The sequence below is a fragment of the Mytilus californianus genome, unplaced genomic scaffold, assembly GCF_021869535.1.
Source record: "Mytilus californianus isolate M0D057914Y unplaced genomic scaffold, xbMytCali1.0.p SCAF_5, whole genome shotgun sequence".
Taxonomy (NCBI): Eukaryota; Metazoa; Mollusca; class Bivalvia; order Mytilida; family Mytilidae; genus Mytilus; species Mytilus californianus.
In genome coordinates this window covers 113,407,345-113,479,433 of record NW_026262701.1, presented here as the reverse complement: position 1 = coordinate 113,479,433, position 72,089 = coordinate 113,407,345, and the positions used below count along the sequence as shown (strand labels likewise).

The following is a 72,089-nucleotide window of genomic DNA, read 5'->3' as shown; positions in this document are numbered from 1 at the left end:
AAAATACCATCTTTGAAAATCTTATTAAATCCTTGTTATTTTTTCATACTTTTGGACAGAAAAAAGGTGCCAATGTTAAATGTATGAAAAATCTAGAGAGAATCATTTCCCGCCAAATTTTCAATGGCTTATATCTCAAAAATAAGCACACGGACCCTTCATTTTTATCTGCCTTTCCAGTTCCTTTATCTATATACTATCAATTTATAACAGTCTTTTAAAAAGCTTATTATTTTGAAACAGAGTAGCGAACATCCTTAAATCAGTAGGATTCAAATATAAATTGAATGTTGAATGTTTCAGAAGAAAATAAGTTAAACTTACAAATTCGAAAATTCGAAGTGAAATGCAAGACTGGATATTTTGTAATTACAGTTATCACACTTATTAAAAAGAAAGAATTGAATTATTACTAATTAATTTTTTCATAGTGTTAATAAGTTATTTTTGTTTTATAGGCCTTGTCAATGTCTTTAGTTCAGTGGAGCCAGATTATGAACTAGTGTAATTTGACGAAACAATTGTTAAGTATCAGTAAACCAGGAACTGATACATTGACCACTTCATGTGATCTCTTTTAACAATAAATTACTGATTTAGTGCCATTGTTTTTCTATTTATATTTTGTCATTGCAATAGAAGGAAGATGGAGCGAATGCGATATCAAAAAATAAAAACAACACGTCATTATTTTTATCCTTCCGAAACGCTTTTCTTGATTTACTTTCATCATGAACGATAATAGCCGAATATTGATGGATACGCAGAGGCGGATTTAGGGGAGCCAGGGGGCCCGACCCCCCTTTTGTGTGAAAAATGTGGTTGATTATTAAGGGAATCACTGAAACATGACTGGAGCTGGTCCCCTCTTATGGCAGTCAGTGCCCCCCCCCCCCCACCTGCCCTCCATTTTATGAAAAATTCTGGATCCGCCACTGATACGATTGCATTTTTTGTCGTGAATTATTGTTTACTTTTTAAAAGTAATACATGAATGAATTGTTTAACTTCAATAATTGTTATTAATAGTATAGTAAAAATTCAATGATTTGTTAATATTGGCAGAAGAAGAATTCCGAACAAAAAGGGATGATAAGATTCCAGAAGGCGGCGACGGGATTTAACAGCCCTTTTTGTGGGGATGTCTTGTAATGTCAGTATTAACTTTTCGTTGAATTTTACTTACTTACTTACAAACCGTCCTTGAACATAGAGAAGCATATCTAAAATAAAGGTTGGTCAATAACTAATATAAACTGTAGGCCGCATCTCTGAATCGCAAACAAAACTAGTTCTGCTAGACCAATAAATCTTACATTTTATTTTTAAAATTTTTTGTATTAAACGGTGTCACAAAACAAAAAAAGTCTAACAAAAATACCGAACTACAAGGAAAATTCAAAAAGGGGAAGGCCATAAATACTGATAAAATCAAACGTTATCAACCAACAAAAAGAGTGAAAAACAAATGAAATATTCCAGAATTTGTACAGACATTTTCCTAAGAAAATTTTGGGGCAAACCTGGTTAAATAGCTAGCTAAACTTCCCACTTGTATGACAGTTGTTTATAGTTCCGTTACATTGACAAAACTGTGTGAGCAACCCACACAGATATACTATGTTAATGTGACAGTAATCAGGATCCAGCAGCCAAATCAACATACAGCACACCCATACAACACATCTCACTAAAATATTCAAACAAACATACAAATAAATCCTACAAAGACGCCAACAAAACCGTTGTTGTAGTTGATTGTAATTTGACAAAGACACCAACAAAAACGTTGTTGATGGTTAATTGACAAACACACCGGAAAAAGAGTTTGTGTTGTTGATATTACATACCGTATATAGTATACAGTTTCTTGCTTTAAGTACAAAATAAGTATAAAATATAAATAAAAGGGTAAAAAAATGGAAACATCACTGTAATAACTTCCGAATCGCACCCAAGACACACCTGCACCAGGAATGCCCAAAGTCAAAAACCCGATAGCGGGATGAATAAATACCGAGTCAAGTCGAGAGTTGTACGACCAAAATAAACAACATACTAGCAATGATACAAATAAACGGAAATCAAAAGATACACAACCTCAGCACATAGATTCTATAACTCAAGACCATCTTGTATTATTTGTGAAGTAGACTGAATATTTATCTATTAGGTCTCGGTACTTTGCTATGAACTTTTTGAGAAAAAAGGACGAGACGTTTTTTTGCCAAAACCCTGGCTGATTACTTTTTTACTTAGACACCGACTATACCATAGTTGTTGTTTTCTGCCGACAGATGTTTAGTTTGAAGATATTTTTAGAAATGGAACCCAAATTAGCTGATTTTCAAATGGTTCTTTCCTGTATTGCATATAATGTTTTATTTTTACCTTTCTGAAATGAAGGGATACACACAAAAGGACTTCCATGAAGTTAAATTCGACTAATAAATTGAATTGTTTAAAACACACTTGTGGGATTTATATTCATATTAAGCCTTTTTGCGTCATTATATTTAATTGTTCGGGTCTAAATATACACGTTTAGCTCTCCTCGCCCGACAGCCAAGTGAGCTATTGCCATCACTTGGCATCCGTCGTCTTCATTAATTTTTTCAAAGTTCTTCTCCTCTGAGAAACTACTGAATCAATTTCAGACAAACTTTTGGTGAATGATCCATTGGGTATTTAATATAAGGTTTTTCGGTGTTTTGTCAATCAATAAACATGATAACCATAGCCGAAGAAAAGCACAAAACAGTAAAATGCATTAATTGTTTTATATCTTGAAAACTATAAGCGTTTATGCTCAGAATGTCAAGATCTAGCTACGTCATGTTTGCATCAAAATTATCAGATGACTCCCTAAGGAGCCATTGCCACTAAATGACGATTTTTGGCTAATTTTCGTGTTTTTGCTTATATGACTATGTCGTGAGATCCGAGCATGAATTGATAGTATATGAACAATATATGATAACTCACCAGGTTTTATTCAGGTGATACAGCAATTATACACAAAGTACAGTAATAATAAACAATCAATATCAATACAAAGGGTTGAAGGTGAAGAGAAAAATGTATCGTTATGCATACTACGTCATCGGTTCAGGATGAGGTCCATATAAAACATGGACTGGTTCAGTAGTATATATTGGTGTTCAGCACCACAATCGCCCCATTTCAGTAGAACCAGGCCAGGGTTGAATCAAAAGTCTAGGAAAAACACACTGTCTGTGTAGTTGTTATCCATATAGTGATATTGAAATAAACGATGTCTCATATTTTCACCTACAGTTGCATAAAAGTTCATGCTTAAATCCTCCTAATAAAAGATGAAAACATATAACATAATTAATGTCTCAAAGTTCATGAAATACGAAAAATAAACAGTTCAAAGAATAGATATGTCCATTCCTCTCTAGAAACATAATCCAACGCGATATAAAACATAGTTCGACACTATTTTTCCAACCGGGTTAACCAGATTCTCTTGGTTTTGGAATCTGAAAAAACTTTAAAGCATTGCCATTTACTGTCTACATCAGCACAGACAATGGAATTTTCCTCAAGCGACAAACTTCTGTAGTAATGACTGGTAGGTTCCATGGATGGGTAACTGGACAGCACGCAAAAGGAGATAAGAAGTGAGAATCAGTTTCAAGTACAAGCTGGTGCGGTGAAATGCTAGGAATTATTTCTGAACCAGTATCATCCCGAATGAACTTGCCAAATACTCCGAAAATTATACTTAGTAGTTGTTGCCAAGCAGTAAATAATATATGAATAATATATGATAACTCACGAGGGTTTATTCAGGTGATACAGCAATTATACACAAAGTACAGTAATAATAAACAATCAATGCAACCAATATACAATCAATACATGGGGTAGAAGGTGAGGAGACAAATGTATCGTAATGCGTTCTACGTCATCGGTTTACGATGAGGTCCATATAAAACATGGACTGGTTCAGTAGTTTATATTGGTGTTCAGCACCACAATCGCCTCATCTCATTAGAACCAGGCAAGGGTTGAATCAAACGACTAGGAAAAAACACACTGTCTGTGTAGTTATTATCCATATAGTGATATTCAAATATACAATGTCTCATATTTTCACCTACAGTTGCATAAAAGTTCATGCTTAAATCCTCCTAATAAAAGATGAAAACATATAACACAACTAATGTCTCAAAGTTCATGAAATACGAAAAATAAACAGTTCAAAGAATAAATATGTCCATTCCTCTCTAGAAACATTATCCAACGCGAATTAAAACATAGTTCGACACTATTATTCCAAACGGGTTAACTAACAAGATTCTCTTGGTTTTGGAATCTATAAAAACTTTAAAGCATAGCCATTTACTGTCTACATCAGCACAGACAATAAAACGTTCCTCAAGCGACTAACTTCAGTAGCAATAACTGGTAGGTTCCATGGATGGATAACTAGATAGCACTCAAAAGGAGATAAGAAGTGAGAATCAGTTTCAAGCACAAGCTGGTGCGGTGAAATCCTAGGAATTATTTCTGAACAACCAGTATCATCCAGAATGAACTTGCCAAATACTCCGAAAATTATACTTAGTAGTTGTTGCCAAGCAGTCAATTCCTCGATAGTTCCTTTAAAGCAGTGGCAGTAACATTTCATGTCAGCGAGGTCATGATGAAATATTATTTACAAAGTCCTTTTGGCGTCCGAACCGTCACCGAAATCTCTGCAATGAATTATAACGTGGAATCTTTTCATCCTGGCAAGGAGCAACATATATATAAAGGCCTCCTCCTGATTACGACGTGCCTCTTCTTTACACATGCTAGGATTGCGACAGGGACGACGAATGCAGGTTGTAGTGTAATCAAGTCCAACTTCACCTATGGCAACATATGAATTGTTATCTGTCATTTACCTCTCGGATATGCCTTCTGCTGCAAGATGTGGGTGTATTCCGAAAAAGACGTAAACACCACGGGCAAAGCGTAATTTGCCAATCCATAGAAGAAACATTGAGAGCAGCCAGGTGCCACTAGTGATTGTAGGTGTTGAAAGTTTCTTAGACCCATCCTTCTGAGTATCTGGTATAGATGAAAATGGCTATCAACGAACACAAGTTGTTCCTCAAACAGTGATATTGAGTCAGTTATGTTAGGACCTTCATATGTCAATCGTTGTTTCTGTAGTAGAAATCTTTGCTGTTTAACTGCCCCAACTCGGGATAGAACTGCTATCAGTTCCCGGTTGAAAATACAAATGGGATGATTTGGTGGATTGCAAATATAAGTCGGCACTGATGAAGGACAGTAATTATCGGACCAAACGGTCAAAAGTTGAAGTTCTTGAGGTGAAAATGGTTCTTCACGAAAATGTACAGTTCTCTCTGTAGAATGTTATCCAGTAGATCGTCAAGAGTGGTACATTCAAACCATTCCCTCATTTGATTAAGTGAACCCAACATAAGCTTGCATCAAAGATGCATATGGTCTTAGTCGAATACGGTACCTTCTACCCCATGTCCCATTGTATGTCGGTGCGCCAAAGGACCTGCTTGAGCCTCTTGAACTTCACAGCTCCAGCAGTTCGAGTGTGGTTCCCAATACCATGGCAAATGTGTCTTTAAGACATGGCGTCTCATTTTGCCATGTGTCACTAATCCACACACAAAACACTGATGTGATCGACTCCTAATTGTGGTTAACAATTTAATTCCAATTGCTGCTGAACAAGATGCTGTGACAGTAGATGGTGCGAGACTATTGGGCCCTGCAGATATCGGATGGTGAAAATATTGTGTGTTTACTCCGTCGTCATAAACTTGACGGGTTTCAGATGTATAATCTTCCTGACCATAGTTGCTCACTTGTGGCAGATGCACTTGCCTGATGTATCAAGTCTCTCTGATTGATGAGATGTCATCAATAATTTCATTTACTGGTTCAGCGTAGCCTAGATAAAACCCTTTCTTTATCTTTACATGACGTTCATTTCCATGGAAAATGTTTACAACGTATTGTTGTCTACTGTTCCCGACGTTTTTATTCAAGTCATCCGGTGGTGGTATGACCCCCACTGTTAAACATACATGAATTAAGAACATGTGTATTCAAAAGAACTTCTAACAGAGAATGAACTCTTCCTCCTATTAGTTGTGAAGGGATTGATTTTCCATTTAAAACAATGGCCATGCTCACCAAGTCTACCACTGCGCTGAATGCATTTAGAAAATTCAGGCAAAGGATGATTGTATCGATCAAATATATGACATACACATCTAAATGCATAGTGAAGTGTCCTATAGAATTGGCAATGTTTGTGACAAAGATATCAGTAACTGGTTGAGGTCCAATTCCTTTTAAAAGTACAGATTCACAGTTTTCTTGAATATTTGAAATCAGGGAACTGCTAACTAAAGTTATCATAACAGCAGTGTCAATGGTAGCCTTGATTGGTATGGAATTTACAGCTGCAGGTATGACTAAACTTCTACCAACAGTTCTTCTAACAACCAGCTCATTTAGGCTTTCTTCCTCTTGGGTCAGACGTGAGCCTAGTGGCCTGACCCTGTCCTGTTTAAAGATTGGTCTTTTGATGAGTTCGAGGACGAGGTCCTCTGAAAAGTCGGTGATATTGCCCTTTTGAATGGCATGTTGTCCTGATCTTTACTTGACCTTGAACCTATGTGTTGTGACGGGGAGCATGAATTCTGAGGACTCTTGAATTTTGATTGTGACTTTGGTGGGGTTGGTGATCTGACATAATTGCTCTGAGGGCGCCTGGAGGGCGAGTTGTAATATTCTCGGTGCACCTCGGGAGATGACGATCGGTTACTCCTTCCATCTTTTAATAACTGGCTAACTAGAGATACTAAGTCTATAATATAAGATTGTAAAGAGTTATCTACTTTTGACCCCTCTGACTGTTTTGCGAGGCCATGGGCCTCTGGGGAGAAGGATCAGAGTCATTCATATCAGAAAATGTTACTTGCCGTTTGGAATATGACTGAGGACTGCCAGAGTAAGACCTACTGGCTCCATAACTGGCTTTCTGGTTAGCTAATGAAGACTTAATCCATTTTAATGCTTCATTTACAGTTCTATGACTTTTCTCTATGACTATCCGGGCTACCTCCTCCTGACATCCACGCAGGAAAGCCCGGTATCTATTTGGTCAATGGTGTCATCGTTGCTTAAGAAATACATAGTCATATTCTTTGTAAGCAAATGAACTTGCTCTGCAAATTCCTCTAAAGTCTCTCTGTCTATGATGTATTGCAGTGGTCTTCTTGCTGCAGATGCTTCCTCCTTGCTGAAATATGTTTTTCCTGTATTTTCGCAAATCGATATATTTGAATATATGCAATCTTCGGGCATATTCAAGTGTAACCTCGGACAAGCAATCTAGAAACGTTTTCTTTGTCCCAATTACGCCGACTTGCAGTCCTTTTGAATTGTTAAATAAAGTCTTCCCAAGATATATTGCCAGAGCCGGTAAAAAACTGACACCTTCGGCGGTTGAGGACTCTTACTCCTTCCTCTGGCATGGGACTCCTTCAAACGGGATGATTCTCTGTCCAACGAGTCCTCACTTGATGAAGAGGATTCCCTCTGGCAGCGTTTTCTGTCTCTCCCCTTGTGTCTGTCAGGTGTTATTTCACTATTTGTCTGAATAGAAGTGGTATTCACAGACTGCACATCGGAAGACACTGTACTGGGATTGAAGGTATATTTGAATTTTCTTTGTTTGATCCAGAGTAGAGAACTGCAGCAGCCGGTACAGTCGATCCAACATTATGCGGGACTCCCGGTGGTGGAAAACTGTAAGACCAAAATGGTAGCTTGTTGGGTACCGCGGAACCTTGAACTAAGATTGGGTTATAAGCTGACGATGTCCATTGTGACCCTGTGAGACAGAGTTATTCTGTTTTGTTTCGTGAGTTGAAGTATTGCAATAAGCTTCAACATTTGAGGATATTGGTTCACCCAAAGGCCCCTGTCCAACTTTAGACATTTTTATCCAACTGTCCTTGTTTCGTGAATTTCGCGTCCGACTGTACTTTCATATTTGACTAAGCTGGCCTAATGTAAGGAGTAACCATAGTCGGGGCCGAGGGCCCCTAGCCAACAGGAAATTCAGTGTTGGGTTTCTCATGTTTTTGTTTTGCTGCTCCAGGTGCAGTACTAAATTTCAGAGTGGATGTTGCTAAAGCACAAAGGTCTTCCTGGATGTTTTTGTTCATGACGTATGACTCATTCAACCTGGAAAGTTCGGTAGGTTTACTGATAGTTGACACCGTGCTAAAGTCCGGATATGTTGTTGAACTAGCTGGAGTGCTAAATAACTTAGGTTTAGATCCAAATTGGTCCTCAACCTGCTGGTTTTTATGTTTTTTAAAGTGTCTATTGTAGTACCAAAAGCACTAGCTTGTTCCTCTGGTACTTCAATCTGTTCAGGATGTTCGTCCTGCAATTATCGTTTTGGATTTTTGAACTGGATGGTTGACCCCATCAACTTGGTTTGCTCTATTTTAGTCAAGCGGATAAAAAAGTCTTCATCCGTCTCTTTCGTGTTGTCTGACACTTTCTTATCTTCCTCTTGCAGTCCTGATGTGACAGTGGATATGTTTTGTTTCAATACCTGCCTTAACTTCACTATCTCAGTGTGCATCTTTTGGTAAAAGAATGACATACCATAATACATGATGGTCTTGAAGAATAGATTCTAGGTACTGACGTTATTTATCATCTTAATTACGTGTTACAGTGTTCTTTTATTTTTCTTTGTAAATGATTAATCTTCATTGTTCAGTCCATTTTTGGTAATATTCTTTTGACGTGGCGCGGTACTTATACATCCCGCCATTGTGTTTTTGTGCTATGGTCATTTTTTGTATTCTTGTCTTACATTTTTGCTTATGTGCTTTGTATATATGCCATTTTGTTTTTCTTTGTTGACATATTTGTTTCTTTTTATAGTGATTAAGATTATAACACAATGTTGACTGCTGTACCCCTATTTCTAACATTTTTTCCTATTATGTCTGTTTGTTTTGTTCACACATTGTTGTCAGTATAATGGAATTATATGCGACTGTTATACAAGTGAGAGGTTTAGCTAGCTATAAAACCAGGTTTAATCCACCATTTTCTACTGTACCAAGTCAGGAATATGACAGTTGTTTTCCATTCGTTTGATTTTTTTGAGCTTTTAAGGACTTTCCGTTTTGAATTTTCCTTGGAGTTCGGTATTTTCGTTATTTTCCTTTTTATGAAATAACTTTTGAATACTACACGATGATGGATGGCTTTATAGAAGGCCGACACGCAGATCTGGATTTTTTACGTGCTAGATCACAATGTTACAGGAGGACATGAATGCTAACCTTTTACATTTTTTCGGAATCCAAGCTGACCAGTTTTTGCACTTGTTCCAAAACTCTGCATTTTTAACGGAGAAGAAGCAAAACCCAATTTTCAAGTTGATGTACATTTCACATATGTCTTATTTGTCAGTATAGTCGATTTACTCGTGGTTCGTCTACAGTATTTTTGTTTTAAGTTGTTTGTTTTCAAGTGTGTTTACTGTTTGGTCTTAACTTATATTACAGTTATTTTATTTTTATTTTCTATGTGTTTGTAAAAGTTAAGATAATTAATCAGCTATTTCATTTATATGATTTTTAGTTTAAAGCAACTATATGCACAGGATTGTTTTGTTTATACACAGTTTTGATTTAGAAGAAAACCGACATGTCTAAAAAAAACAAATGATAACACCATTAAAAACACAATTTAATTTTAATATTCTTGTCATGGTTAGAAAATACATAAAGTAACACCATTACAAACTCAATTAATATTCTTGTACGTGTCTACAATAAAACAAATATATTCTATTTTTAGAAATTTACCTGTGATAATATAAACGTCACAAAAAATACGTCACGTTTTGTTGCGTTGATACATTCGTGTGACGCATTTTATAATTCGTTTCTGGTGTCCTGGTGTGCTGTCGTGGATTCATGTGAGGTGTCTGTTGTTATTCTGTGGTTTACATGTTGTAATGTCCTATTATATTATTTATTTATGTGTTTCTCTGTCCTGAGTGTTCTTCCGTTTATTTTTACTGTAGTCCTGTCACGTAATGTTGTAATTTTAGCGGTATTTTTAACATTGCGATAAAAGCGGGAGGTTTGGCTAGCCATAAAACCAGGTTCAACCAACCATTTTTTCTTTAAGTGTCCTGTACCAAGTCAGGAATATGGCAGTTGTTATCAAATAGTCCGTTTCTATGTATGTTGACGTTTGTTTTTGTTGCAGTTCAGTGTTTCTGTTGTTCCGTTGCTTTCCTCTTATAGTTGACGTGTTTCCCTCGGTTTTGGTTTGTTACCCGGATTTGTTTTACGCTTAATCGATATATGACTATTGAACAGCGGTATACTACTGTTGCCTTTATTTATGGTTTGAATTGCTGGAGACCAAACTTGACAACAACGCTACAACAAGACAACGGAGCCAATATTGGTCTCTAAATTTCATAATTCTTTTTATGAAATGCCATATGCAAAATGCCCATGGTATGGTAAGTTATATGTGTTAAATAATGTCAGATCAAAATGCAATATAATGAAAATATTTACCAATGCAGATAAGCAATTATAGGTGTAGGCAATTAACAATAAAACGATGACTTCCTTTCTTCACATTTCACTATATCGATGATGTCTTCTCACTAAAAAATATAAGCAGCATGGGAGTAGCCACTAGTACAATAGGATCTGCATACCCTTCCAGAGCACATTTTATTACCCCTAGTTTTGATGGGATTCGTGTTGAACAGTATTTAGTTTTATATGTACAGTATTGTGGATTTGTTCGTCTTTGTTGTTTTTCGATTTTGTGAAATGGCGTTGTCAGTATTTTTCGACTGATGAGATTTGAGTGTAATTTTAGCATCTTCGGCCTACTTTTTAAGAAAGGTGACTGCCACACTTTTGTAAATACTGCTGGTTACTCTTTCCATATCGACATATACATCAAGGTACTACGATATTGCAATGCTCTTTCAATTGGATTTTCAGATGTTGCTTTCTGAAACAGAATAAATTACAGCATTATTTAAAACTAACGATACATTACCCAAAGAGATGTGCATTGTCGTTGTTACTTAAAGGAGTAGGCATTTTTCTCTGTTTTTTGCCACTGGGGCCTCAAGTTTGATAAATTTTTCTGCTGTTTCTGTGAATATGGAAAATTTAGTACATATTTAGGATAGAACACTATATTGTTAGTTTTATTGAGGTATTTTTGTATTTCTAGCTTGTTTTTTTTTTGGCCGCGGTCACAAAAAAGCAAATTCAGGTGTTACGGCTTACTTTTGGGTTATCGACAGGACAAAAACACCCCAACAACAATATTCATCAACGATCTATGAGTTTCAATGACTGCGAAGAAAAATTATAAGCACTTCTAAACAATTTAAATTACAAATATGCATTATTATGAATTTATTTTGCATTCAGGGCTTTAAGTAAACTATGCATACTGTAAACTGTGAATTTATGCTGAGTCATCATAATTAAGGCCCAGGATTTTCTCAATCTTCTTAAAATATTTATAAAACTTTATATTTGAGTTAATTTCATTAAAATCTCAGAGATAAACCAGATTTGGTGAAATTCTATATGTTCTGTTTTTTCATCCAATATAGGTTGCACTTCTGTAAATATAGACTATGCAGTTTCCCATAGGAACTCCCTTTGCGGCTAAAGCTGTGCCACTTTTTCTATGAAGTTTCGTAAAAAATTATATCCTAGTTGATATGCACTACTATTTTATTCAAATGTCAAAACATAGGGCTGTGCGGCATATTTTCAACATTTATATGCCTCGAACTTCTAAGAGTTTAAACTTATACTAAAATTCTGTACTACCCCTACCTTCACTTTGAGTCTTCCTCAGAATTCAATTTTCGCCGCTACCATGTGTTTCTATACTGGTAACATTCCCAAGTTATTTCTCTATGAGATGAAACATAGAGATCATATCTGGGAACCAGTTCGTAAACAAAACAAAATATCTATGAATATTATATATCTCCCCAAAACAGGCGTGGCTTGTGAAACAGTTGTATTTACAAAGTGCAACCTATAAGGTAGATGGAAGGTTCTAAATCTGGAAATCCATAGAATTTTATGTCATGCTGTTTTCAAAAATATCATAAAAAAGTATTTCTCACGGGGCTTCTTTTGCAAATTGTCAGATTTTGTATAGACTGTACATGGAAAACCCTTTTTTGTGATAAAAAGAAAACTAAACGATATAATTTTAAGATAAAGTATAAGAAGATAGCTCTTATAGCTCTCATAATGTGCTCTCAAAAAAAACATGAAAAGTGGGGTCACGGGACTCGTTTTCATGCTTCACAACAAATTAGGTTAACTCATAACACATTCCATTATAAATTAAAGTTGCATTATCTGAGTTATCTCCTCCTACTTATATGACAAAGTTGAAACAAATTGAATCGAACAAAACACATTCTGTATTTGTAAAATACAGTCCTTCAAATATAATAAACACATTGTTGTCCTCATTTAGAGGGAGAGTATAACAAATGAATTAAATTTTTCTCACAAAATTTGCACTCTGAAATAAAGATCTAGACCGATTGTGTTCTGCTATTGTACAATACAAAATAGCGGAAGACAACCGATTTACCTTAAACATGTTTAATGATTGGACTATTGTCATGGAAAATTTACATTTGAAGGTCCTATATTAAGGTGTGAAACAATACATATTACATAAATAATATTTTAAAGAAATTATATTGGGTGAAAGCCATGGCGATTTCAAGCCTAAGGTTATCCTGTGCATGTATGTTTCACATTCAAAACATCAATACAAACTAATTTTAGAACATGCATACCTTTTACAGGCCCGTCGTAGACGAGACGTGTTATGTATACCAATTTACGTTAGTCAACATTTCGAACGATACATGTTAACATAAAATTAGTATTGACTAAGGAAAGCTTCCTTTCGATTTAGTTTTTTCCTGGATTGATTTCATCTAAACTTTACAAAATTGTTGGAACTAATAAAAGGAAGCTCTCTTTTGATTTTTGCATTTTGATTTTTTCTGTTCCAAAGTCAATTGTCTGATTTAATTAAATCTTTTACATGTTATACCATACTTCAGTTTGCTTGGATTGACTAACTGACAACTTTACATCATTGTTGGAATTGGTAATAATAACACACCATTCGATTAAAAGTCAACTCGGATATACCATTTCAGATTGACTATCATATAAATAAAAGGAATTTTTAAATAATAAGCATTACTATGCTTGGATCAAATAACTAAAAACTTAACACTGTTGTTTGCTCTTTTGATTTTAAAACTTTTTAAGTTTGTCATTCGAGAGTTCTTGGACTTTTAATAGTCATATTTGACATAATACTTATATGCCTAAGGGTATCCTCATGCCTGTTTTTCTACAGAGCTATTTTATGACGAAATGCCTTCTAAATATCCAATTGAATTTTATGTAACAATTTGAATATGTACCAGGAACGTATCAAGCGCTCTTTGCGCTGCTGTTTAATTTCTAAATTAGTTTGTTTATGACTTCAATACAAGTGAGAGGTTTAGTTAGATATAAAAAAAAAGTTTAATCCACCATTTTCTATAAAAGGAAATGCCTGTACCAAGTCAGGAATATGACAGTTGTTTTCCATTCGTTTGATATGTTTGAGCGTTTGATGTCTTTGAGCTTTTGGTTTGCCATTTGATAAGGGACTTTCCGTTTTGAATTTTCCTTGGAGTTCTTTTTTGTTGTTGTTATTTTACATTTTATTTTAGAAGACAAGAGTTTTTTTTGATTTCCTGATCGTCTTGTGCACGGTTATATCGATGTACTGACATGATTTATAACAAACCTTTCTATAATTGTCCTTTGATAAATTTTGAAATTATTAGAAAATAAGGTTTCAACTCCCTCAGGCCAAGTTGACCTTAGATGGATTTGGCTATTTTTTTTGGGGTCCTTTTTGGTAATATAGGTTTTCAACTGTTTAGGTTCTTATACATCCTTGGCTTTCAAATATTTGGCTTTGAGCGTTCCTGGTGAAAGTAAATTTAGAAAAGCGCTACGGACGCATGAAATATATATAATGTGTTGTTTTCATTTTTTTAACTGGAGATTACTCTGCCTGAATTTAATATTTGACGAACAAAATGTTAAGAGTTGTTTAAATCTTTATTTGAAAAAATTGAATGCATACGACCTGTATTGTTTGTTTTTTTTAAACTTGTAATGTTTAACATGATTGTGAGCGCTCAAGCGTCAGCTTGACATGGGACGGTTTTAAAACAGTACGATATAAGAACAAATTGTAAAACTCAGATTGGCACGAAGCAAAAAAAAAAAAAAAAACAACTTGGATAAAAACAAAAAACAAAAAGCAAAGATATAAGAGTGCTCGTACTTCAAAGCCAGCTAATGAATAAATCATATTCCCACGGAATTAAGTATCAATCAGTACACATCCAACGGATTTAGTGTAAAGACGTTATAAACAGTCTGCGAAACGCATGACCTTCTGCAATGCCAAACTATAAGTAAACAGTATCGACAGGATGTAGGATCATGAGTCCTTATTATTGTACGTATATAGCAATACATATTTAGTAATGTTTTAATTTTTCAAAAACAAGGTCAAGCTCATTTTTCACATCAACTGATACTTTTAATGTTCATGTGACATCAATGAAATTTAATAGATTTCAGTATCATTATATGTTGATAAAAGGCGTTTATTTATACATAGAAACTTATTTATTTGTTTTTAAAACCTAAAGAAATATTGGTGAAACATTTTGATATTTATATATAGTATTTTGCTGTCATAATAAAATTGGTGTCAGACCGGGAGCATTAAACTGTTGCGTCTTATCGGTAAAGGCATTTGCCAAACCGAACAACATACATTGATCATCATGTCAGTGTGTTCACATTCTCCTAATGTCTGTCTATGATTGGGAATCAACAGCATGTCAATATGTCTCAACCCCTAGAGACAGACTCGGCAACAGACTGACTTAGACGTAGATTACCTGCCTCCACCACAAACAGCCACACTATCACCAAAAGACTTTTCCTGCTCTGTATGTACCGAAGGTCACTCGACAATCAGTAGAGACAACGAAATGCCGCAGACACAAGAAGGGGGTGAGAAAAGTTAAAAAAGGCCCGCTGGACCTTCCGCAGAGGAGTTACTTGTTTGAAATGGAAGGAGAACGAACTCTTTAATAGCAAATATATGTAAGACTTAAAACCTGGCGTTGAGATTTCACAAGAAGAGAATGAAAAATTATAAAGATGTAAAGAGAAATTTTTACTATTGACTTGATGTCCAGGATAGGAACAACCAGTGCACGACATGAAAAAAAGTACAATTTGATTTTGAATGTATCTAAATATAGGGCCCGATAGGCCCAGACCCTACAACATACGCTTGTTAGAGCATGTTTTTGTTTACGGGCGAGATAATCCCATCCCCACCCGAATGTGTATGATATTAAAGATCCAAACTAAGTAATTAATCAAACTGTGTGACCCGTCCAATATAAACGATAGAAGGGCTTATCTAAAATAAAGGTTAGTCAATAACTTGTATAAGCTGTGGTCTGCATCTCTCAATCTCAAACACAGTTAATGTAATCCTGCGACACGAATACAACTTACTTTATTTTCTTGTATATAACGGTGTCAGAATACAATAAGCCCGAAAGATTGTTCCAATTAATTTGCTTAACTTGATTATTGTTTTGTATATTATTAGTTTACCCCCTCAGACATGCATACACAGACGCAAAACGCCACTTTCTTTAAGATTTCTATAGGAAAGAATTATCAATATAGCAGTCATTGGAAATAAACAAACTTTATATTGTTTAAGAAAAAAAACTGTATATGTTAAGTAAACTTATATTATCTTACCATAATGATAGAATGTAGAAAAATTAAGTGAAGCTATCTTTAATTAATCACCAACAATGTTCAGTGCAGTTCTTTTATTAGGCATATTAGTATTGTGTAAAATATAATTATTAAAAAGTCTCATAACTCTTGAATGATAAACTAAAACATTTTCAAAATAAAAAAAAAATCTACATTCAATCGAAATAACAGTGTTATAAGTTTGTGGTAATTTGATCCAAGTATACTATAATAGCTATTGCATGACATTTAAGCATGTTTTTATCTATTTTACGGTGAAAGTCCCATAACTCTGGAAAGACATATCGGAATTTGGTTGAATTGAATGGTGAGTTAGGTTCATCAATTTCAACAATTATGTAAAGTTATCACTACAGCAATCAAAGCAAACTCAAAATGGTATAACATGTTAAAATTTTCTTAAATCTGAAAATTAAAGTCCTGTTACTCTGGAACAGAAAACAAAAAAATTTAAAAAGATTGGAAGGGTGCTTCCTTTTTATTAATCCAAACAATATTGTTGAGTTTTGAGGATATCGATCAAAGCATTCTTGAGTTAGAAAGCAATTTGTAAAAAAATGCCTTAATTCAAACACTTTAAGTGCAACTCTGCATAAGAATCAGGCAGCGGTGAAAACATGACAAACAAAACCCACTCAATAGAAATAAGAAGATTTGGTATGAGTGCCAAAGAGACAACTCTCCATCCAAGTCACAATGCGTAAAAAGTAAACAGTTATAGGTCAAAGTACGGCCTCCAACACGGAGCCTTGGCTCACACCGAACAGGAAGCTATAAAGGGCCCAAAAAAGACTAGTGTAAAACCATTCAAACAGGAAAACCAACGGTCTAATCTATATACAAAACGAGAAACGAGAACCACTTATGAACCACATCAACAAACGACAACCACCGAACAACAGGTTCCTGACTTAGGACAGGTGCAAACAAATGTAGCGGGTTTAAACGTTTTAACGGGCGCCAACCTTCACCCTAACCTGAAATAGTAGTGTAACATTACAACATAGAAAGACACACTATAAAATATCAATTGAAATGGCTTTACTCAATCAAAAAGACATATTAACAAAAACAAGTAAACATAAACTGAACGAATAAATTTGATCTATGACACAATATAAACACAATATTAAATAAAAAAGGGGAGATGCAAAACAGTGTCAAAAAGACAACTCTAACCATGGACAAAATGTCGTTAAATAAAATAACGTACACAGGTTAATTTAAATATAATAATTTTGCTGTTAGGAGTACGGAAATATTTTTTACAAAATAACTAAATTTGTTGTGCAAAGTACGAGATAAGTGAAAATTTATCGTCATACTAAATACTTATCAAAGGTGAGACGAGATATAACACAAAATAAGTAAACAGTGAATTACAAATTGTGTCAACAGGTCCAATTAACACGAAAGTACGATTTGAGATTATTCGCAGTTACTGAAAGCTAGTTAAAAGCCAAACTTAATAAATTATAAAAATGATGCATCAGAGACTAAAATCAACTAAAACACATCCCAGGGATTTAGTGTTTTAACGCCATGGACAGTCAAAGAAGACATGACGTGTGCAATGCCAAAATAAAAGTATCGGCAGTAGGATAGTTAGGATTTAACCATATAATAAATATGTATAATGTTATATATAGATAAAGCAATCTCTATATAGAAAATGAACGTGGATGTGTATTTATACATCCCAAAAAACCATTCGAAAAGAATACAAATTTAGTTATGTTTTAATTTGTTGATGACAAAAATCGATATTTGTGCCAATGTAAACAATATTCAAAGATCTTATTACAACATTAATAAGATAACCTTTACAAGTTTTCATTAATTTATGTTCAAAATGTATAATGGTGCACGAATATAACATTAGTTTCCTTTTCCTGTTCTGGTAATTCAAGATATAAATAGGTTGAAATGCACTAGAAATAAAAAATTAAGGGGAGCTAACTCCGTTATTTGCTATCATTCTAACCAAAAATTATCTAGAGATTTTTCGAATAACCAGACACGTAGAAACGAAAGACCTACCATTTCTAACTCAGAATGAGGATGACTTAAAAATAGGATGGTTAGGTCGGGTTTTTTTTCGGCCATGTTTCGAAATTCTTCTAAACTGCCTGATACTTACAAAGACTGGCACTTAAGTTCCATAACTGTGGAACGACAAAACCTGAAAAATTCAAATTCGAAAGTGAACTTTCTTCCGTCAATCCTATTTTGTGTTGAAATAACATGATAATTGGTTGAAACCAAGAGTTCCAAATGGTGAAGTTGAAATCATCCCTTCGTAAATTTTACGGACGCCATCACGAGTTGGTTGACCGTTATGGAATAACCGTTTCACAGATGATATCGGATATGTTCCTTATGTCGTAACTACAATACCCTTCCCTTTTCACGAATGTGACCTATCGAATTAGACTATTTACCGGATTTGATTACCCTTCCGGAGCACCTGAGATCACCCCCAGTTTTTGGTGGGGTTCGTGTTGCTAAGTCTTTAGTTTTCTATGTTGTGTCTTCTGTACTATTATTTGTCTTTTTGTCTTTTTTATTTTTAGCCATGGCGTTGTCAGTTTATTTTCAATCTATGAGTTTGACTGTCCCTCTGGTATCTTTCGTCCCTCTTTTTGAAGCAAATGTGATTTAGCATTAGAAGTTTTCATCGACGTACTTTGGGATACCATACTATGTTCAGTCTTCGAAAGACGTATAAAAAGTATGCATGTTATCAAATCAGTTTGTATAAAGAAATATATTTACAACTGTGAAATGGCATTTTAAACAGACATGCACTGGTTAACCGTTACCTTGAACTCACCATGGCACAAATGTGATTTATGTGATATTTATTATTTTACACCTTATGATAAGTCATTCAAAATATATATTATAAAGAATGTCATTCCAAATAATCAAAAAACAAAACATGTTATAACACAGACATCGTCCCGAACATGCATGAACTATTTGCCACTGGATGTTAAGCAACCAACAATCAATCAATCAAACACAGACGTATATGTTAAAGAAGCGAATATGTTTAAAGGAAAAATAAACCTCAACTTCCTGTTACCGAAATAACGTCGAAACTTGTCAAAATTATACATGTCAAAATTGCTTGGTTATTTTACCTGTGGGCATCATGAAAACTATCTTGTTATTAATCAGTACTTTAGAAACTAATGAATTGAGTTATATAATGTTCACGCGCATATAATCATTGGAAATAATGAAATGCTGTATATTTATAAGTGTTATCTTCATTTTATTTTTGCTTTTCAAACTGGATGTTGGTGAGTACAAAATATTGTAATACAGGTAAACTGTTATACCAACAGTGGTCGTAATATATTTTCCTAATTTTGTTAAATGTAAAAAATCAGCATGGTTTAGGATTTATACCGTTACCTAGCAATTCATGTGAGGTCAAATGTAGTTGCAGTAAGTTTTTGTCAGTCTCTGATCGTAAAAAAATCTTGTTTAAGTATATGAAGGTTACCAAAACGTAAACTTTCAATCTTTTGTTATTTTAATTTTATCTTAACTTTATGAACTTTCTTTAAACAAGATTAATGTTTGGAAGTATAGACAAAACGAATATACGTATTTACACAACACCTAAAAGACATACTCGTCGATTCACTCCTGTCAACATCTTTCTTATCCTCTAAAACCGTAACACTGCGTTTAAAGGATAACGTGTTTTCACTTCCAGGTAATATATGACTGATCAGCAATTGCGAGATATAACAATACAAGTTGAGAAAAAGCATTACTATAGTTTTTAGAACAAAGGTTTACACAAAACATTTCACATTATCAATCCAAATGGCGAACACACAATCTATTAGAAGACTTAAACATAATCGTTTAAAAAAACCAATACGCATTCAATCAAGACGACCAACGCACAAAAGACTAACACAAAAAACCAACATACATCATAGTTACCAACACACATTTAACTAGATTGACTAACACTTTGAATCAGAAAAACACAATTAATTAACAACACAACCACAAAAACAATAACATAGACCATTCCACAATTAATCTTCATGACCATATATCAATCAATCAAAATAGATAAGAAATCAAAGACCAAAACACAATCAATCAGAAAAAACAAAAACAATCTTTGACAATAACCAAATCAATCAATCACAAAAGCAACACAAAATGAGGCCCAATGACACGACCAATCACAAAACAAACAAAATAAGGCACGATAACTCATACGATCAATCACAAAAACAACTCATAATAAAAAAGACAAATACAGTCACTAAAAAAAACCAACAAAATTATTCTAAAAGACTAACTCAAACAACCACAAATAGCAACACACAAACAACTACAACGACCAACATACATTCAATCACAAAGACTAAAACACAGTCAATCACAAACTCTAAAACATGGTCGATCACAAAGTCTAAAACATAGTCATTCACAAAGTCTAAAACATAGTCAATCACAAAGTCTAAAACATAGTCAATCACAAAGACAAACACAGAGTCAATCAAAGACCAACACACAGTCAATCAAAATGAATTAAACACAGCCAATCACACAGACTAAAACACAGTCAATCACAAAGACCAATATATAATAAATCAAAAATACCAACACTCAGTATATCACTAAGACCAAATCACAGTCAATCACAAAGACCGAAACACAATCAAAAAGAATAAAACACAGTCAAACAAAATGACCAACAAACAGTCAATTACAAAAAAAAAACAACATACAATCAATCACAAAGATCAGCACACAATCGATCACAAAGACAAACACACAGTCAATCACAAAGCCCAAAACATAATCAATCACAAAGACCAACACACAGTCAATCACAAAGACCAAAAACATAATCAATTCCAAAGATCAGCTCATAGTTAATAACAAACTCAAAAAAGGAAACAATCACAAAGACTTACGCAATCAATCACAAAGACCAACACAATCAATCACAAAGACCAACACAGACAATCACAAAGCCCAAAACATAATCAATCACAAAGACCAACACACAGTCAATCACAAAGACCGAAAACATAATCAATCCAAATGATCAGCACATAATTAATCACAAACTCTAAATCGCAGTCAATCACAAAGTACTAAAACACAATCAATAACACAGACCAACACACAAACAATTACAAAGCCCAATACACAATCAATAAAAAAAACGAATACATAATCTATCACAAACACAATCAATAAAAAAGACCAACATTCAATCAATCACAAAGACCTACACAATCAATCACAAAGACTAACACAATCAATCACAAAGACAAACACAATCAATCACAAAGACAAACACAATCAATCACAAAGACAAACACAATCAATCACAAAGACAAACACAATCAATCACAAAGACCAACTTACGATCAATCACAAAGACCAACACAATCAATCACAAAGACCAACGCGATCAATCAAAAAGACCAACACGATCAATCACAAAGACCAACACGATCAATCACAAAGACATACACGATCAATCACAAAGACATACACGATCAATCACAAAGATAAACACAATCAATCACGAAGACCAACTTACGATCAATCACAAAGACTAACACAATCAATCACAAATACCAACACAATCAATCACAAAGACCAACACACTATCAATCACAATCAAATTTCAGGTCAAGACAGCTTACGTGCAAAAAACATAAATTATTTGACACTTGTGTCAGAGGTGAAGATCATACACCAACCATAGTGTAATGTCAGACATTGTTTTGTTTGTCTGTTTAGGAATTGCCCGACTGCTTATCCCATTGATCAGTCCTCTGGTTTTTTGACAAAACTCAAAGACTGATATTTTTTTTTCTTTTACTATTGTCTCGTTGTTTTCATGGAACTGTGCTCGAAAATGTGTGCACAGAAGGTAGGATCAAAAGAAATACGACTTAACATTGGTAGTTACTGCTTAACCGTCGAAGAGTAAGAACATATATAAATTTGTCAGCTCTGAGTAGAAATTATGACTTTGTTCTAGCGGACAGCTACCTTGTTCACAGCACGTTAAAAAAAAATCGACTCGGCTTGTCAATTTATCTAAAGAAAAGTATCTTCATACTAATATATGGAGAATATTATACGTCTTTTTCAATATCATATCCGTATCAACACGAGACATCAATATTACATCAAGAGCTCTGCTTAAGGGATTATATTGGTTGAGGGTTGATACGGTGTGTGATATTGAAAAAGCCATATCATATACACTTTATTATTAACTCATGTACATAAGTATCTACATAAGTAGATAGATATAAGAAGATGTGGTATGAGTGCCAATGAGACAACTCTCCATCCAAGTCAAAATTTATAAAAGTAAACCATTATAGGTCAAAGTATGGTCTTCAACACGGAGCCTTGGCTCACACCGAACAGCAAGCTATAAAGGGCCCCAAAATTTACTAGTGTAAAACAATTCAAACGAGAAAACCAACGGGCTAATGATGCTTTTTTTTACGAGACGTGACGTAATATAGATTGTGGTTTTGATAAAACCTTTGCCACCGTGACTGATCTCGATATCATCACGGATGGCTGAAACAGCACGATTGCAATTGTTCGTATTACATATACAATTTTATTTTTAACATGTATTTACTACTAAGTATATAAGAAATCAATTTATCATATATTTAGTAGTAAATACAGCAGTTTTGAATATTTGATAAATAGCCTGCTGTTTAATCCGTATCGCTCAACTTTGTTTTGCACCCTTTATCACACTCCTTTATCACACCCCTACTCAAATTTCTCATTTATAACAGTTGTGATTCCGACAAAATTTACATGAAGTCCATGTTTTAAATTATGCAAGCTTCTCAAGAAATATTTTTCCTCAATCGGTCCTAAAGGAAATGGTCATCAAGGCGTGACGTCATTTATCGAATAACGTCATTGTTTGGCATGTGACTTCACAGACGTCGAGCTTTCATATTTTCTGGCACACGAAATGCAACTATAAAAAAGAATTCAATGAAACACCATACAAAACACAAAAAAATACAATAAACAAAATATAACAATACGCAAATTGTAAGGTAACCCAGGTGCTTCAAGTTCGGATGAATAATTAAGCAGTTCTTTTAAAGCTTTTAAAACAAAACAAAAGTAAATCTGTAGGTAACCCATGTGCTAGGGATCAGGAAGCAGTTCATATATACTCTCCTGTTTAAATATATGATAAAGCGTATAAAACATGGCATAATCCGTATCACATGCCGTATCACCCTCGACCAATATCATCCCTCGGGCCTAAAGGCCCTCGGGCTGATATTGGTATCTCGGGATGATACGGCATATGATACAGATTTTGCCATGTATTATTCTCTATATATGAACGTTCTGACAAAAAGTGTAACATTTGCCGATTAACGTTAAACCACCATCAGATTATAAATAAATCTATAGTTTTTAACATAATATTTATACAACGTTTTGAAAAGCGGTATACTACTGTTGCCTTTATTTGAAGTGAAATAATTATTTTACTAAATAAAATTGAGGATGGGAATGGGGAATATGTCAAAGAGACAACAACCCGACCAAAGAGCAGACAACAGCCGAAGGCCACCAATGGGTCTTCAATGCAGGGAGAAAATCCCGCACCCGGAGGTGGTCCTCAGTTGGCCCCTAAATAAAATTGTGTGCTAGTTCAGTGAAAATGGACGTCACACTAAACTCCAAAACATATAAATGAACTAAAATTAAAAAAAACATACAAGACTAACAAAGGCCAGAGGCTTCTGACGGGACAGGCGCAAAAATGCGGCGGGGTTAAATATGTTTTGTGAGATCTCAACCCTCCCCATATACCTCTAGTCAATGTAGAAAAAAGAAACACATAGCAATACGCACAGTAAAACTCAGTTTAAAAGAAGTCCGAGTCCGAAATGCATGTTCATAACATAACGAAGACCCAGTATAATTTTTGGAAAAGAAAAAGTTTTGATAAGAAATTAAAAATGTACTTAATTTAATGGTTTTATTTCTGTAATCGGATTTTCTTGTACATCAGAAGTCCAAAGTCACCTGCAAAAGTACTTATCATATCAGCTAAACCATCTTATGCATAATGACTGTTCATATGCTTTTTTGTAAGACACAGACCATGTGGTAACGCTCTACTTGTAAGAAAATCGTTGAGGTTGCACTTCTGTAAATATAGACAATGCAATTTCCCATAGGAACTCCCTTTGCGGCTAAAGCTGTGCCATTTTTACTATGAAGTTTCGTAAAAAAAATTATATCCTAGAACGGGAAGTTGCTATGCACAACTTTCTTAATTCAAAGGTCAAAACATAGGGCTGTGCGGCATATTTTCAACATTTATATGCCCCGAACTTCTAAGAGGTTAAACTTATACTAAAATTCTGTACTACCGCTACCTTCACTTTGGTTATTCCTCAGCATCCATTTTTCACCGCTACCATGTGGTTTTATACAGGAAACATTCCCAAGTTATTTCTCTTATATCTGGGAACCAGTACGTTAACAAAACAAAACATCTATGAATATTATATATCTTCCCAAAAGGGGCGTGGCTTGTGAAAGAGCTGTTTTTACAAAGTGCAACCTATACTAACATTTATTCAAATAGAAAACGTTTGAAAAACACTTTTTTTTACAACGATACTTATTTGATCTTACATGTATTTATCAGAATTATAGCCTTAAAGAAATCACTGCATATACTCTAACTTTTCTATATAGTACATTTTATACCCCCACCCTTGTTTCAATTTTTAAAGAAAATGAAAACAAGACTTTAATTATTGTCAACCTACCCTATGTGCATGTTTGCCGAGATGAATTTCCTAGAACATATTTGAAACTATTCTGATAACAAATTGAAACTATAAATTTAAAGTTAAGTAGTTAATCATTCCAACATTCAAGATTATATAAAGTATCCAATCCTGCCCATGTCTCCAGTCCACATCTTACTGTATGCCTATTTGTCAATAAAAGATCAAAATTTCTGCCTCAAATGGTCAGTTTAGTAATTGTGTCACAACAATATCATCTCTAACCATATTTCTAAAACATAATTAAGTAATATATTTTAATATATTTGCAAAAGCTGTATTTATGAAGTTACCAGTCTGATGTATGAATTCACTAAAAGTTTTATAGAACTGACTGCTAACATCTGTTTTTTGCATAACGTCCAAGCACAGTTATTGTTTTATATACAAAAAACCTTTAAAATAATAAAATCATAATATTTACAGGTTAAATTGTCTGTTTTATGATCCAAGGGGTTTAGGCATTTTTCTCTTTTTTTTTGGCCACTGGGGCCTCAAATTTGCTAAATTATTCTGCTGTTTCTGTGAATAAGGAATATTTAGTACATGGCTTGTGAAACAGCTGTATTTACAAAGTGCAACCTTGACTCAGGAGCTGTATTAAATTTAGATTGTATAAGAAGGTAAAAAAAAAATCATTTAGCAAGAAAGTTAAAAAAAATGAAACATTATCAAGGATATAATCTGCGGAAGTTACTATATTTCTTGTTCAGTTCTAAATCATATCTTGCACAAACACTGACAAAAGCTCTCAGTTTTGTCAAAGCGATAAGAAGTTTCCGTTAAAATAGAGTGTTTGAGCTTTTGTGTCATCTGTCCGTGTGTCGGCGATGGTTCGTGTTTCGCCACTTTCAAGAATGTATATTTTCATATAAATAAATAATGAATTGGTACATATAAAGACGTTTGTTTTTTTTTTGTTTTTTGTTTTGTTTTTTTCTTTTATTTTTCTGCTCCGAAAGCTTGTCTGTATCCCATCTATCAATTTATTTCTATGACACTGTCACAAATGGTAGTGTGGATTGTTACAGAGTTAGATTCTCTGCTATTAACTCCATTAAAATTGTGCTTTTAGAAAGCCAAACAGAATAGAACACATATTATTACTTTTGTTTTTATAGTTTTAAAGAGACAACAAATTTAAGAACACGAACGACATTCACAATACACTGAAAAATGGCTGATGCTTTGTAAATAGGCAAATAACAAATTTAAATCGCCGTTGTTAGGAAACAGCGTAAGCTTCAAATTTCTACAGTGACCATCATGTTCACAAAGAAATCATCTTGTTTATTATATTAATTTTGATTGGTACCAGAATAAACTGAATATTCTAAGTCCAGAAAAATTGGATGACAGTTACAAGAACTCCTGTAATGAATTTCAATTACAGATGCTGTTTGTTCGGGTTTACCAGTGGAATTACAAACCAGCACTTGGATTGATACAACCAATACGAAAACATTTTCATTTGGAACCACAACATTCTCAGGATTTGATTTTCAGGACACGGGGACAACACTAAATGCTTTTACCTGTATTGGTAACACCGATAATGTATATGTCTTTGGGTAATGTATTGTTTGTTTTACTGGGAGTCTTCATCATGCTCACTGGTTCATTGGTCAGGCAAATCATTTTTAAACCTTATTAGTAATTCAATCTTTAAACATTAACAAACCTGACATTGCACCTATCATTTTATTATATGGTATGAAGAAATTGGTTGTTCCCTCTAGTGTTTTCACTTAAATTGACAAATTTTTTTTGTAAGTTGAACGCACGGGTTTTCTCAATGTGAGATATTAGAAATTATGTTTCAATTTATTTTGTTTGACAAAAAAAATGAAAAAAAAACTTGATAATCATGCCTCCAAACCGCTTTTCTGGATTACCTTTATCAGTAATACCCTTACGGCGAATATCTGAAAGCCAAGAATCTATAAGAACCAAAACAGTTGAAGAGCAATATGACCAAAAAAGACGTAAAATAGCAAAACTTATGTTAGGTCAACTTTGCCCGAAGAAGTTGAAACCTAAGTTTCTTAATAATTTCTAAATTTATAAAAGGACAAATTTGAAAAGTTAGTTATAAATCATGTCAGTACCGAAGTTGACTAACAGTTGCATTTGTTTAATTAAGTTGTTTTTTATTGTTACTAATCAATTCATTAAACTTTTGTATTTTTCGTTTGGTAAGTTTTCCATCACTTAGGAATTTTTATTATATCAAACCAAAAAGCAAGACTGCAAGATAAAATTATACAGTGTTATGCAATAATATTCTTCAGCTACTTTTTTTGCTAAATATTCCAAATATATAATAACACAATTTTGAAAAATAAATATTTTGAGGGCATTTGTGGTTGGATCGTAACATAACATGAGTTGAAAGACACAGAATTGTCTGAAATAGATTTGCTTATTTTGTCATGATTTTGCCCTCGGTTATGTTTGCTTATTCTTAATGTGAACATGCATGATGATCATTTCTCTCAAATACATTTAGTTGAACTATATTGAAAGTTTCAGGACCTAAAAATATCATAAGAAAATGAAAATACGTATCAGCAAAAATATAACCAAGTAAATATTTTTATTTGTGCTAATTTTGCTTCTATTGGTACCAAGTTAATTGAAATCTAACTAGAAATAATTGCACAATATTTTTTTGAAAAATCGTAGCCTGTTTTATATGAAATATGTAGCAAACAATTGTAGGTAGCGAATACTTCTTGCATAACATTTTATACTACTAGATTTCGTTAAGTTAGAAATGAAGGGTCAGTTATAATCGTTTATTCTTCCCCTCCAAAGCGTGTTCTTTTCAATAACATTTTGATAATAAAATGACCTATAAAATATAAAAAGGGATGATTGAGTTTTGATAAGAATGTCGATATAGGCGTATACTCAGTACCTCTATTAAAAGTCAATAGTTTTCGTTTCTGTATGTTTCTGTAGCAATCAAATCCAAAAACATAAACAAATCCAAACAGTCTGCTCGTAGTGATGACGGGCAAATTATTAAGTACCAATACCCCTCTTATTTTTTTCCAGAAACAAACGGTATATTATCTTAAAATCATATATGTTACATCATAAACAAAAGCAAAAGGATAAAATAGTTCGAGATTGTAGGGGCCTTATCAACCCCTGCTGAAACTTTCAAAAAATGATTCATGCCGTCTTCTCTTAAAATTTTTCTTGTTCACTTCTAACACTTCTCTAATAACATGAATGCAAAGAAATTAGGTGTTCATTTCGAATTGTGAAATGTGAATCACAGCACAAAGAAGTAGTGGATAACATTATTATTGCCTAGACCTCTTAGATGACACAAAACAATTTCGATTTATTTTTCGGTATTTATAATTTCGTTACATGTATCAAAATATATTATGCTTAAAGTTTAGCCAAAATCACATCCCTAAAATTGATTCTGTCAATTCCGGAAAAGGCTTCAGATATAATACATTGATACCATGGATAAAAGTTCAAGTAAGACACAAGTGGTGCATGCATTGAAAACACAAGTTAGAACAATGTTGAATAGCTTGGATGCAAGTAAAAAAAAAATCATCAAATGGTGTAAACAAAAATCTAATAAACTTAATATACTTACAGTTGATACATGTGACCTATCCAAGCTACAAATACTAGACTAGGAAATAAAAATATGGAATCTGTCACATCTACATCTCTCTAAAAGTTGAAATTAATTCATTTCTCATTTTTCATTAAGAAAGAATTAAAAGTTGTAGACGAGTACGAACATGCCGAATACGAAATATTTTCCGCTGAACTCATTTGATATTCCTTTGACTAATAGTAAATTCAGTCATGTATAAGTGTTTTTCAGGGGTAAAATTATTGAAAAGCTTTAAATAATGCAAAATAAAAATTTCGTCTATCAACTGTGTGAATGCGATTGAGTGCCTTTCAACAATTTACCATATAATATTTGACGACACGGAGAACACGCGAATTCTTCCTAAAATGTTTGTAAATGTTCTAACAGGGTTCATACAGTTAAATCAGTCCAACTTTACAAGGGATATGTATATACATATATTATTATATGTAAAATATGCAGTTTGACCTTCCCTCGTTCCTTACAGGTAAATTTACCAATCAGTTAAAAAGGACAGTTCAAAACTACGTCAAATATCAATATGATATTTTAATCAAATAACTATCATGTATTTGTCACTAATCGATTTTAACACAATTTTCAAATTTAAAAGAACTTAATCTCAGATTAGAAATAACAGCTTGTTTGATACATTGTTAGGGTAGATTACTTTTGAGTTCCATGTTTAAAATGAGTGTTTATTTTATACATTATTTTGGTATTTTCCGAGTTCTACTCAATTGAATTTATAACATTGTAATGTGTCCTCTTTGGACTCTTTCTAAGGTAGACAAAAATTTTCGTTTTGTATACTAAGAAGGTAAACGTTTACAAAATTAATATTCGAACATAAGTAATGTGCTGAAATGTCTACAGCATTTTTCAACACAAAGTCTGACGAATATGTCCAAAATGCAGTCAATAAAGTATCGGGCAGTAAGTCTGGCAAGTAACGATGCAGAAAGCTGAGAATTGTTCTATTTGTCCTTTTTAGTAAAATCATTTGCTCTTTAAATGTCAGTGTTTGACTTCAAAACTCATCACTCGAAAAATACTAACAACGTCATTGGAAAAAAGACCTAAAGACGAGCAAGTCCACAAAACAGTACACAGAAAACTAAAGACTGAGCAACATGTTCCCAACCAAAAAACTAGGGGTAATCGTACCAACACCGGAAGGGTATGCAGATCCTGTTCTATTAGTGGCTGTGTATATGGCAAGTATAAATTCGGTGATAAGTTTCATTCTATGATGTCACGATCTAATGGAGGACGGGATGGTGGTAAAGGCAAAGTAATATAATCAGAATCATCTTATAATAAAGCATGACTAAAATCGACTCTACATCAGTTTCACGGTCAGCACCACGAATTAGGTGACCGATACGATGTGTCTGTTTTTCAACTCACTTGCGACACATTTCTGCAATCTTATTCCAAATAGTTGTCTAATCTATAATTTTAATGATTGTCTCCTATTCCCGCTTGTAACTCTTTGACTGAGTGTTGATTCGCACATCGAGTGTGTCGACGGACCCGGTTTCGACCCTTTTTTATGAATTCATACAATTCCCTTTAATTTTCCTATGCTGTCGTGATTTGTCTAAATCGATTTATTAACATCGGTTAGCTACTTTTGCCTAAATTTGTAAGTGGTAAAACTGCCCACATCATGGAACATATATTCCTGAGTTGAAGCAACATTTCAGATCTTGTATTCCTGGCCAGACCTGTCTTGTCAAACTAAATGTAGAAAAATCAAAGCTTAAAAATCAGCTATTCATAAAGTAGACGGTATGATAAAACTACATTTTAGCACCTGAAAATCGAAAATAAAAAAGTTTTAAAATCTATAAAAATAGATATTTCCAATGTTCAGAAGACACCTGTCTGATTTTTGTATTTGGAGTTTTTTTCAATTTCGTTCTACCCAGCTGTACGGCCTTAAACTTGTACATAACGCAAGACTGTAATCACTCGAAAAATAACTTCATTTTTAATAATGTCATTAATATTTAGATACGAGCAACAACCGTATCAAAATAAAATTTTGCAACCACATGTCTTTTACATTACTAGATGTCTTTCGATCGTTTGTGTTGTCACATTGACGTATATTTCACATTTCCGTTATCACAAATATCCTTCTCTACTTTGGTATTGTTATCAAAGATAGCAATGAAAATCCTGTTTTCCATATATTGGATACACACATTTCACAAAATTCCTTTTAAGGAACGATATCAGGGTTAACCGAATATTAACCTAAACGTATTTCTTACTCTGTCCAATTCTATCTACGAGAATAACATCAATGTTACCAATGATACTGCACCAGATGCTCATAAAATAAAGAGCGATTTATAAAAAACAAACAGGACCAACAGAACAACAAAAGCTGGGCGAGGAATCAGAGCTTTGAATGAGTGTGATATATTCATTATTTTAAAATAGTTTTAAAAAATATCTTATAAATATTGCAATGAGCTTCATTCTAAGATCGATTACAATTTTTTTCATTAAACGATGCGTTTTGTACAACCATGGGAACCGTCGATACATATTTCTTGTTTGACTCATGTAAAATTGTACTTAGTGAAGAACAACACTTATGCAAACAAAAGATACATCGAAGAGAAATGCTAAACGTTTTGATCAGCAACATATTTGTTGAGTTTCGGTGATTTATATTAAATAAAAACAGTCGGTATTCTTATAAATACTAATTTTGCCGCTTTTTGACCGATTTCTTTTGTGTCCTCATATGTTAAAGATTTCAAACATATTCTTCTCAAAAACAAAACATATCGTGCCCAGTTCTTTAAATAAACTCATCATTGATACCAGGATTAACATTTTGTACGTCAGACGCGCGTATCGTCTACAAAAGACTCATCATCTAATTTCAGATATATTAACAATGTCCTTTAACTACATAACCCATATTTTAATAAGTGTGCGCATCTCGTTAACCCAGTGAAGTTGAAATTATGGTTACTAATGCAGCTCGCAGACCTGCTTCTTAACTTGAAGTTTTCTTATATTGAAACCGATTGAAACTACTTAAAACTATGATCTATGACAAACGTGAAGAATTTTCACATGGTCAATGTCATAATTCTCCACAGAAATATACTATATATCGTATGACATTTTAGATCTCTCTTCAATACTAAGCGACATGTTTTTTTCCGATCTTAGATCTTTAGATACCAGAATAGTCGTATGATCTGGGAATTTGTCGATTGTGTCCTATTTACATGTCGGAGTTGAATGTGGATTGCAAAACGGATGATGCATGCATAACATACATCCTGTCGATACTGTTTACTTATATTTTGGCATTGCACAAGTTCATGCGTTTCTCAGACTGTTTATGACGTCTTTACACTAAATCCATTGGATGTGTACTGACTGTTACTTTAGTCTCGAACATGATTTGTCAAATACTAGTAGAAGTAATTGGTTTTCAGTAACTTCAAGTACTCTGATATCGATGCTTTGTGTCTACTGTTTTTATATAAGTTGTTTTTTGTCTCTTACTGATACTTTGAGTTCAGCCAATGTCAACTGATTTTTACAGCTTGTTCTTATGTTGTGATGTTTGTTTTGTTCACACATTGTTGTCAATATAATGGAATTTTATGCGCCTGTCATACAAGTGAGAGGTTTAGCTAGTTATAAAACCAGGTTTAATCCACCATTTTCTACATAAAGAAATGCCTGTACCAAGTCAGGAATATGACAGTTGTTTTCCATTCGTTTGATGTGTTTGAGCTTTTGATTTTGCCATTTTATAAGGGACTTTCCGATTTGAATTTTCCTTGGAGTGCGGTATTTTTGTTTTTTTACTTTTTACACTAATGTCTCAGGTTTTGGGAGGGATTAGCGTTCATAAACCTGTGTAAACCCGTCTCATTCTGTATGTTGCTTGTCCCAAGTCATGAGCTCTTTAGGTCTGCGGTTGTTGTTGGTTCGTCTGTTAGATTGTTTTTTTTAATTGTTTTATTATAAAATAGGCCGTTAGTTATATCGTTTGAATTGTTGCACATTTTTTATGCCGGGCCTTTTATAGCCAACTATACGGTACGGGTTTATTTCATTGTTGAAGACCGTACAATTGCCTATAATTGCTTACATCTACTTCATTTGAACACTGGTGAATAGTTGTTTCATTGGCAATCATATTACATATCCTGATTTTGATTCGCATATCAAATATTCACTCTGCTAGTCTCGTTCCAGAAGCCAGATCAATTAAATTCACATTCAGATATATTGATGATGTTCTTTCTATTAACAATCCATTTTCTTCATCTTAAGTTTCATTAATATATCATCCAGAACTAAAAATTAAAGAAACAACAGACACGGTTTCTTCCGCCTCATTTTTAGACTTGTACCTCTAATTTGATATAAGCGGTCATCTCAGTATTAGAATCTATGACAAATGAGACGATTTTAATTTTGAATTTTTGTTTGTACATTTTCCCCATCTTAGCAGCATATACCAACTTTACCTGCTTATGGAAAATACATTTTCCAACTTTTTCGGTATTCAAAAGCTTGCAGCTGCTACTCAGACTTTATAAAACGTCACCAATGTCTGAGCAGAAATTAAATGAACAAGGGTTATGTCAAAGAAAGTCTTGTCCTTTTTTCTGAAAAAGGTTCATCGGAAGATACCAAGACTTTGATTCCGTATAAACTTCACAAATAATACATGATGGTCTTGAATTATAGCTGCTAGGTACTTACGTTGTTTATTATCTAGGTTACGTGTTATAGTGGGTTATTTATTTGTCATGGTATACTTTTAAGCTTTACTGTTTAGTCCATTTTTTGGTAATATCGTTTTAGTGTGGCTCGGTATTTATATATCCCGCCATTGTGTTATTGTGCTATGGTCATCATTTGTAGTCTTGTCTTTCATTTTTGCTTATGTGCTTAGTCTATAGAGTGTTTGTATGCCATTTATGTTTTTCTTTTTTGACATAGTTGTTGTTTTATAGTGATTAGGATTATAAAATAATGTTGACTGCTATACTCCAATTTTTGACATTTTTACCTTGTCTATTTGGTTTGCTCACACATTGTTGTCGATTTAATGACATTCCATGCAACTGTCATGCAAGTGAGAGATTTAGCTTGTTATAAAACCAGGTTTAATCCAACCTTTTCTACATACTGAAATGCCTGTAATTTAATTTAAGTCAGGAATATGACAGTTGTTTTCCATTCGTTTGATGTGTTTGAGTTTTTGATTTTTCCATTTGATAAGAGACTTTCGGTTTTGAATTTTCCTTGGAGATCGGTATTTTTGATATTTTCCTTTTTCTCAGGTAGAGTTTATGCGATTTTCTAAGCTTTTATCCTCATTAGCATAGACAAAAATTTCATGGAATTAAGGTATAAAAATGTTGCCTTTACTCTATTTATAACCAAGGAAATATTAAGGAACAATGCTTGTACATAAATATTCGTTAAAAAAGAGATTATTATTTAAAAAAAAATGTTTTCTAAAAAAAAAGGTTCATAGTTTGTTGTATTTTCTTTAGAAGTGATGTCAGCTTTACCACAGGCGTCAGCACCACAAGCATGTGGTATTATCTGTGTATGAGGATAACTAAAGTTACTGACAATTCATTTTATTATTACTTATTAGCAGGTATGGTGAAATCTTAGTTAACTTATAATTCACAAAATCGCTAACATCAATACGAAAATGGCTTTTATTACTAAGTACTTAAAATAAAACAAACTTAAATAATTATATATGATTGCGTTTGAATTGGGTGTAAAAGACAAATATGCGGATTTGAAAAACCTAACGAATAGGTAGAGATAAGAAAGGTTTTTTAATATGCATAGGCGCAGTAGAACACCGAAAATCCAACACCATTGACAAAATTTTTAACAGAAACATAAAAAGCAACGAAGAATGCACACAATATGAACTTCAACGAGAAAGCTTAAAAATCGGCGAAACGAAACAATCTGTAACGAGTTATCGTACTTTTGAAGAATAAAGCAGGTCTGTATGAAAATTTCAGACGAGTACTTTATAATCGAAATCCTCCCAGGAGTATCGACATGTTAGGTATTATATGTACACGATGTTATACATAATTTGTAATGAACCTCTCTCCCCATTCCACTACACCAATATAAACATCCAACCTGTATTATTATGGATAATTAGTATTCAACATGGATATCATGTAGTTCCTGAAGGAGTATAATATAAAATTAAGGACATGTGCTATGATTGCCAATGAGACAACTATCCATCAAAATTCAACTGAAGTAGATGTAAGCAAGTAAAGGCACCGTACGGCCTTCAACAATGAGAAAAACTAATACTGTAGAGGCGGCTATAAAAGGCTTTGATATGAAAAATAGGACACAATTCAATTGAGAAAGCTCACGGCCTAATTTATAACAACAACAAAAAATACGAAAAACAAATATGACAGACATGAACCAACGACGACAATTGAGTTACAGGCTCCTGACTTGGGACAGGCACATGAAGAATGTGGCGGGGTTACACATGTTTGTGAACGCTCAACACTCCTCTTACCTGGGACAGTGGTGCAACAGTATAACATAAGAAAAAAATATAAAACTTAGTTGAAAAGGGCTCAACTCAAAGTAGAAAACATCTACCGAAAACACAGACAGAACGTGGCAGCGTACATGTATCTATACATCCCACAACAACAAAGACACTTGGTAAAAATCTGAGAGTACTCGCAGTTACTGACAGCTAGTTCAAAGCCAATAACAACTAATCAAAATTTTAATTATGTATCTAAGACTAAAATATCAATCAGTACACATCCTACATCCAATGGATTTAGTATGAAGACTTCATTAACATTCAGAGAAAAACATGACCTTGTGCCATGTCAAAATATAGGTATCGGCAGATTGTAGTAGCGTGAATGTGCGTATGTGTATACCAATTATATTAAGTATGGTGTTGATTTACTGATAACAAAGTCAATATTTATACCAATAAAACAATATTCAAAGATATAATTACAGTGTTTAATTGGTATCCTTTTAAAATAAGTTTATTTAAAGGATTGATAACTTTAGCCGGATCGTATCGAAAATTACAGGCTCGGTGAACAACAATCCCGTAAAAAATCAAGATGTGCTATTCCGTTTGAAATAAGTTTTCTACAGGTACAGCCAAACTTGCAAACCAAATATTTGTATCTATGGAATAATTTAGTAAAGGTTTTAAGTAATTCATGGTAACGAAATCCCTGACTTAATAATTTACCAGTAACACATACAATAAGCTCATTGAAATCCAAAACGTCACTGCAGACACGGACATAGCGAGTTGGTGTACAGTTTCTCGTGTAAAACTGAAATATTCAAATTCAGAAAAGGACAGTTATTGCTGTTAATATTTGAGTACATTAAGTACACAACATACCATTAATTATCGACAACTCCACGTATAGGTAGTTGCTACCTGTAGTGATATTTATCAGTCTAAAAACGTGTTCAAATTATACTATTCAAGATTGTCATGTTATGCTATTTTTCGTAAGGATGAGGATAGCAATGGATAATAAAAAAAAACATAAGTCGAAAACAAAATAGACAACACCGTGTCAAAAAGGAAACAAAAAGGAAAAACCAAATAACACGCCACAAAACACTGCACAGAAAAAATAATTTTGGTGATTTCTGTATGTGTATTGCAGTTGTAGATTTTGTTAAATGTTTTTTTTTTCATGTAGAAACTCATCAAAAATATCAGTCTGGTAGATTTTCATTGTTTTCTTAAACATTGCTCCAGGAAAGAAATTTATTAATTTGAAAAAACAGACTTATGCAGCCGTATATCTCCAAGCATACTGTTAGAAGCACTTATATAAATAAGGCGAACGTCAAATATCTTAGAGTTGCTTCTTAAGAAATATACTTAATATATATACTTTCTAGATATTAAGAATTTGGGTGAGAAAAAGATGTCTCTATAAACCTTGTATACATTTTATGATTTAATATTTCCAGATATAAACACTAATACCATTCCGAATGTAAGAGCTATCTCGTCAACAACAAATCCAACTGACGCCAGGAACCTTCCAACGTGTACTTTCTGTCAGGACAGAACTTCGGATGCATCTTTTCTTCGGAGATCGACAGGTATTATCATTATTCAATATTGATATTAATCGATGTTTTGTTTTAGCTTTATAGACTTCAGTTTCATTTTAAATATCTGCTGCGTGCAAGGTAAGTAACTAATCTAAAGATGTAGGAGCAGTCATGCCCTCATTTGGTCAAAATTTTAGTAGAAATCGAAAAGTTATCGTACATATTCTTAAATTTGTTCTAACTATACTAAAGTCCAAGCTGTTCAGAAAAAAGATACAAATTTCACATTGATCAAGTTACCATGACAACAAACCATGACGAAATGTGTCTTTTTTGTAAAATTTCTTGATTTTCCTTGTTTTACATTAACTTCTAAGTGTTCATTAGATTGGAAAAGTATGTGCGCACCCAAGAAAAACTTGAAGTTTATATTTGGTGATAATGTGTTAATAGTTATAATAAAGATTCTCTTACATTATGTTGTTGTATCTTGGCTGCACACGATGTTTCCAGAATGAAAATAATGATAAAAAACTGCATAAATTCTGCAATTTTCCTTGTCTTTATGAAAACTGTGCATGTTAAATCTTAATGCTTTCTTGATTTTATGCCTTTTCAAACATTATGTGCAAATATGAATAGATCTCAAAAACTTTATTTTCTTGGGCCAAAACTTGGCCTTAATGCCCCACCTCATTTGATTGTTAATAAGTATGGATATATATATTGTCTAATTGAAGGTAGATTTATATTCAAATAACAACTCTGATGAAACAGAGTTTTACATATAACTGTTTTTTATTAGCTTACACCAAATCGTATTTTTCTTATGAGCTTACACAAAAGTGTATTTTTCTTCGTGACTTTGTTTGTCCGTCCGTCAGCACTTCTATGTCGTACAGTAAGTCAAGACTGCCTCAACCGATTTTCAAAATAAGTAGACACTCAAGTGATGATAACTATGAAAGGAAGTTTCATGTCAATTTTATTTTAAATGTTGAAAACATTGTGGTAAAAACGTTTATGTTAACAAATCACACAAATTTTAAACCATCTTTTTGTGCTATATTTTCCAAAAAATTACATGAAAGTTATTATCTCTATTGAAAAATTATTTTCAATGACAAAAATTGAGTTTTGTTTTATTTCGGTGTAAAATTTCAATAAAAAAACTTAATTTTTGTTTTAAATTTTAGGATTTATATAAACATCTTATTTTGTTTGGATTGGAATGAAAATTGATATATGAATACCAAAGGTTATTCCAAATTGAATCTAGGTGTAAAAATGTGGTAAAAACGTACTTTTAAAAAAATCACAAATGAGAAGGTAAGATAATGCCACTTTTTTGGCCCCTGGAATTCGAAAATCAAAACGTATAAAAAGTACTAAATAACATTGCTGTATTGTAAAAAAAAAACATTCTTCAGATCTTCAAACGATAGCAGTCTGTCGGACTCCAGTATTTATATTTTTTAATTTGATTTTGGATATTGGCATTAGCGCTTCAAACTAAAATAACAAAAAAACTGGCATATTATCCTCATTTTAAGATTTTGTCATTAACATATAATGATATGTATATATATAGAAAACGTTTTGACTAAAATACCGCACTCCAAGGTAAATTCAAAATGAAGAAGTACATAAAGCCTGACCAAAATAAAATCTCAAACTGTATTTTACAAAGATTTTTAAGTGGTAAAGCTGTTGCTCATATAAATTATGACCAAATGCTATGCATGCGTGAAATAGGCAATTAAGGTAAAATAAGTAAATTTCCACATGTTTATGATGTCAGTAACCTTTCTGCAAAGATATAGAAAATAGTATATACTTATTTTCGATAAACACATCACAAATTGAGAAATATCTTTTTAATGCTAGGATTTCAACAAAGAAGTTTATTATAGGTGTAACATGCTATTTCTAGACGATTCTCAAATATCAAATATTAAGTAAAAGTTTGTTTATGGAAAAAAAAACACAAAGAGAACATCTATGTGTGATAGAATTTAACCATAAGATGATGTTAAGTAAAATAAGCATTTCAAATTGATCCCTGGTGTCAGTATTATAAAAACCATGATTTTGCTATGATTTTAATGGAAATTTATATGTAGATATATTTGCTCTTTGATTAAATGATAACCTGTGTCAAAAGCATTTGTTGCCAGCCACTTTCACAAACACAATATTAAATTTATCAAATTCCAACCACTTTAAACCGGCAATAAACAACCAGGACAATCACATAAATAGTTTAAAGATTCCCGTAAAATTTGCGAACTGTCTTGGATTAAACGACAACAGACAGCGTATCACCTAAGTCTAAATGACAATATCATGGGCCAAGGTAACATATCTAAAACTTCCGCTATTGATATCATGACTATTGTTGATAAAAGACAACGCAATCATAGGTCTCATGGCAATCGCATTAACCGCAATCAACGAAATAAACATCGTTCTAACTTTACACTTGATGATTTTTTATCTATATTTAAAAGCAATGGTAGACATCAATTATTATGCAAACTGGTTCAAATGGTAATTAGTAAATTACATAATATTTATAACTAGTGTGATACAATATCGTTTTTCAGTCCCAAATTTGAGTGTACACGGATTATTACAGCTTTTTGTCACCAAAGGATGTTCCCTCAAATTGACAAACCTGAAGATCGTAAAACGTATTTTCTAAAAATAAAATACATTAATAGAGGTATTGATTTTATTAATTTGTCTAGTATTTTTCATGATTCTACCGCTCAAAACTGTATACCTCCATATTTTGATAACATTGAGCCACCTATAATTTCTTATTCGTATAAAAAAAACAGTAGAAGTTAATTCTTAATTATACATCAGTTACATCAGACGTCAGTATAGAAAATAATGCTCCTTTAAAATGAGACTGTGAAACATCGAAGTTTAGATAAGATCCCTATGGTCATGTTATTACAGGAGACCTCAACATCGTTCAAGACCGAGAGGTTAAAAACTTTCTGTTAAAAGGACCAACATATCGTCCACCGTTGAAAATAAATTGGGAAGATTGTCGTCTGGTTATTAAAGATGCTCTTTCGTCCTATTGTAATAAATGTTGTAAACGGGAGAAATCTGACAAAACGTCACTTGATTCCTATTCAAATGAATGTATGAATATTGTTGATATTCCATATCACATTTCGAAAATAATTTAGAAATAAATAAAAGAGTAAGTAATACGCTCATTTCTAAGATTGATAACAAAATTCAAGTACTATCAAAGCGTTTTGTGTTCGTACCGGCCGACAAAGCAGTCAACCATGTGATGGTGGTATGACGTAAATACTACACGGAAGTCCTTAAGAATGAAATTATACATTCAACTACATTCAAGGCCGTACGCTCGATAGAGAGTCGTATAGTAAATAATCATGTCACTACCACTGCTCAGCTTAAGGCCTCCTCTGAACATTTGAAGGTCCCTGCTATGTATTGATTACCTAAACTACAAAAAAAAAAAAACGTAAAATATCGTTTCATCTCGGCATCTAGTAAGTGTTCTACTACTAATCTTTCGAGTTCCTTAACTACTATCAAAGAACTTATCGTTAATTTTTTTAAAAAACATATGAAAACAGTGGAATTAACCATTTTTGGAGTGTAAAAAAATCTTTGGATGTTTTTGATAAATTATGTGCTTTTGATGGTCCTTTTGATTCGGCTGACAGTTTTGACCTTTCCATTCTTTATACTACACTTTCACACAATCTTATCAAGCAAAAATTTTCCTATCTAATTAGATGGTCGTTTGATAAATCTGGTTGCAAATTTATTTGCTGCAACTCATATAAAGCCTTTTTCTCTAATGAGAAAGGTAAATATGCTAGATATACTTACTGGAGGTGGGATGAGATGATTAAAGCACTAAATGTTCTCCTTGACAACATTTATTTACGTTTCGGCAATGAAGTTTATCGACAGGTTGTAGGTATTCCTATGGCCACCAATTGTGTCCCTTTAATAGTAGACTTTACTGTTATGAATCACAGTTTATGGCCAAACTCAGTAAAGAACCGTCTAAATTCCATTTAATTGATAAATTCAACAACACTTACAGTTATCTTAAGCTTGATGATATTTTTTCGTTAAATAATCAAGGATTCTCTAAATATACTGCTGAAATTTACCCAAAGAAACTTACTTTAAATAAATCAAATATTAAAAGCAATAACTGTCTTTTCCTAGATTTAGATATTTCAGTATTACACCAGAAACTCTACACAAAAATCTACGACAAAAGGGATGATTTTTCTTTCCTATTGCTAATTTTCCCTTTTTGGACGCTGATGTTCCTTTGGCACCGTCTTACGGTGTTTATTTATCCCAACTCGTTCGCTATGTCCGTGTCTGTAGTGACATTTTGGATTTCAATAAGCGTAAACTATGTATTACTAGTAAATTATTAAGTCCGGGATTACCACAAATTACTCAAAACCTTTACCAAATTCTTCCATAGATACAAAGATTTTGTCTGCAAGTTTGGCTGTACCTGTAGAAAACTTTTTTCAAACGGAATATCACATCCTACATTATACGGTTATGTTGTAAAACGAGCCCGGAAACTTAGATACGATCCGGGTAAACGTATCAATCCTTTGAATAAACTTATTATAAAGGGTTACCTATTCAACACTGTAATTAAATCTTTGAATATTGTTTTATTGGTATAAATATTGATTTTGTTATCAGTAAATTAAAATCATACTAAATATTACACATATGTACTTTTACGGTATTACAATCTATCGATACCTATAGTTTGGCATTGCACAAGGTCATGTTTTTCTCTGACTGTTAATGACGTCTTTACACTAAATCCATTGGATGTTGGATGTGTACTGATTGATATTTTAGTCTTAGATACATGATTTTTTTTATTAGTTGTTATTGGCTTTGAACTAGCTGTAACTGCGAGTACTCTCAAATCTGTACTTAGTGTCTTTTTGTTGTAGGGATGTATAAGTACTCGTCCACGTCCACTCTGTGTTTTTTGTTAGATGTATTTCTATTTGTATCCATCTGATGAGTTAAGCCTTTTTCAACTGATTTTTATAGTTTGTTCTTGTGTTGTATTGTTACACCACTGTCCCAGGTTAGGGGAGGGTTGAGCGTTCACAAACATGTTTAACCCCGCCACATTCTTTATGTGCCTGTCCCACGTCAGGAGCCTGTAGTTCTTTGGTTATCGTTGGTTCATGTCTGTCATATTTGTTTTTTCGCAAATTGTTTTGTTACAAATTAGGCCGATGGTTTTATCAATTGAATTGTTTCATACTTTTCATGTCGGGGCCTTTTATAGCCGACCAAACGGTATGGGTTTTTCTCATTATTGTAGTCCGTACGGTTGCCTATAATTGCTTACATCCACTTCATTTGAACTTTGGTAGATAGTTGTCTCATTGGCAATCATACCACATGTCCTTATTTTTATATTAATACCGGAATGGCCACCAACATATTTTTTTTAACAAATCTTATTTTATTGAGAACGCAACCTGAATTAAATCCTGGTGTTAACATTTTATATGACATCTGATTACCCATAAACATGAATAACTATGTATGCATCAGTCTCTATGTCACACATAAAAAGATGCACACTGAGCCCTTATCTCTTTAATTTTCTATTTAAAATTTGATAAACAAATAAAGATAGCGCTACTTATTTTGATAAAGGAAATTAGGTTTTTTGTCTGATCAAATCATAAACTCTTCGAATTTTGATTTCATCAAAAATTCTTGTGTCAAGAATATCTTTCAAACAGTTTATGCGTGTCTATCTTTAAAGCCTTAACACCTCTAGAAAGAATGGACAGAGATGTACATGCATGATTCAGGGACGGATGAGGTATCAGTTGGATAAAAAAAGTGCATATATGCCGACGTATTCGATGCGAAATTTTCATGTTCACGGACGTATTATTTATAAATAACCGGTAACATACATGTAGTATTCCGTACAGTTTGTTACTGATTTTCTGCACGGTCCTTATATATTTTTTTGTTGTTCGATTGATTGAGATTGAACGGTAGAAATTGAGATATAAAAAACTAGTTTGACTGTATTTTATACATGTATCGAATGTTAAAATTTGAATTTAGACATATGTCATTTGGTTTTTTTTTGTCGTTTGGTTACTGTCTCATTGACATATACCCTATATCACGTGAATAATTCATGGTATGTTCGAATGTTTGCACATACATAAATTCTCCAACTATTTCCGAAAGGTTGACTATGTCTCGTGTAAGTAGCATGTTAAAAAGAGACGGACGATGTACCACACTATTAAGTCAAAGATAAACAGTAAATGGCAAAAATCGACAAACGACGAAAAACCAGATATAAGATTACAACACACTTTATAGAAAACTAAAGACTGAGCACGACGAGTTTAGTGGCCCAATCATGCTTTTTTTTTAATTTTCATATCAAATGAAAATAAAAATGTATTTGCTATATAGCTAAACTTATTGTTGAGGAAAATGGGTATGACAGGTTTTCAAGAAATAAAAATTCAAAGTTTAGATATTATATTTAACGATATTTACTGGCAATTATACATTCGTGTTTTTATTTGCTGGATATTCAAATTGTTTTATCTCCGAAAGTTTAGACGTTACATGTATCATTATTTTCAACGTGCAGATCCAGCTCCACTTGCTCTTACTGCATTTCAAATATCCATAAAAGTTCTTGAAATGCATGTTTTGCGTATGCAATTTAATAGTAGATTTTACTGTTATGAATCACAGTTTATGGCCAAACTCAGTAAAGAACCGTCTAAATTCCATTTAATTGATAAATTCAACAACACTTACAGTTATCTTAAGCTTGATGATATTTTTTCGTTAAATAATCAAGGATTCTCTAAATAAAACTGCTGAAATTTACCCAAAGGAACTTACTTTAAATAAATCAAATATTAAAAGCAATAACTCTCCTTTCCTAGATTTAGATATTTCAGTATTACACCAGAAACTCTACACAAAAATCTACGACAAAAGGGATGATTTTTCTTTCCCTATTGCTAATTTTCCCTTTTTGGACGCTGATGTTCCTTTGGCACCGTCTTACGTTGTTTATATATCCCAACTCGTTCGCTATGCCCGTGTCTGTAGTGACGTTTTGGATTTCAATAAGCGTAAACTATGTATTACTAGTAAATTATTAAGTCAGGGATTTCGTTACCAAAGTTTAGATATTATATTTAACGATATTTACTGTCAATTATACATTCGTGTTTTTATTTGCTGGATATTCAAATTGTTTTATCTCCGAAAGTTTAGACGTTACATGTATCATTATTTTCAACGTGCAGATCCAGCTCCGCTTGCTCTTACTGCATATCAAATATCCATAAAAATTTTTGAAATGCATGTTTTGCGTATGCAATTACAAGGCTGGTATCTTTGATGAGTTTGTTCAACCACTTGGTTGATGCCATTCCTGTTAGGGGTTTCTCCCACGAGGGAATCACAAGACCAGTAGTCAGTACTTTTTGTTGTGTTCATTTTTTTGTGTATAAAGGTTAAATTATCCGAAACTTTAGTGTATTTGGCACAAAGTTTCGGAGTTTTCTTTTTTTTTTCATAATCATCTTTTACTTAGCATTTACTTTGGCCATCCAACTGTTTTGCGTTTTTAATGAGTCTTATGTAGACGAAATGCACGTTATGCGTTCCAAGTTATAGGCCTGGTATCTTTAATAAGTTTCTGCGTAATGTTGATTCATTATAATTCTTTGAATACCAATTGTCGTTCTTTTGGTGGGTATAAGTCAGCCACGAATTAAAATATTCAACGAAATACGAATTGTCTATAAGGTTATATGCAGACTTTGGCAAAACTCCGACATCAAATATCTACGAAGATACAATGTTACTAAATCCAAGAAAATTGGTACCAACGGAAATAAATGAATCCACAGTATATATAAAATGTACGCATTACAGACAATGAAACACAAGATGTGAACGCTCACTAGTACTGGAAACCATTTTTTATCTTGAATCAAAACTATTGGAGCTGAAAGTTCTACGAATGTTTGAAAATTGAAGTGATATTCAAGATATTATGTTATTTACAAAGTTATCTTAATAATGATGTTTTGTTTTCTATGATTGAAATACAGTTACCTCTGTGCCACCAGTGACAGCAGTTCCAGTTTGTTTACCGTGTACAAAGACACAGGCAGAGTGTGATGCCACCACAGTTGCCCCAGCAGGTAATGTATGACAATCTACCACCATAAAAAACATACCATTAATTGTACCCTAAAGGGTAAAGTATGATGCTTTTGATATTACAAAAATTACAAAAGCAATGAATTAACTTAATTGGGCCAAAACGCTTTTTCGTTTATTATTATAGTATCAATGAGACCGTTGGTTTTCTCCTTTGAATTCGTCAAAATTATCCATTGACCTGTCATATCTTGCTTTATGGAATGGGTTTTTACTCATTATTGAAAGCAGTGCGGTGACATATTAATATTCCCATATTTGTCTTTTGACCTTTGATGTTTCCATATAAGAAAATGGCTGTACTAAGTACTAGTAAGGAATATGACAGTTGTTTTTCATTTGTTTGATGTGTTTGAGCTTTTGATTTCGCCGTTTGATAAAGGACTTTCCGTTTTGAATTTTCCTTTGACTTCATTAATTTTTGTTTTTGGATATCTTTGTCCCATTGTATTAGCTTATATATATTTCAGTTAATAAAAGTTGACTTAAGACGAATTTGACTATTCATTTAAGATAAAAACAAGGAAACGAGGTATGATTGCCAATGAGACAACTATCCACCAAAGTTCAAATAAAGTGGATGTAAGCAATTATAGGCAACCGTACGGCCTTCAACAATGAGAATAACCCATAACGTATAGTCGGCTATAAAAGGCCCCGACATGAAAAATACGAAACAATTCACTTTAGAAAACTAACGGCCTAATTTATAACAAAACAATTAACGAAAAACAAATATGACAGACATGAACCAACGACAACCACTAAACTACAGGCTCCTGACTTGGAACAGGCACATAAATAATGTGGCGGGGTTAAACATGTTTGTGAGCGCTCAACTTTCTCCCTAACCTGGGACAGTGGCGTTACAGCACAACATAAGAACAAACTTTAAAGATCCTTTTGGTCATATGTCATATCTTGAGCGTTTCTGATGGGGGCACATCCAGACAAAGTTCTTTAAATCAATGTAGAGTAAGTAATATTTTCATGTACAATTTGCTCCTAACACAAAATCTGATCTAACAGAGCCACGAGGGAAAGAAAATAAAATAAGCACAACTTTAATTTCACATCTCGAATGGGATTAATGATACAAGGTGTCTGTGCCTTATGCCTTAACTAATTTGTGACAGCTTTTTGCGGTTTTGGTTCTTTACATGTATATATCAATTGTCGTGTGGGTTCACATGGCGGATGATGCATTGATGGCAGGAGACGCTAACCCTATCGAAGCATGCACTCGGCCTCACTACTTTTGGAGTTTATGTGTTTCTCTCAGCATTTTAATTTAACCTGATTTGTATTTCTTTAATGGTTATGTGATAATAATTTTTAAACATCGGTAACTTAATTCATTTGCCTAGCTCTAATATTCAAAAGCTCCTTATTTGTATATTACGACAGATAGCTATAACTATACATGCGCTTCATGAGAAGATTACAAAAATGTCTAATAGCAATACTACCATGTTTAAGATTGTGTATTAAGTGCATATTAAGACAAGACTCAATAAAGCATTACCGGACTTCTTTAGCACTACAACTATGTGTTTCTTTTGTACATTCATATATCGCTCTAACAATATAGGAATGAATCTGAATTATAAAGTATGATCGCCTTATTGAAAGATTGTTTATTATCATTTTAACTGCCATTACAAATAGCACTTTATAAACGTTATGCGTTTGAAGAGCATTTCTGAATTTACCTTTATCAGGAACGTTGAAAGCAACAACTCTGAAAGAGAAGGATGTGTCAGTACCGGAACACATGACGGTGAAACACATAAAGGCGAAAGACATGACGAAGTTTATACCACAACTACATAGAAATAATATAAACACATAACGAAGTTTATTACCATAACTACATAGAAATAATAGAAACACATGACGAAGTTTATTACCACAACTATATAGAAATAAAATAAACACATGACGAAGTTTATTACCACAACTATATAGAAATAATATAAACACATGACAAAGTTTATTACCACAACTACATAGAAATAATAGAAACACATGACGAAGTTTATTACCACAACTATATAGAAATAATATAAACACATGACGAAGTTTATTACCACAACTACATAGAAATAATAGAAACACACGACGAAGTTTATTACCACAACTAAATACAAATAATATAAACACATAACGAAGTTTATTACCACAACTACATAGAAATGATGGTCAAATTCAACTGAGATCAACTTTGAGGGAGTTGAAACCTTGGTTTCATAATAATTTTCTAATTCAAGAAAGGTACGTTATAAAATATGTCGGTATAGAAGCTTTGACTACTGACAACTTCTGTAATGATTTAAACTTGAATATTGATTGATATAGCACAGAAAAACCATAAGTAATGTACTAGTGTTGTATATTTATATATTGCAGTGACAAGTATGGCGACATCTACAAGTTCACCAAGTAAGAGATACATAAGATTTTTTTCTCACTTTTTCCTCCAAAATATGGTATATGAAATATGGAGTATATATCTCCAAGTCGATATGATATTCTAGAGTTTGCATTTCTTTAATATGGGATTGCTGCTTACAAGGAAGCTATTCAACTAAGAGTTCCAAGTGGTGAAGTTGAAATCATGCCTACATTCGGTACTGACATATGCGCAACATGACGGATGCCACATGTGGAGCATGATCTGCTTACTGTTCCGGAACATCTGAATCCCAAATATTATAAAGAAATCGATACATACTATACACACACGCACACGCACAAACAGAGAGAGAGAGAGAGAGAGAGAGAGAGAGAGAGAGAGAGAGAGAGAGAGATTTAAGTGGCAAAATGTGTATTCATAGTTTTATGTATCCTTACATTACAGCTGTAGCCAGTGTTACAGACAGAGTTTTGCCAATAGCTACTAGCTCGCAAGTTTCACGACAGGCCGTAGCAGGCGTGGCAAATGTAGCAGGCGCATCAGGTAAATTGGGACTGTTGTTTCTCATTACACGAAATGCCTGTAAACAATTACATGTTTCTCAAACATAACTGCTGAAAAACAACTATTTTTCGCGAGCGATGGAAAAAAAGAAGAATGATATTAAATCGTCACAAATGTATACAACTTGGATCCTCTCTTATATAAATACATAGAAAATCTCAAAATGACATCACAGCAAAGTCGTCTAAGAGAACTATACGCGAAATAAATGTTTCAAAATGTTGTTTTTTGATTTGTCAAACAATTGTAACCAAGAAGCATTCCCCCTTTGTTTTTATAATATTTTTTATGAAGAGATTTCATTTATGAAAACGTTTTTGATTTTTTTAAATTTAGAAGCGAACTTCTTTACTTATATTATTTCTCAAGTTGTCATTGTCAAGGCCTTTTATTACTGGTCAAACGTAATGGGTTTTACTCATTGTTGAAGGCCGTAAAGTGACTTATATTTACTTATATCTACGTTATGTTTGACTCTGGAGGATACTTGGCTCATTAGCAGTTTTACCACTTGTTTTTACTTTTTTTTATTTTCCTTTGTCCATTGTGTTGTCTGTCAAACTACGACTTATACTTTGTAGTTTCATTTCTTTATTGTCTTTTTCTCCCCTGTATTTAGTGTTTTGTCTTATTCTCCCCTGTATGTAGTGTTTTGTCTTATTCTCCCCTGTATGTAGTGTTTTGTCTTTTTCTCCCCTGTATGTAGTGTTTTGTCTTATTCTCCCTTGTATGTAGTGTTTTGTCTTATTCTCCCCTGTATGTAGTGTTTTGTCTTATTCTCGCCTGTATGTAGTGTTTTGTCTTATTCTCCCCTGTATGTAGTGTTTTGTCTTATTCTCGCCTGTATGTAGTGTTTTGTCTTATTCTCCCCTGTATGTAGTGTTTTATCTTTTTCTTCCCTGTATGTAGTGTTTTGTCTTATTCTCCCCTGTATGTAGTGTTTTGTCTTATTCTCCCCTGTATGTAGTGTTTTGTTTTATTCTCCCTTGTATGTAGTGTTTTGTCTTATTCTCCCCTGTTTGAAGTGTTTTGTCTTATTCTCCCCTGTTTGTAGTGTTTTGTCTTACTTTCCCCTGTATGTAGTGTTTTGTCTTATTCTCCCCTGTTTATAGTGTTTTATCTTATTCTCCCCTGTATGCAGTGTTTTGTCTTATTCTCCCCTGTTTGTAGTGTTTTGTCTTATTCTCCCCTGTTTGTAGTGTTTTGTCTTACTCTCCCCTGTATGTAGTGTTTTGTCTTATTCTCCCCTGTATGTAGTGTTTTGTCTTATTCTCCTCTGTATGTATGGTTTTGTCTTACTCTCCCTTGTATGTAGTGTTTTGTCTTATTCTCCCCTGTATGTAGTGTTTTGTCTTTTTCTCCCCTGTATGTAGTGTTTTGTCTTATTCTCCCTTGTATGTAGTGTTTTGTCTTATTCTTCCCTGTTTGAAGTGTTTTGTCTTATTCTCCCCTGTTTGTAGTGTTTTGTCTTACTTTTCCCTCTATGTAGTGTTTTGTCTTATTCTCCCTTGTATGTAGTGTTTTGTCTTATTCTCCCCTGTTTGAAGTGTTTTGTCTTATTCTCCCCTGTTTGTAGTGTTTTGTCTTACTTTTCCCTCTATGTAGTGTTTTGTCTTATTCTCCCTTGTATGTAGTGTTTTGTCTTATTCTCCCCTGTTTGTGGTGTTTTGTCTTATTCTCCCCTGTTTGTAGTTTTTTGTCTTACTTTCCCCTGTATGTAATGTTTTGTCTTATTCTCCCCTGTTTATAGTGTTTTATCTTATTCTCCCCTGTATGCAGTGTTTTGTCTTATTCTCCCCTGTTTGTAGTGTTTTGTCTTATTCTCCCCTGTTTGTAGTGTTTTGTCTTATTCTCCTCTGTATGTATGGTTTTGTCTAAATCTCCCTTGTATGTAGTGCTTGGTCTTATTCTCCCCTGTATGTAGTAATTTGTCGTACTCTCCCTTGTTTGTAGTGTTGTTTTATTCTCCCTTGTATATAGTTCTTGGTCCTTTTGTCCTCTGTATGTACGGTTTTGTCTTATTCTCCTCTGTATGTAGTGGTTTGTCTTATTCTCCCCTGTTTGTAGTGTTTTGTCTTATTCTCCCTTGTTTTTAGTGTTTTGTCTTATTCTGCCCTGTATGTAGTGTTTTGTCTTATTCTGTCCTGTTTGTAGTGTTCTATCATATTCTCCCCTGTTTTTAGTGTTTTGTCTTATTTTGCCCTGTTTGTAGTGTTTTGTCTTTTTCTCCCGTGTATGTAGTGTTTTGTAATTTTTCTGAATCGTCTTAATATATTGAGTTGAAAAAATGTAAGACTTACTTACAGGTTACGTTGACTAAAAGACAATGTTCAATTATCTTTAAACCAATTCGAAATTGTATATGTTTGTAAATTTTAGACTCGGGGTTCATTTTTGTGGATACAATCGTGTTATTTGCAGCGATTGTAGGCATTCAGGTACGTAAAAATATGTTTCAATGACTTTAATTGCAAACGTCAAGGAACAGATTAAAAAATATCAATACTAGCTAGAAAATTTAACCTTTAAATCAATATCAAAACACAAAATTGGTTTGTTTGAATCAGAAGAGATACTGAAAGTATAAAAAAAAAACCGACTTCTTTATGAAATTATTTTTCAAGACAAAAAGCGGAAGACACAAAGTAAACGTCTAAAACTCGTACAGGTGCTTGAGAATGGTAAGCAATTCCTGCTCCACAGTTGAAACCCATAGTGTTTCTCATGCAAGTACTAGTGAGGTGATTAGTCTCATTCATAGATGAAGAAGGAAGACGGGAATGTGGTTACGACAATTGGAAGATACCCATGTCATCTGTGACCGTGATATTCCATAACGGCCCACCAACTCGTTATGGCGTCCGTAAATAGCTTTCATTAAATCAGTAGGAACCCTCTATCAAGGGAAACATGATAGGAAACCCAAGCTATATAAATGTTGTACCAACTAGGAGATATCAAGGCGCTGCTGGCATTTTGTTATATAGAAATAAAATGCTAACAAATGGGAAGCTGGAATCATCGGGAATCTGCAAATAGTACTGCATAGTTGTTTGAGATTTGTCCAAAAATATGAACCATAATCTGGAAAAACAGTTTACTCCAACTAAAAATATATGCTAAAAAATAAAATTCCGGAATACATTCCTACAAAATATGTAGGGTAATTATTTAACGAATCGGAAACAAATCAGAAAGGAGGTTTCAATAAGGTTCAGTGATGAATAATAGATTAAAATCCAAACATAAATTTAAGATTTATCTGCACTTACTTGATAACTTGAATTAACAGTCCAAAATGGAAAAAGTGCAGATAAAATGTGGGTTCAAACTTATTTTACAAAATTACGACACGATCTATCGTATATTATAGTCGTCAACAACAAAAGAACATGTGTAGCTTTTACTTATAAAGGGGAGATATCAAGCTGGCAATCAAAAATTACTGAGAAGAGTACCAAAATAATAATGACAAAACAATAGGCAGAAAACTGAAGTTCATCAATACATGTACGAATTCTATATTTTGTACTTTTAAAATAGCCTTGTGTGTGGGGTGAAAAGGCTTATCATATCGATAGAAAAAATTCATCACAGACGTAAGAAAATAAAGAAAGAAATGTAAGTCTGGATGTTTTGCAATAACAATTATCATACTTACAGACCTTCTAAAATTCAAACTGACCATTATTCCGTGCGTTCATCGTGTATCGTGCGTGTTGCGTGCGTGTATCGTGCGTGTATCGTGCGTGTACCAATCGTGCGCTCATCATTCATCGTTCCGTGTATTTTCCGTGTAACGTGCGTGCATCGTGTATTCTTAATCGTGTATGGTGCGTGTATCGTGCGTGTATCGTGCGTTCATCAATCATTCATTCTTAACCGTGTATCGTGCGTTCGTCAATCGTGTATAACTGTGTACATCAGATAACGTGCATTTGTCAAACGTTCATCTCTAATCGGGTAACGTTCATTCATTGCGGTTTTTATATGATAGTCGGTTATAGAGCTCATCAAAACTTATATTTTATCTCACGGTTAAAGTGTATATATATGTTCCGAATTTAAATAAAATTTACATTCATACTTACTTTCTTGTGAACACTTAATTAACTTCATCGTACATAATGTTCATACAGATTCATGAATTTTTGTGTAAAATTTATTTATCATCTGTAAACATTTCGTGGTTATTCAGTGAATCTTGGCTGGGACTGACACATTTTAATATAATGATACATGTTCTACGTACAAACAATAACATGGTGACATTTCTACGACAGAACAGTTAAAATTGGAATTTCTATTCAACTGAGCGAAATAGGCTTAAAAATATACTGTTGGCCAACTGTTATTTGTTAAAAAATATTCCGCCAATAAAAAACAACAGTGCTTTTGCAAAATTTTGATGTGGGGTAGCTCCACTAAAAATAGAAACTGGAAAGTATGAAAGAAAAGAAGTCCACGAGATGACATGTGTTGTAGCTCTACTATTGAAGATGAACTTCATGTCATTTTAAAATGCCCATTATATGTAGATTTAAGACAAATTATGATACATTAAGCTAAACATTTTAATGAACATTTTAACCTTTAATTATCAGATAGCGAAAAATTTATATTTTTAGTTAATAACGGCAATGTTGCTGCTATAGTTGCCAAAAACATCAACAATATTTCATTGAAAAGAAACGGCATTTTATTTCCTAGTTCTCAAAGAAAAAATGTTTTATTTTCATATAGTACAGGTGGACACTGTAAATTTTAAATGTAAATGAGTAAATATATTGTGTCTTAAAAGTCTCTCATTATTCTTTTTAAGATTGGTACATACAATGCAAATGTTTTAATATTTTATGTTTATTTCTGTGATTCTCATTTTATGTTTGTATGTGGTGAACCTATAATAAAATATTGAATCAGTATTAACATGATTAATGTTCAACTTGAGTCATTTCTGCAATGTTGAACAATGCAAGATTATAATTCTTCGCTTATTTGGCAAATTCATATTCTACTAAATATTCAAACATTTAAGTTTTGGTAAATACCATTACAAATATAATTTTTGTCTTCGTTTCTGATGGTCACGTGCACGTAAGGTTATTCCATTGAGAAAATACAATATACAAGATTGTCGGGTAAATGTGGATTGCGGATTAAGATTTTAGATGTCAGACTTGAATTAACAAATTAAACTGAGGCGAATTTAACACGAATATGTATTTTCTCTTCAACAGTGTTTTTATTCTCTGTTCTTTATTTTCATTTAAAATAAGCTAAATATGTTTTGTGGAAAATTGAATACAAATAAACATATGTATTTGAAGGCATTTTTTAAATTAAACAAGTATAAGATCACGCAAATATATCCCGTATTCCTTAAGATATTCTTTTTTATTTAAATTTTTAGATAAAATAGTTAAATATATTGTATTATCATAACAAGTCTTTATTTAAATGGAATAAACATGGAACACTTTCACAGATTCACTTTTCATTGTGTTCATGGTTGCATATCAAGGACACCGTTTTTAATGTATGTCTAAAAGATTAATATCCGAAAAAATAATTCACAATAGTACTTTGTATTAAAGAATGACGGATTATTTTACCATGGGGGTATTTTTTGTTCCGTTACTGAGGACACTTTTTTGTCCTTTATGAATCCATATGACAAATTTGACTCCGATAAGGATAAATTTTATCTTATAGAAAAATCGGTAGTTTTTATCTGATAGATTTTGTGTTCATCTTTATCGGATATAAAAGATTGAAAAATACAAACAATTAATTGAAGTTTCGTATGCATCTATCACGATCCAGCAACTTTTGACTAGTATAAAGGGTTGCCTTGGTTTTATTGCTCAAAACGGTATTATTTGTTTTGCTTTACATTGGGTTAAATAATGAAATGTATGTTTCAGAAATCTACACAAGTTTGATTTCGGCTTTGACTCCCGGGGACACTGTCGTTTACAGTAAAAGACGAAAATCTACACATGTACGTTCTTATAAAAAAGAAGTTGTGGTATGATTGCCAATGTTCATCATTATATCATAATTATTGTACTCCCCCTAATAATGAATCTATAATATATGCCACTGGACGTTAAACGATCAACTATTAATTCATCCATCTTATCCTTTTAGTTTTGTGATAATTTGCATATCAAATACATGAAACAACAGGGGCGGATCCAACCATTTAAAAAAGGGGGTTCCCAACCCAGGGCAAAAAGGGGGGGGGGGGTTCCAACTATATGTCCCCATTCAAATGCATTGATCGTCCAAAAAAAGGGGGGTTCAAACCCCCTGAACCCTCCCCCTGGATCCGTCACTGAACAACTGCAGAGTTTCACTAAAGTTAGAAGGCCGATATTATTGCACATATAAAACAGACATTAACATCGATCCCTACGTTTTGATCCCCTCACAAAACAACACTTTATAAATTTCATGCATCTATAACGCTTTTCTGGGTTTACTTTCACTAGGAACGCTCAATGCTAAATATTTGAAAGCCAAAGAATGTATAAACTAGATAGGAGTGTAGAGCTATATGACCAATAAAGGGCCTATACACATTCACAACATTCTGTATATTTATGTGTCTGTCCAAAGTCAAAAGCACATAGTTCAGTGGTTTTCGTAACATCAATTCTGTTATATACATGTATTTGGGCTTTTTTTGTGGCAAGATACATGTAGCTTTGAAATAAAAAAGGCGTTAGTTTGCTCAATTGAATTGTTTCATATTTTTTTCATGTCGGGGCGGGGCCTTTAATAACCGACTTTACAGTTCCCGTATTTTTTCATTATTGAAGGTCGTATAGATATAACTGCTAGCATTCCTCTTGATTTGAACTTTCTTGAATAGTTGACTCACTAGCAATTATACCACATTTTCTTTTTTTTACATAAGCCTTCAATCCATCAAAAGCCAATTTAGTCTGCTGTAGCTGAAACCTACGTTTCTTAAAAAAAAATCTAAATTTATATACTGACAATTTAAGAAATGTTTGTCATAGATATCTCTTCGTGATATAAGTATCAAAATATTTTAGCTATGAAGATGTGTAAACCCTTAAATAAACCCTATTTCTTTGGGCAATACCTACGGGACTTAAAATGATAAAAACCATTATTAGAAAATCGGAATATATACATGTATGTGTGTATGACTCGTAGATGCAATGGAGATCATAAAGTTTGATGGCCACGCGTGAAGTGCGCTGGTCTGCGCCGAAGTGCGATGAGCTGTTCAATGGTTTGCGATGGTTTATATAACGCGGGATACCTAGGATAAAGTCTACATATGTGCAATTATTATGAGCAGTATATTTGTTTCAATGTCAGGATATAAAGCATTTACTAGTGTTATTGTCTATGAATGTAATAGTTAAAGTTGCCGCGTACTAATTTAGAGATCGTCCTATTTGATGTTTTGCATGTGGAAATTATTCTTGCTTCAACATGTATTTTTACTTAATTTGATCTTCTAATGAGATCATCATTTACCGTTATATAATCATAAGAATAGTTTCACGGTGGACCCGTATGTATTGAGGGAATGACACTTCATCGTACATTAAAACAAATCTTTCGTATATTTCCCGTTTCACAGTCCTACATGTATATTGAATTTTACCCACAACTCAGAAAGTTGACCAGCACGGGGTATGCATAAACCTCTTATTCTAGATGTCAGGTAACTTACTCGTGTTTATGTTGGATTGCTGTCTGATTGACGAATATCCGTCATTTTATATATATATATATATATATAACAAACAAATTTAAATTATATATATTTATATATATATATATATATATATATACATTTAAATTTGTTTTTTAGGGATGCATCCAGTTGCAACTTTTCATTTAAAATATATTTCCGTGAAGTAATCTCAAAAGATTACTCACTTAGATAAAAAATAAATAAGGGAAATGAAACCTCTTCTCGCATGTTGCACTTTGTGTAATTGTTCTCTTCGACAAAATACTGCCTTGAACTCAATTTTGGTATAAATATAAAGAAGCCACATTTGGTTCTTAAATGGATATTTTTTTAAACACCTAAAGCTAGGTAAAGCCTATCTCTTGATATATGCTCTTAAATTCGGCAACTTTTAGAGACCGACCGTGCTTGGGCTGTATAGCCAGTCAAGGTCGCTAAACTCTCATAATCCGTTTAGAGATTTTCTGAAAATACGATGGTTACTGTCTCATTAGAAACTAAAACCTTATCAAATATGGTGGCCTTCGGCTGTCATCTGCTCTTTTCGGGTTGTTGTCTGTTTGACATATTCATCATTTCCATTCTCAATTTTAAAATAACTAAAAATATGATAAACAGTTGTCAGATCAATATTCATTTAACAAGCCAGTGCGTTGATACAGGTTATATTCTACTGAATTTACTATATCCATTATTATTACGTAATTATATAAGTCCCGTGTCCAGGTAAAAATAACAATTTGTGGTTTGTATGTCAGGTGAAAGTGACAACGGGTGGTATGTATACTAAAATGTTTATCGTCTTCCATTATACATGAGGGTGTGGATAGGGGTTTATAGAATAGAAAATTATTGACAAAAAAATAAAGAATACAAAAAATAACCAGACAAATATATAGAAAAGAAAATGATGAGGTACTAGAATATATGGAATAAATAATGATCGACAAAAGGTATAACGATTAGAATAAATTGCCTAAAATGATAGAATACAGAAATAATGAATCCCTATTCAGACCCTCATAATCTGACGATGACATTTAGCTTTAGGACAATTATGGGCATGTGATACAGTTTTAGAACCACAGTGATTTTTTTTTACAAAAGTTCACAAATATACAAGCTAATTTTTACAAAATCAATTTGTATATGTAATAAAAATTATATTTTCATGTGCTTAATTTAAAAGACAAATGGGTTTGAATTATTCGACATTTACTTATAACATTTCGGTTTCTTGGACATTTTTGTCCTTTGAACAGACATCCTTAACTTTTTTGTTTCAAAAGATAAAGATATGCGGATTTCGGTAAAGAGATTAGGAATATCTTCGTTACAAAATTGGGCTCTACATTTGTGTAACAATTCTTTGTTAATATTTAATTTTTGTGAAAAGAAATTGATATAAGAAGAAAAAAAACGGTATTTTTGTTGTATATTTATCTAGTTAAAAAAAAGTCGGTAATTTCTTGATAAAAGTTGCAACGAATAATCTTCATACAGTATCAAGCAAAATGTCATGTCTAAAATGAGGGGGCCATAACTGATAACACTTTTTCCTTAAAAAAATGAAAAAATAATTATTTGGATAAGAAAATAACCCAGATATTTAGATATATTAGAATAAAATTTTTTTTTAAAATTTTTTAAAAATCATTTAATATTCATCGGTTTATGATTAAATTAAAAATATAGAAAATTGTTAAGTTGTTTTTAAGGAAGGAAAATAATGTTTGTCCCGAGAAAAAAGCCCCCCCCCCCCTTATAAATGATCATTAATTTACCTAAGTGGGGGCTTAAATTTGGAGACCGATCGCGAGGCCTGACTGCCATAAACAACAGATAACGAACAGCAAACAGTGGTTACACCAATTGATATGTATGAAAGACAACGGCGGACACAAAATGATTGCACTAAATAATTTCAATTACCAATGAGATCGTTTTTTTTTTCAAATCTCCTTATCAAATTGGAAATGCATTTTAAAAAAATTTTGGGATATCTTTTACAGTTTGGAATTGGAATTGGAATTAAAAATTGTATTTCCCAAAGAGTTTCAGGTAAAACCCCGAGAATCTCACCTCCTAGAAATTTGAAGTGCCAGGATGTTTGAAAATATGTATGAATTTTATTACATACTTGAAATTGTATAAAAAGATTCAGTATGTTTACTGTACAAACAAACAACAGACACCAAGTGATGGATACAATTGTGGCTTATATTGTTTAATTCATTTTTACTGAGAGGAAAATTTGATTGATTGATTATTCAGTGGTTGTTTAAACGTCCAGTGGCAAAAATTTCATGCATATTCAGGACGAAAAGTCGTTTCAGAAGTATATTATGAAGTATTTGGTATTACAAATGTTTAAATTTTCTCATTATTTGGTAAATTTCATTTTCTTAGCTATTTCTAATTAATTTGTACGAATCAGATTTTTCTGACAAATTATATATTTTGCTCTAAATTAACTCATACGATTCTGATAATATAAGGAACATTGTAACTTAAGTAAAAAAAAGAGATTATGATTGTTTAATCAGTTGTTATGTATGTTCGCTCGTGTCAGTCGGATCACTGATTTTCGGCAATATCAAGGAAAAACCGGCACGTTCCAAATATTGTTCAACTACTCATTTAATGGTGATTCTTTTTCTTTAAAAATTGGAATTTATGTAATAAAAATCTATCTATCTCTACCATTGTATGAAAACAGAGTACAAGTAACACGTCCTTTCTAGTCCTTAGTGGCATATTATTAGTCCTTAGCAGTGTTTAGACGTATAGGCAGAAAACAGTCGAAGGCCACCAATGGGTAGAAAATCCCGCACCGAAGGCGTTTTTCAGCTGGTCCCTAAACAAAAATGAATTTTAGTTCAGTGATAATGGACATCATACTAAACTTCGAAACATACAAATATTTCCTAAATTTCGGAACGTAAACATATGATAATTAATTAGTTAAGGTTACAAATTTAGGCAGATAAAAAGAAGGGGGTTGGGTCAATGCATTTGAATGGGGACATATGGTTAAAACCACCCCTTTTATCCTGGGTTGAGAACCCTCTTTTTAAAAATGGCTGGAATCGCCACTCTTTAAAACGTAGCAATTTATAAATTATTTATATTAAGTAGAATTATAAAATCGATGAGTTTTATAATTTGACAACACTCATTGATATTGGAAATACTATACTACAATTAATTTATTTAATACATGGAGTGTTTAGTAAAACTGTCGACCAATCAACACAGAAAGCGAGATATCTAAAATTTGTATACCCTTATAGATTTTCATTATCATACATCAATTTTAAATGCAATTCCAAATAAAATGGCTTTGAGAACCGTGTATTAAGCGCTTATCGTTCATTCGTCAATGAATCATTCACCGTGCGTGTATCGTGTGTTCATCATTCATCGTGCATCGTGCGTGTATCGTGCGTTCATCATTCATCATTCATTTTTCGTTAATCCTCCGTGTAACGCTCATCGCTCATCGTGCGTGTATCGTGTATCGTGCATTCACCGTGCGTGTATCGTGCATTCACCGTGCGTGTATCGTGCGTGCGTGTATCGTGCGTGTGGTCAGTTTGAATTTTAGAAGGTCTGTATTCATTAAAGAATCAAATTATTATTAAATATATAATGAAAGTGTTAATATTTTTTGTTTTGTTTTAGGCCATAGTCAATTATTTTAGTTCGGTGGAGCCAGGTTATGAACTAGTGCAATTTGTCGATTCAACTGTTTAGTATCAGGAACTTATATACTGGCCACTTCATGTGATCTGTTTTTACAATAAATCACCGATTCAGTGCCTTTGTTTTTCTTATTTACTGACGTTGCAATAGAGGGAAAAAAGTAGTATTACATTTCCCCGGCCTCAGGTGAGCTTTTCGAGTACCCTAGGCGGGTGAAGGAAGTCAACTTAGGGGCGCTGTGATTAGATGTATGGGAACAATATATATATATTTTTTATTTATTTATGAATAACTACAGTGTGTAAATTTACAATATAAATTTTGAAACTCATTGAAATATTTTCTTGAGAATTATTCGAAAAGGCTTCAAAATTTTCATAAATTTGATGTAAAATGACGGTGGGCATGGATACCATAAACAAGCTCCGTTCGAAGATGGTCATGATACTATTAGGCTTCATTTGTAAAACAGAATGATAAAGTTCTAATATCACACATAACTTTTTTGTCCAGGTTTTTATTATAAAAAGTGGTAATTGAGAAAATGTTAGTATTGTCGACTTTGGAAGAAACAAATCTACCGCTTTCCTAGGAGGAATTTGGAGCGGAGGAGATATCAATGGATACGATTGCACGCTTTCCTAGGAGGAAGGTGAAGCGGAGGAGATACGATTGCATTTTTGTCGTGAATTATTGATTACTTCTAAAAGTTATACGTGAGTGTATTGTATAATGTAACTATGAAAATTGTTATATTTTATCTATGTTATTGAAGTATGATGCGCATTATATCGTGTTGATTCTTCCTCTCAAATAGATTTTGTTTTTGTTTTGTTATATTGCTATATTCAGCTTTCAGGATATAAGTTAATTATAATTTTTTTGTAATATTTCCATTTATAATTATGAAATATTACAATAATTAACGTTAATGAGTCGGTTTATTGAGCTTGACATCCCTATAGGCACCTGTCTTTTGTAGAAGAGTAATTATTACAATCTTTAGATGGTTTTTCTGTGTGGTTGGGTGGAGGTCTCAATCATGAGTAATCGACTCCTTTTAATAGTTGTCGTTGGGAAAAGAGTATTAATGTGGATAGTTAGTCGACTTATTTTGACTCTTTTTTACATTTTCGAGGAAAATTATAGAAGATAAATAGAAACCTTAAACAGCAAAAAAGATTAGCAAATAAAAGATGTACAAATAATGTAAATGGCCGAAATTAGCAGAATACTCATTATAGTAGTTAATGGCTCTCCAATGAGTTTAAGCCATTTTTTTTTAACTAAAACTATAATAGATAGAGACAGATTGTAAACAACTAGGATGATCAACTAGACACGATCGCCAAAGAAAAAGTCCAAACGACTGAAATCGTTAGTCGACTACTTATAGAAGTTATTGCCTTTCAACGAAAAGTTTTTTGTTCCATTTTTTGCAGTTTTGGTCATTACCATGATAACTATAATAGATAGAGAGAAACTTTTAGCATCGAAACTGGCCAGCTTGACAAAATTTACAAATCAGTGACAACATATTAATTGGAGTTTGTACCATTCAATGATGATTTTCACTATTTTTTTTCGTTTATGATGAACACTTGTATAAAGAGAAAACTTGAAACAGCACAAACGGTCAGTAACACCTTATAGTTGTATTTAGGAGTAATTGCAAATTTATACAGTTACTGAAAATCAAGTCGCAAATGAATCGGAATCACCGTTTTATTGGGTTGTTGGTAATATTCAGCAGAATGTTAAAAAGAAACCAACAAAATGGTGAGTTTGATTCATTTGTAAACCTCCATTAGAAACATGTTTGGTCGTTTTGATTTTAATTTTCAAAAACTATTTATTTGTATTTTATACTTACCATATGTGAGATTATTATTGAAGATTTTGAACCACTCATTGTGAAAACAGTTTCAAACATTTCAAAGTTACTTACACTCACGTAAGGTTCATCATAACAAAATGGACAAAATAGTTGTGTTTACACTACGACCATTACCCTGGGTAGAGACAAACCTGTGTAACAGGAAAAAGTTTTAAAGCCTAGCAGCATATAGATAGACAGAATCTAAACTTATTTTGAGTTTCAGAAAGTTAACCACTTTCTTGGACTTTGTTAGGCAATTTTTGTCGTTCCTTGTGAAGGTGTTTAATAAACTCGAAAGGGAAAGGTTGTTTGAGATCGGGGAAAAAAATACATTATTGTGTTACTTAGTTTTCTAAAAAAATATCAAGCTATATAAAAATAAGGATATGTAGTAATATTGCCAATGAGACAACTATCTATCAATTTGAAAGTTCAAATGAAGTGGATGTAGGCAATTATAGGCAACCGTACGGCCTTCAACAATGAGAAAAACCCATACCGTATAGTCTGTTATAAAAGGCCCGACATGAAAAATGTGAAACATTTCAATTCAGAAAACTAACGGCCTAATTTATAACAAAACACGATTGAAAAAATATGACAGATATGAACAAAGGACAACCGCTGAACTACGGGCTCCTGACTTGGGATAGGCACATAAAGAATATGGCAGGGTTAAACATGTGTATGAGGGCTCAACCCTCCCCACACATGGAACAGTAGTGTTACAGCCCAACATAAGAACAAACTGTAAAAATCAGATGCAATTGACTTAATTCAACAGATTGGTACGAGGCACAAAATCAACTAACATAAAAACAATAGACAGAAAGCACCGAAATAAAAGTACTCGCAATTGCTGAAAGCTAGTTCAAAGTCAATTATCTGTTGATTTCAATACAGAATTATGTACCTTGTACGTTGTTATTTATGTACATTATGCTAGGAAGAACCAAAAATAATAGAACACTAACTGTGGGTCCGACACACTGTAGCAGACTTCTGACACCATATGAAGCAATAAATATTATCATTTTTGGCCTCTATAAAAATTATGAACTACACTTTATAAAAAAAAAGTTATTTTACTAAATAGGGAACTTCATCAAAACCTCATATGGAAGGACTTAAACATTATATAAAAGAAAACATTAACTTTAGAAAAGCATTATGTCTTCAAGACATTTGAATGCGGAAGCATTTACTTGAACCCTTGGGTTAAGGTCACTGAATCCATTTTAATGATTTTAAATATTCATGTATAGATCTATAGGGAAAACGGTACTATTTATTCTGCCATAGTCGACAATACTAACGCTTTCTAAATTTACCCCTTTTTATAATAAAAACCTGGACAAAACAGTTATGTGTGGTGTTAGTACTTTATTACTCTGTTTTAAAAATTGAAGCCAAATAGTATCATGACCAACTTCCAACGGAGCTTATTTATGTTATCCATGCCCACCGTCATTTTACATTAAATTTATGAAATTTTGGAAGTCTTTTCGAATAATTCTCTAGAAAATATTTCAATGGGTTTCAAAATTTATATTGTAAATATACACACTGCAGTTATTCATAGATAAATAAAAAAATATATTGTACCCTTACATCCAATCACAGCGCTCCTAAGCTGACTTCCTTCACCTGCCTTGGGTACACAAAAGGCCAACCTAATGCTAGGAAAATGTAATAGTACCGTTTTCCCTATACTGTGACATAAGGATATAAAGAATTCTTATGACACCATTAATGCTATACTGGGTTATTGTGAAAACCTTGGCTATAATAAATTCTTGTATGTCCCCATTACCTAAAGAAACATGGACCATTTCATGTCCCCACCCCTATATGCTGGTTTACCTCTTTCTGTACTTCTTTCAGATAAGGCTTAATAAACAACCTGTATCCAATCATATCTTATCTTATTTAAAAAGAATAATAAACAGTACCATTCAAACAGATAAAAATGACAATTCCATTCAATTTGTATTCAATTTATCCAAAATTTACAACATAAGCACAAATTCAAGATTTTTCATACTAATCTCCATTCCATGCTTTAGTATATGCCATATTGTGGTTCAAAATTTCAGAACTTGTTATAAAATCCATTATTCTGTCTTGGGATGATAAAAACAAAGATTTTAGACACTTATAACATTAAATATGCAAAATACTCAGCTGTAAAGTTGCCTTTCTTGCCTGTATCAGTCTATGAAAAAGCTGAATTATGTCCCTTGGGAGTATTCATTTCCAACAAAAGTCTTTTCAAACAGTAGAAAATGAAAAATTATATATGCTTGATATAATAAAAGATAGAAACTACAAAATGAAGCACTATTCAAACATTTGCTGCATGAATTGCCAAGAATGTGATCAATTCTTTACACAGGAGAATATAAAATCTACCTAAATTTAGCCTCAATTGGGCCTCTTTTTTTCTTAGATGGACAAATTTTATACTGAAAATGCTTCTATTGTGACCAAATATTGCCTTACTCCATAAACAGTACAAACTTAACCAGACAATTTCCCAATTTAATAGATTATGTCTTGAGAAATACCCAAGGGATACATTTAGGGAATTACAAAGCAAAAAAGGCAAATATTTCAGTTAAAAATATTTGTCGCGACTTGAATTCTTGTGTTTCCAATTGAATTAATCATTGCGAAAGGTGAAAACAAATACAAAAGAACTAGAGTTAGGTGCATTTTATACAATATAGTTAATATTGAAATCCTAGAATGAAGTTTTATATCATTACCCATCAATTTGACTTATTATGATGACTCAGCACTTTTCTCAACACAGTATTGGTCTCAGTGAAAAATTTCTATTCTTGGTGATAAAAATCAAACGTATTAATCAAAAGCTTCAAAATAGTGTAATATAACTGAAGTCTGATTGATTTTGATTTCCCTTGCTATCTTCAGTATAGGGAAAACGGTACTATTTATTCTGCCATAGTCGACAATACTAACGCTTTCTAAATTTACCCCTTTTTATAATAAAAACCTGGACAAAACAGTTATGTGTGGTGTTAGTACTTTATTACTCTGTTTTAAAAATTAAAGATAGTATCATGACCAACTTCCAACGGAGCTTGTTTATGTTATCCATGCCCACCGTCATTTTACATTAAATTTATGAAATTTTGGAAGTCTTTTCGAATAATTCTCTAGAAAATATTTCAATGGGTTTCAAAATTTATATTGTAAATATACACACTGCAGTTATTCATAGATAAATAAAAAAATATATTGTACCCTTACATCCAATCACAGCGCTCCTAAGCTGACTTCCTTCACCTGCCTTGGGTACACAAAAGGCCAACCTAATGCTAGGAAAATGTAATAGTACCGTTTTCCCTATACTGTGACATAAGGATATAAAGAATTCTTATGACACCATTAATGCTATACTGGGTTATTGTGAAAACCTTGGCTATAATAAATTCTTGTATGTCCCCATTACCTAAAGAAACATGGACCATTTCATGTCCCCACCCCTATATGCTGGTTTACCTCTTTCTGTACTTCTTTCAGATAAGGCTTAATAAACAACCTGTATCCAATCATATCTTATCTTATTTAAAAAGAATAATAAACAGTACCATTCAAACAGATAAAAATGACAATTCCATTCAATTTGTATTCAATTTATCCAAAATTTACAACATAAGCACAAATTCAAGATTTTTCATACTAATCTCCATTCCATGCTTTAGTATATGCCATATTGTGGTTCAAAATTTCAGAACTTGTTATAAAATCCATTATTCTGTCTTGGGATGATAAAAACAAAGATATTAGACACTTATAACATTAAATATGCAAAATACTCAGCTGTAAAGTTGCCTTTCTTGCCTGTATCAGTCTATGAAAAAGCTGAATTATGTCCCTTGGGAGTATTCATTTCCAACAAAAGTCTTTTCAAACAGTAGAAAATGAAAAATTATATATGCTTGATATAATAAAAGATAGAAACTACAAAATGAAGCACTATTCAAACATTTGCTGCATGAATTGCCAAGAATGTGATCAATTCTTTACACAGGAGAATATAAAATCTACCTAAATTTAGCCTCAATTGGGCCTCTTTTTTTCTTAGATGGACAAATTTTATACTGAAAATGCTTCTATTGTGACCAAATATTGCCTTACTCCATAAACAGTACAAACTTAACCAGACAATTTCCCAATTTAATAGATTATGTCTTGAGAAATACCCAAGGGATACATTTAGGGAATTACAAAGCAAAAAAGGCAAATATTTCAGTTAAAAATATTTGTCGCGACTTGAATTCTTGTGTTTCCAATTGAATTAATCATTGCGAAAGGTGAAAACAAATACAAAAGAACTAGAGTTAGGTGCATTTTATACAATATAGTTAATATTGAAATCCTAGAATGAAGTTTTATATCATTACCCATCAATTTGACTTATTATGATGACTCAGCACTTTTCTCAACACAGTATTGGTCTCAGTGAAAAATTTCTATTCTTGGTGATAAAAATCAAACGTATTAATCAAAAGCTTCAAAATAGTGTAATATAACTGAAGTCTGATTGATTTTGATTTCCCTTGCTATCTTCAGTATACTGTGACATAAGGATATAAAGAATTCTTATGACACCATTAATGCTATACTGGGTTATTGTGAAAACCTTGGCTATAATAAATTCTTGTATGTCCCCATTACCTAAAGAAACATGGACTATTTCATGTCCCCACCCCTATATGCTGGTTTACCTCTTTCTGTACTTCTTTCAGATAAGGCTTAATAAACAACCTGTATCCAATCATATCTTATCTTATTTAAAAAGAATAATAAACAGTACCATTCAAACAGATAAAAATGACAATTCCATTCAATTTGTATTCAATTTATCCAAAATTTACAACATAAGCACAAATTCAAGATTTTTCATACTAATCTCCATTCCATGCTTTAGTATATGCCATATTGTGGTTCAAAATTTCAGAACTTGTTATAAAATCCATTATTCTGTCTTGGGATGATAAAAACAAAGATATTAGACACTTATAACATTAAATATGCAAAATACTCAGCTGTAAAGTTGCCTTTCTTGCCTGTATCAGTCTATGAAAAAGCTGAATTATGTCCCTTGGGAGTATTCATTTCCAACAAAAGTCTTTTCAAACAGTAGAAAATGAAAAATTATATATGCTTGATATAATAAAAGATAGAAACTACAAAATGAAGCACTATTCAAACATTTGCTGCATGAATTGCCAAGAATGTGATCAATTCTTTACACAGGAGAATATAAAATCTACCTAAATTTAGCCTCAATTGGGCCTCTTTTTTTCTTAGATGGACAAATTTTATACTGAAAATGCTTCTATTGTGACCAAATATTGCCTTACTCCATAAACAGTACAAACTTAACCAGACAATTTCCCAATTTAATAGATTATGTCTTGAGAAATACCCAAGGGATACATTTAGGGAATTACAAAGCAAAAAAGGCAAATATTTCAGTTAAAAATATTTGTCGCGACTTGAATTCTTGTGTTTCCAATTGAATTAATCATTGCGAAAGGTGAAAACAAATACAAAAGAACTAGAGTTAGGTGCATTTTATACAATATAGTTAATATTGAAATCCTAGAATGAAGTTTTATATCATTACCCATCAATTTGACTTATTATGATGACTCAGCACTTTTCTCAACACAGTATTGGTCTCAGTGAAAAATTTCTATTCTTGGTGATAAAAATCAAACGTATTATTCAAAAGCTTCAAAATAGTGTAATATAACTGAAGTCTGATTGATTTTGATTTCCCTTGCTATCTTCAGTATACTGTGACATAAGGATATAAAGAATTCTTATGACACCATTAATGCTATACTGGGTTATTGTGAAAACCTTGGCTATAATAAATTCTTGTATGTCCCCATTACCTAAAGAAACATGGACCATTTCATGTCCCCACCCCTATATGCTGGTTTACCTCTTTCTGTACTTCTTTCAGATAAGGCTTAATAAACAAACTGTATCCAATCATATCTTATCTTATTTAAAAAGAATAATAAACAGTACCATTCAAACAGATAAAAATGACAATTCCATTCAATTTGTATTCAATTTATCCAAAATTTACAACATAAGCACAAATTCAAGATTTTTCATACTAATCTCCATTCCATGCTTTAGTATATGCCATATTGTGGTTCAAAATTTCAGAACTTGTTATAAAATCCATTATTCTGTCTTGGGATGATAAAAACAAAGATATTAGACACTTATAACATTAAATATGCAAAATACTCAGCTGTAAAGTTGCCTTTCTTGCCTGTATCAGTCTATGAAAAAGCTGAATTATGTCCCTTGGGAGTATTCATTTCCAACAAAAGTCTTTTCAAACAGTAGAAAATGAAAAATTATATATGCTTGATATAATAAAAGATAGAAACTACAAAATGAAGCACTATTCAAACATTTGCTGCATGAATTGCCAAGAATGTGATCAATTCTTTACACAGGAGAATATAAAATCTACCTAAATTTAGCCTCAATTGGGCCTCTTTTTTTCTTAGATGGACAAATTTTATACTGAAAATGCTTCTATTGTGACCAAATATTGCCTTACTCCATAAACAGTACAAACTTAACCAGACAATTTCCCAATTTAATAGATTATGTCTTGAGAAATACCCAAGGGATACATTTAGGGAATTACAAAGCAAAAAAGGCAAATATTTCAGTTAAAAATATTTGTCGCGACTTGAATTCTTGTGTTTCCAATTGAATTTATCATTGCGAAAGGTGAAAACAAATACAAAAGAACTAGAGTTAGGTGCATTTTATACAATATAGTTAATATTGAAATCCTAGAATGAAGTTTTATATCATTACCCATCAATTTGACTTATTATGATGACTCAGCACTTTTCTCAACACAGTATTGGTCTCAGTGAAAAATTTCTATTCTTGGTGATAAAAATCAAACGTATTAATCAAAAGCTTCAAAATAGTGTAATATAACTGAAGTCTGATTGATTTTGATTTCCCTTGCTATCTTCAGTATACTGTGACATAAGGATATAAAGAATTCTTATGACACCATTAATGCTATACTGGGTTATTGTGAAAACCTTGGCTATAATAAATTCTTGTATGTCCCCATTACCTAAAGAAACATGGACCATTTCATGTCCCCACCCCTATATGCTGGTTTACCTCTTTCTGTACTTCTTTCAGATAAGGCTTAATAAACAACCTGTATCCAATCATATCTTATCTTATTTAAAAAGAATAATAAACAGTACCATTCAAACAGATAAAAATGACAATTCCATTCAATTTGTATTCAATTTATCCAAAATTTACAACATAAGCACAAATTCAAGATTTTTCATACTAATCTCCATTCCATGCTTTAGTATATGCCATATTGTGGTTCAAAATTTCAGAACTTGTTATAAAATCCATTATTCTGTCTTGGGATGATAAAAACAAAGATATTAGACACTTATAACATTAAATATGCAAAATACTCAGCTGTAAAGTTGCCTTTCTTGCCTGTATCAGTCTATGAAAAAGCTGAATTATGTCCCTTGGGAGTATTCATTTCCAACAAAAGTCTTTTCAAACAGTAGAAAATGAAAAATTATATATGCTTGATATAATAAAAGATAGAAACTACAAAATGAAGCACTATTCAAACATTTGCTGCATGAATTGCCAAGAATGTGATCAATTCTTTACACAGGAGAATATAAAATCTACCTAAATTTAGCCTCAATTGGGCCTCTTTTTTTCTTAGATGGACAAATTTTATACTGAAAATGCTTCTATTGTGACCAAATATTGCCTTACTCCATAAACAGTACAAACTTAACCAGACAATTTCCCAATTTAATAGATTATGTCTTGAGAAATACCCAAGGGATACATTTAGGGAATTACAAAGCAAAAAAGGCAAATATTTCAGTTAAAAATATTTGTCGCGACTTGAATTCTTGTGTTTCCAATTGAATTAATCATTGCGAAAGGTGAAAACAAATACAAAAGAACTAGAGTTAGGTGCATTTTATACAATATAGTTAATATTGAAATCCTAGAATGAAGTTTTATATCATTACCCATCAATTTGACTTATTATGATGACTCAGCACTTTTCTCAACACAGTATTGGTCTCAGTGAAAAATTTCTATTCTTGGTGATAAAAATCAAACGTATTAATCAAAAGCTTCAAAATAGTGTAATATAACTGAAGTCTGATTGATTTTGATTTCCCTTGCTATCTTCAGTATACTGTGACATAAGGATATAAAGAATTCTTATGACACCATTAATGCTATACTGGGTTATTGTGAAAACCTTGGCTATAATAAATTCTTGTATGTCCCCATTACCTAAAGAAACATGGACCATTTCATGTCCCCACCCCTATATGCTGGTTTTCCTCTTTCTGTACTTCTTTCAGATAAGGCTTAATAAACAACCTGTATCCAATCATATCTTATCTTATTTAAAAAGAATAATAAACAGTACCATTCAAACAGATAAAAATGACAATTCCATTCAATTTGTATTCAATTTATCCAAAATTTACAACATAAGCACAAATTCAAGATTTTTCATACTAATCTCCATTCCATGCTTTAGTATATGCCATATTGTGGTTCAAAATTTCAGAACTTGTTATAAAATCCATTATTCTGTCTTGGGATGATAAAAACAAAGATATTAGACACTTATAACATTAAATATGCAAAATACTCAGCTGTAAAGTTGCCTTTCTTGCCTGTATCAGTCTATGAAAAAGCTGAATTATGTCCCTTGGGAGTATTCATTTCCAACAAAAGTCTTTTCAAACAGTAGAAAATGAAAAATTATATATGCTTGATATAATAAAAGATAGAAACTACAAAATGAAGCACTATTCAAACATTTGCTGCATGAATTGCCAAGAATGTGATCAATTCTTTACACAGGAGAATATAAAATCTACCTAAATTTAGCCTCAATTGGGCCTCTTTTTTTCTTAGATGGACAAATTTTATACTGAAAATGCTTCTATTGTGACCAAATATTGCCTTACTCCATAAACAGTACAAACTTAACCAGACAATTTCCCAATTTAATAGATTATGTCTTGAGAAATACCCAAGGGATACATTTAGGGAATTACAAAGCAAAAAAGGCAAATATTTCAGTTAAAAATATTTGTCGCGACTTGAATTCTTGTGTTTCCAATTGAATTAATCATTGCGAAAGGTGAAAACAAATACAAAAGAACTAGAGTTAGGTGCATTTTATACAATATAGTTAATATTGAAATCCTAGAATGAAGTTTTATATCATTACCCATCAATTTGACTTATTATGATGACTCAGCACTTTTCTCAACACAGTATTGGTCTCAGTGAAAAATTTCTATTCTTGGTGATAAAAATCAAACGTATTAATCAAAAGCTTCAAAATAGTGTAATATAACTGAAGTCTGATTGATTTTGATTTCCTTTGCTATTTTCAGTATACTGTGACATAAGGATATAAAGAATTCTTATGACTCCATTAATGCTATACTGGGTTATTGTGAAAACCTTGGCTATAATAAATTCTTGTATGTCCCCATTACCTAAAGAAACATGGACTATTTCATGTCCCCACCCCTATATGCTGGTTTACCTCTTTCTGTACTTCTTTCAGATAAGGCTTAATAAACAACCTGTATCCAATCATATCTTATCTTATTTAAAAAGAATAATAAACAGTACCATTCAAACAGATAAAAATGACAATTCCATTCAATTTGTATTCAATTTATCCAAAATTTACAACATAAGCACAAATTCAAGATTTTTCATACTAATCTCCATTCCATGCATTAGTATATGCCATATTGTGGTTCAAAATTTCAGAACTTGTTATAAAATCCATTATTCTGTCTTAGGATGATAAAAACAAAGATATTAGACACTTATAACATTAAATATGCAAAATACTCAGCTGTAAAGTTGCCTTTCTTGCCTGTATCAGTCTATGAAAAAGCTGAATTATGTCCCTTGGGAGTATTTATTTCCAACAAAAGTCTTTTCAAACAGTAGAAAATGAAAAATTATATATGCTTGATATAATAAAAGATAGAAACTACAAAATGAAGCACTATTCAAACATTTGCTGCATGAATTGCCAAGAATGTGATCAATTCATTACACAGGAGAATATAAAATCTACCTAAATTTAGCCTCAATTGGGCCTCTTTTTTTCTTAGATGGACAAATTTTATACTGAAAATGCTTCTATTGTGACCAAATATTGCCTTACTCCATAAACAGTACAAACTTAACCAGACAATTTCCCAATTTAATAGATTATGTCTTGAGAAATACCCAAGGGATACATTTAGGGAATTACAAAGCAAAAAAGGCAAATATTTCAGTTAAAAATATTTGTCGCGACTTGAATTCTTGTGTTTCCAATTGAATTAATCATTGCGAAAGGTGAAAACAAATACAAAAGAACTAGAGTTAGGTGCATTTTATACAATATAGTTAATATTGAAATCCTAGAATGAAGTTTTATATCATTACCCATCAATTTGACTTATTATGATGACTCAGCACTTTTCTCAACACAGTATTGGTCTCAGTGAAAAATTTCTATTCTTGGTGATAAAAATCAAACGTATTAATCAAAAGCTTCAAAATAGTGTAATATAACTGAAGTCTGATTGATTTTGATTTCCCTTGCTATCTTCAGTATACTCTGACATAAGGATATAAAGAATTCTTATGACACCATTAATGCTATACTGGGTTATTGTGAAAAAC

At 32.6% G+C, this 72,089-nt stretch overlaps 1 protein-coding gene across 1 annotated transcript; it reads left to right on the top strand.

Annotated features, from left to right (window-relative positions):
* Positions 1 to 34,109: 34,109 nt before the first annotated feature.
* LOC127700679 (uncharacterized) lies at positions 34,110 to 60,219 on the top strand. Its single transcript, XM_052204260.1, has 7 exons — positions 34,110 to 34,206; positions 36,579 to 36,713; positions 44,852 to 44,944; positions 47,373 to 47,405; positions 47,824 to 47,922; positions 50,323 to 50,381; positions 59,372 to 60,219. The coding sequence occupies exons 1-7, from the start codon at positions 34,137 to 34,139 to the stop codon at positions 59,441 to 59,443; spliced, it is 561 nt and encodes a 186-aa protein (XP_052060220.1). The 5' UTR covers positions 34,110 to 34,136; the 3' UTR covers positions 59,444 to 60,219.
* The last annotated feature ends 11,870 nt before the right edge of the window (positions 60,220 to 72,089 follow it).

Coding starts and splice junctions, on each gene's coding strand:
- LOC127700679 (XM_052204260.1), top strand. CDS start 34,137: ATGTGGTATTATCTGTGTATGAGGATAACTAAAGTTACTGACAATTCA. Junction 34,207..36,578: donor TTATTATTACTTATTAGCAG/GTATGGTGAAAT, acceptor TAATATTTCCAG/ATATAAACACTAATACCATT. Junction 36,714..44,851: donor TTTTCTTCGGAGATCGACAG/GTATTATCATTA, acceptor ATTGAAATACAG/TTACCTCTGTGCCACCAGTG.